Source organism: Lactuca sativa, chromosome 9 (genome assembly GCF_002870075.4).
Source record: "Lactuca sativa cultivar Salinas chromosome 9, Lsat_Salinas_v11, whole genome shotgun sequence".
NCBI classification, from domain to species: domain Eukaryota; kingdom Viridiplantae; phylum Streptophyta; class Magnoliopsida; order Asterales; family Asteraceae; genus Lactuca; species Lactuca sativa.
Genome location: NC_056631.2, coordinates 11,683,758 through 11,755,846, shown reverse-complemented (window position 1 = coordinate 11,755,846; position 72,089 = coordinate 11,683,758). Strand labels below are relative to the sequence as shown.

The 72,089-nt window shown below is 35.9% G+C and overlaps 5 protein-coding genes and 1 pseudogene across 17 annotated transcripts; 4 read left to right on the top strand and 2 right to left on the bottom strand.

The window, feature by feature from the left end:
* Positions 1-32,717: 32,717 nt before the first annotated feature.
* On the bottom strand, positions 32,718-36,431 carry LOC111881190 (U-box domain-containing protein 3). Of its 2 annotated transcripts, none has more exons than XM_023877586.3 (6): positions 36,228-36,431; positions 35,293-35,579; positions 35,068-35,190; positions 33,361-34,980; positions 33,055-33,132; positions 32,718-32,975 (listed from the first exon to the last, which is right to left on the bottom strand). In XM_023877586.3, the coding sequence occupies exons 2-5, from the start codon at positions 35,569-35,571 to the stop codon at positions 33,067-33,069; spliced, it is 2,088 nt and encodes a 695-aa protein (XP_023733354.1). In that variant the 5' UTR covers positions 35,572-35,579; positions 36,228-36,431; the 3' UTR covers positions 32,718-32,975; positions 33,055-33,066. The 2 variants fall into 2 exon arrangements, with proteins under 2 accessions (XP_023733354.1, XP_023733353.1); XM_023877585.3 differs by having other exon boundaries at positions 35,293-35,576; positions 36,228-36,427.
* Positions 36,432-39,878: 3,447 nt separating this feature from the next.
* On the top strand, positions 39,879-41,819 carry LOC111881244 (TOM1-like protein 2). Its single transcript, XM_023877662.3, has 3 exons — positions 39,879-40,575; positions 40,991-41,254; positions 41,333-41,819. Exons 1-3 carry the CDS (start codon positions 40,072-40,074, stop codon positions 41,666-41,668), a joined length of 1,104 nt encoding a protein of 367 aa, XP_023733430.1. The 5' UTR covers positions 39,879-40,071; the 3' UTR covers positions 41,669-41,819.
* A 1,892-nt stretch (positions 41,820-43,711) lies between these two features.
* LOC111881243 (F-box/kelch-repeat protein SKIP25) lies at positions 43,712-45,092 on the top strand. The gene has a single exon (XM_023877661.3). The coding sequence runs from the start codon at positions 43,760-43,762 to the stop codon at positions 44,957-44,959; it is 1,200 nt and encodes a 399-aa protein (XP_023733429.1). The 5' UTR covers positions 43,712-43,759; the 3' UTR covers positions 44,960-45,092.
* Positions 45,093-52,602: 7,510 nt separating this feature from the next.
* On the bottom strand, positions 52,603-53,593 carry LOC111881296 (translationally-controlled tumor protein homolog; annotated as a pseudogene).
* Positions 53,594-59,223: 5,630 nt separating this feature from the next.
* On the top strand, positions 59,224-62,295 carry LOC111881180 (uncharacterized). Of its 12 annotated transcripts, none has more exons than XM_023877578.3 (3): positions 59,224-59,365; positions 60,193-60,271; positions 60,451-61,801. In XM_023877578.3, exon 3 carries the CDS (start codon positions 60,701-60,703, stop codon positions 61,517-61,519), a length of 819 nt encoding a protein of 272 aa, XP_023733346.1. In that variant the 5' UTR covers positions 59,224-59,365; positions 60,193-60,271; positions 60,451-60,700; the 3' UTR covers positions 61,520-61,801. The 12 variants fall into 12 exon arrangements, 10 of the variants coding, with proteins under 10 accessions (XP_023733346.1, XP_042754423.1, XP_023733343.1 ...); XM_042898489.2 differs by adding an exon at positions 59,897-59,955 and having other exon boundaries at positions 60,193-61,801; XM_023877575.3 differs by adding an exon at positions 59,897-59,986 and having other exon boundaries at positions 60,193-61,801.
* A 7,548-nt stretch (positions 62,296-69,843) lies between these two features.
* Positions 69,844-71,681, top strand: LOC111881177 (11S globulin seed storage protein Jug r 4). The gene is made up of 4 exons (XM_023877571.1): positions 69,844-70,171; positions 70,251-70,498; positions 70,579-71,049; positions 71,130-71,681. Exons 1-4 carry the CDS (start codon positions 69,874-69,876, stop codon positions 71,523-71,525), a joined length of 1,413 nt encoding a protein of 470 aa, XP_023733339.1. The 5' UTR covers positions 69,844-69,873; the 3' UTR covers positions 71,526-71,681.
* Positions 71,682-72,089: the final 408 nt, after the last annotated feature.

Here is a 72,089-nt window from a genome sequence, read left to right as displayed (position 1 = left end):
AAATAGTTATGGACTTAGACACCTTATCCAACAGTCTCCCACTTGGATAAGTCTAATAACTATAACTACAAGTATATGACTTCAGGAACCGATCAGCAATCGTAGCTCTTTCAAGGTCTCTTGGAACTGAGAAGATGATGATACGCCATTTAAGATAAGTGATCATATAATCCTCTGTTCTAGATATCAGCCGGACAAATACATGGAACAATGTCTTACTTATTGTCCAGCAGTTTGTTTCCCAATTTCCGATTAGTTTGACAGAGAACTTAATTGAGCACATTAACTTAGTTCTGATCGGGCCCGGTACATAGGTCAACACAAAATCATCGAGGGGCCCAGATATCAGCTTCTAATCCAAGAAGGAACAGATAAACTCCGACTCATATGTTTGCTCTACTAATTCTTGAATTATACACAAGAGCACGTTTTATAACATCGAGTTACCAATGCATTTTCGTACAATCAATGCATAACCAACTCATAGGCACAAATCATATCTCTAGGTTTGAAGACTTATATGATATTACCGTCTCACGATCACTCGAGATAAATTCCATGAAGTGATTTCGGTGAGCGTGGGTTGAGTCCAATGCTCAGAACTTGTGAGCACTCATGAGTGTTGTAGCCATGTCCAACAACTTAGACCTCTACAACCAATCATGACAATCTTGATTCATACCTACTTCCGACATATGACCGACTGTGGAGGTTCGAATAATATGATATACCAAACATAATTATTCTAGAAGTCAAAACAAGCAAAATAAATATAGTAAACGATCAACAAGAGATAGCAACACTTTACTCAGAAATAAAACACCTTTTATTCATCATCTAATGTCAATTACACTTTACACATTTCAAGGTTATCTAACTACTAAATCTAATATCATCCTTCAGCCCTATGCTCCGAGCATGCTGGAGATGCTTAACCCGAGTCAGTCCCTTCGTGAGGGGATCTGCTGGATTCTCATCCGATGATACCTTCTTTGCCATGAGGAGTCCTTCTTCTATCCGATGTATGATGAAATGGTATTTTTTTGTTGATGTGTCTGGATCTCCCGTGATCCTTTGGTTCCTTGGCTAAGGCAACTGCACTTTCACTATCACAGAAAATTTCCATTGGCTCCTTAATAGCTGGTACAACTCCAAGGTCTCCAATGAAGTTCTTCGGCCATATCGCCTCCTTTGCTGCCTCACTAGCTGCTATATACTCTGATTCGCAAGTTGAATCAGCCACTGTTTCTTGCTTGGAACTCTTCCAAGAAATTGCTCCTTCGTTTCAGGTAAAGACCCAGCCTGACTGAGAGCGGAAATTATCCCTATCAGTCTGAAAGTTAGCATCACTATACCCTACAACTCTCAAGTCATCACTCCCACCAAGGGTAAGGACCCAATCCTTAGTCCTCCGTAGATACTGAGGATATTCTTTACCGCAATCCAGTGTGCCTTGCCAGGGTTCCCCTGATACCTGCTGACCATGCTCAAGGCAAAGGATACATCAGGTCGAGTACACGTCATATCATACATGATCGATCCTACAGCCGAAGCATAAGGTATTCGACTCATTTCTGCCATCTCAGCCTCAGTACTAGGGCTTTGTGTCTTACTCAATCTTGCGTTACTCTGGATGGGTAACTCTCCTTTCTTGGAGTCCTGCATGCCGAATCTCTTCAGCACCTTATCCAAGTAGGTACTCTAACTAAGTCCAATTAGTCTTTTACTCCGGTCTCTCAAGATCCTTATCCCTAGAATATAGGCAGCTTCTCCTAGTTCCTTCACAGAGAAACACTTCCCAAGCCAGGACTTAACTTCCTGCAGAGTTGGGATGTCATTTCCTATGAGTAGTATGTCATCCACATACAATACCAAAAAGCTAACTATCCTTCAACTAGCCTTGACATATACACAAGATTCATCTTCACTCCTAGAAAAGCCAAATTCTTTAACTTTCTCATCAAAGCAAAGATTCCATCTGCGAGGTGCTTGCTTTAATCCATAAATGGATTTCTCAAGCTTACACACTATATTAGGGTACTCTGTATTGACAAAACCCTCTGGCTGACTCATGTAAACATCCTCAGCCAACTTTCCATTAAGGAAAGCGGTTTTGACATCCATTTGCCATATTTCATAGTCATGAAATGCAGCTCTGGCTAACAGAACCCTAATAGACTTAATCTTGGCCACTGGAGAAAAAGTGTCATCATAATCAACTCCCGGAGTTTGTGAGAAACCCTTTACAACCAGTCGTGCCTTATAAGTGTGTACTTTACCATCCATGTTGATCTTCTTCTTGAAGATCCATTTGCACCCTACAGTCTTACGATCTGGTATATTCTCAACCATGTTCCAAACTTGATTGTCATACATGGACTGTATCCTGCTATCCATTGCCTCTTTCCACTTTGCTGACTCAGGGCCTGTCATGGCTTTCGTGTAACTGTTAGGTTCATCCAGACCTATCAGTGTCTCATCACTGATAAGTGTATCACCTTCCACAGTAATATGAAAACCATAATAATGCTCGGGTGCATTCCTAACCCTTGTGGAACACGTCGGAGGTTTAGACTTGTCAATTGGCTCAATAGGAGTATCCTCCTCAAGTTGAGTGCTAGAGTTTGAAGTTCCTTCACCACTTGACTCTTGAATTTCTTCAAGGTCAACTTGCCTCCCACTGTCTCTTTGGCTTATGAACTCTATCTCTCTCTCTCTCTCTCTCTCTCTCAAGACAGCCCTCCTAGCTACAAAGACCACATTTTCACTAGGTCTGTAGAAGAGGTAACCAAAGGATTGTTGTGGGTAGCCAATGAAAATAGACCTCTCACTTCGAGGTTCGAGCTTATCATGAGTCTCGCGTCTCACGAAAGCCTCACAACCCTAAATATTGATGCGATCTAGTTTGGGTACTTTACCAGTCCACATCTCATGAGGAGTTTTGGCAACTTTCTTTGTAGGGACCAGATTAAGGATATGGGTGGCAGTCTCTAAGGCATACCCCCAAAATGAGATTGGTAGCGAAGCTCGACTCATCATGGAACGAACCATATCAAACAAGGTTCGATTACGCCTCTGAGCTACACCATTCAACTGCGGTGTCCTGGGAGGTGTCAATTTTTAGACAGTCCCACATTCCCTAAGATAGTTGAGGAACTCTGAAGTAAGATACTCACTACCTCGATCGGATTGAAGCATCTTAACGTTCTTGCCCAATTGATTCTCGACTTCCTGTTTAAATTCTTTAAACCTTTCAAAAGTATCTGACTTATGCTTGATTAAGTATACATATCCATATCTACTGTAATCATCAGTAAAAGTCAAATAATAACAATTAGCATCACTTGTGGCACGTTTGAAGGGTCCACACACATCTGTGTGTACAAGATCCAACAAACCTTCACCCCTCTCACAAGAACCTGTGAAGGGTGTCTTTGTCATTTTTCCAAGTAAGCATGATTCGCAACTATCATCTGACTTTAGGTCAAATGACTCCAAGACTCCATCCTTCTGGAGTTGGCCTATGTGTTTCTTGCTTATATGTCCAAGACAACAATGCCATAATGATGCTTTATCCAAGTTATTATCATTAACAGAATCAATACACAATACATTATTTCCTAAGTTATCAACCACAGATACAGTTTCATACACACCATCACAAGGTAATGCTTTAAAATAAAGAACATTATTAAAGAAAGCATTAATCGAACCAACTTCATTATCGAATGAAAAGTTGAAACCTTGTTTATACAATGTATGAAAGGAAATAATATTTCTTGCCATTTCTGGCAAATAACAACATTTATTCAAATCTAAACTAAACCCACTACTTAGCGATAAAGTATAAACTCCAATCTTGGTGACAGGTAAAGCTTTCCTATTCCCCGTGATTAAGTTTATTCTTCCAAGCTCCACATTCCCATTTCTTCTTAGTCCCTACAAATCAGAACATATATGAATACCACAACCGGTATCAAGGACCCGCGAGTTAGAATGGGGCGAGTTATTAGATAAAATAGTGTAAATACCTGCATGGTTGGGTTTAACTTTCCCATCCTTCACATCTTGTTGGTACTTTGGGCAGTTCCGCTTCCAATGTGACTTTTCATAGCAATAGAAGCATTCAGCCTCTTTTGGGTCAGACGAAGGAGTGACGAAAACTTTCTTGGTTCCACTTGAAGAAGAGCCATCAAGGGTCCTAGCCTTGGTGCCCTTCGAAGAGCTCTTCCTCTTTTTCCCTCAACCTTTCCCGATTGCCAAAACCGGGGCGGAGTTTGGAGTAGGAGTGTTAACAACCGACTTACCCTTAAGACCTGTTTCTGCGGTCTTGAGGAGTCCCTGAAGTTTGCTGAGTGTGACCTCTTCCTTATTCATGTGATATTTCATGCAGAATTGATCATAGCACGATGGTAAGGAGTGCAAAATGATATGTTGGGCTGAGGTTTATTTTGATGTTGCGTCTTTTGGGCTCGATAGTATAGCTGTTTTGTATTCCGGTTTGGGCCTGTCCAACCGAGAGCCTTTTATGTTTTGTATATAAGTTAATGCTTGCATGCATATTAGGTGAACGATTCAAGGATAGATAGCGATTTATCTAGAGCATAGCAGGTTTCTTTAATCATTCTTGTAACCTACCAATCCTCTACAGTTGATGTTCTTAATCGAGCTCTTCTGAGGATTTTGTTTTAATCATTCGACTCGTTTGATTCTATCTTGTCTTGTTCTTATTATTGCGTTCTTACTGTTTTATATTTACGTACTTGTTCAAGATCTAATCGATCTTAGTAGATTAAAGGTTTATTAATCTCAACAATTGGTATCAGAGCAGGAGGCTGTGTAATCGATACACATCTTTTCTGTGAAAAAGATTTCCATTAGGGTTTTTCCGCAACTATCGATATTTATTGAGCCGTCATCTCATTATTGACGTATCTTGATATTTATTGTTTTGCCCTAATCTGCTTTATTACAAGTCTGATCTTTGAACAGGTTTTTACGATCATAATGGACGCGACGCAATCAAACCCTATTAATATTTCCAACAGCATCGGTTCGACGACAAAGATTCCAATCTTATACACCCATGACTATGAAGTATGGGCGCATCACTTTGAAGACTACGCGATTGGATCGGAGGATAATGGGTACCTCATATGGGAAGCCATCATCAACGGACCATTTTCTCATTCTGCAACATCCAGAATCGTTAAGACTCAAAAGGAGTACAATGATCTGCTAAATGACGTGAAGGATATTGCACAAGATGAAAAGGACAAATTCCAGTGCAATATTAAGGCGTTAAGGTTGATCAGATTCGCCCTTCAGTCCGACACATTTAGATTGGTCAGCTCATGCATGATGGCAAAGGAAGTTTGGGATAGACTTCGTGAACTGTATTCTACAGACGAGGATCTTGAACATTCTATCCAAACCTTGCTTCTATCTGAGTTTGGAGAATTCAGGCAAGGGGACGAAGAAACGGTGACCCAGACGTTTGATCGTTTCAATCATCTTCTCAGCAAGATGATCAAACACGATATTGAAAGGAAGCTTATTGAACAGAAGGTTACTTTCTTGAATGGACTGAGGTCTGAATGGAGAGCAGTGGTTTCCACAGTCAAAGCCCATGAGCAGTTTAAATCATACTCTTTGGCGAAACTGGTGGGTATTCTAAAGTCCCAAGAGAAGATTGTGGTGCAAGAGAAGAACGTCGTTTCGAGTCTTGGTTCGTTGGCCCTCCTATCTAAAAGTAAAGCTGTGATGGAGGATGAAGACCTCAACTTGGAGGAATATGACCTCACGTCTGAGGATTATGCCATGATGGTGTCCAATCCTAAGAGGTTCATAAAGAAGAGATTCCCCAGCAACAAAAACCGAAACTGGCAGGGGAGTTACAGCTCTGAAAAGGTGAACAATGAACCGAAGGCTGAGGAGCCCAAGAAGGAACCGAAAGTGGATGGCGATTCCGGAGTAAGTTGTTTCTACTGTGGTGGGAAAAACCACTATGCTAAGGACTGTGTTCTTAAGAAGATGGCTGAAAAGGATGATGGAAATGATGAGGAAGCTGTGTTGCAGAAGAGACTGGATGAGTTGAGAAAGAAGAAGTCTACCGCTAATCCTTCTGTTAATGCTCTTATTGTGTAGGGTTCGGTTAATGATGACGAGTTCGGTAGCACTGAAGTTTGGTCTACTGACTCAGAAGACGATGAAGTGAGGAAGCCTACCCATGGAAAGGCTTATGTGGCTAAGGAGGAAAGCAGTGGAGGAAAATGCTTCATGGTGACTGACGTTTCTCAAATAAGGGGATACAACACCGATGGTGGAAGCGATGGACTGAAGGTGCAGGAAGACATGTGCTTTACGGCCAAACCCCTCAGTCAGCAGTTCAATGAGCTCGACGAGCTGATAAAGAAGGTACAATCGGTTTTTATTTCATCTAAAGTACCACAATCCTCATATGAGAAAGAACTAAAAAACGTTAATACAAGAATTTCTCATCTAGATAGTAGCTTAACTCAAACTCGAGTCACCAATTCTAACCTAACTGATCAATTAAGCAGGGTGGCGTCGAAGAGTGAGGAGCGGAGAATGTGGATCGAGTTAAAGGAGTCGGAATTAGTTAAAGTTAAAGACGAAAACATTTATTTGCAAAGAGACAATTTAAAATTGTTAAAACAGCGGAATGTTTTTTGTTTAATTGCTAAACGTTTATATTCTAATATTACTCAGCTTCACCTAGACTGTGAAATAGGCCAAAAGATCCATTGCATGATTTTGCCCTTCCTAGAGTTTAAGGAGGATGAAATCGATGCCGAAGCCTACAATTGTGAGAGTGTGATATCGTCTGATGATATCAATCCGACCTACATGTATGGACTGGACAAAATTGAGTCCTTCATTAAATCCAAGGACCACAAGTACATGCTTAAAAATCTTTTGGATGAAAATGATAGACTTAAACTGAGAACCGAAACTATAAAAAAATTTGACTCTTTAAATGCCAACGTAAGCTCAGAAAACAAAATTGATGTTGAAAATGCATCTGAGCTTAACGAGGACAACAACATGAGTGAAATTTCTGTAGAGGACACGGTTAACTGCTCAGAATTTGTTAAAAGCGAACCTGAAAACCACAAAAATCTAATTTCTGAAAATTCTGTGGAGTTCGCTCGATTGTCCCAACAAAAGTCCCCGAAACTAGTAGAGAAAGCAGTTGTGTATCAAAAGGTCAGGACCACTCCGAATCAAGTATACAAGGTGACTGGAGTAACCGAACATCAAACAACTGAACTCATAGCTATTGTAAACGAAGACAATGCTGATGGCTGTGATGAGTACTTCTGGGAAGCTCCAATAGATAATGCAAACGAAACTATTGGCTTATCTGAAAGAACCTCCTGGATGAGTAAAGGAAGATACATACCTGAACCCTTGAATAAGCCAGATAACTTCAATGAGCCTAGCACCAGTGACACGAAAGACATTCCTCAGGAGGATGAAAGTTCAACAAAAGAAGACGCTCCATCTACTCCCTCATCTCAAAGTGAAACTCCTTCAGACCCTCCCTCTGCTCCCTCGGCTCAAAGTAAAATTCCTTCAGTTCAAAAGGAACCAACCAAGGAGAAACAGAAAACAAAAACTAATGTTCATCATCAACCTAAGCAGATGAGGAATAGGAAGAGAGAAAGGAACCTAAGATACAGGAAGAACCTTTCTGAAAGGAAACAATTCTGGCAATCCCAGAATGCATACTTCTCACATCAAGACAAGAATTTGAAGTATGAAAACAATCCTGTAGGAAAACCTGAAAGTCACAACAACCGAAAGCCAAGGTTCGGTTCACAAGAAAATACCAACCGAAGGCAAAGGTTCGGTTCTGAAAATGACCTCAACCGAAACCAAAGGTTCGGTTCCAAGAACAACTCCAACCGAACGCAAAGGTTCGGTTCTGAAGTCAAAAGAGAACAAGACTCCAAGGTCAGTCCCTCCAATGGTCAAAAGCAAAAGGGTCACCTAGAGTCTCCAGCCAGGAAGTCTTCTCCATCCAAACCCTCTCATTCTAATTCTTCTCGTTCTTCCAATTCTTCTACTGAATCAACTTCTTCTACTTCTTCTAGATCTTCTACCTCTACCAATTCAACTCCATCCAGCTCTAAAGCTAATTTTGTTCGTTCTCAAAAATCTCATCCATCCGCTGAACAAAAAGGAAAGCAGAAGGTCAATGAATCCAAATCAGAGTCCAAACCAAACACATCCAATCCTAACAAAATAAAAGTCTTTACCATTAAAAAGAAATATGAAGCAACTCTTATAAAACGAACATATCTAGTTGATATCTCTATTACTGTTCCTGTTCCCATGAAAAGCTCACGTGGACCCAAGAAACTTTGGGTTCCTAAATCTGCTTAATTTTTGCAGGTTTTACGTGACGAGCAGTTCGACGAAGAATGGTACATCGATAGTGGCTGCTCACGTCACATGACAGGGAGGAAAGAGGAGCTTAGGGAATACAGATCTCTTGCAAATGGTGGCAACGTCAAGTTTGGAAATAACTCTTTCGGCACCATAAAGGGATACGGAATGATAAAAAATGGGGACTTTACTATAAGGAAGGTGGCTTATGTGGAAGGACTCCAACACAACCTCATCAGTGTATCTCAGCTTGTTGGAGGTACAGGTCTCAAAGTCTCATTCGATGATGAAGGTTCTGAAATTATAGAGAAAAAGACAAAGAAAGTGATTCTCAAGTCAGAGCGAAAGGGTGAAATGTTTCCTCTAAACATGAAACCTATCAAAGGAAACCCAGCCATATGCCTGTTATCAAAAGCTCAATCCGACGAAAGCTGGTTGTGGCACCGAAGACTCTCTCATCTCAACTTTAAAGATATCAACCGACTTGTCACTGGAGGTCATGTTAGGGGTCTTCCATTGCTCAAGTTCGACAGAGAGCATCTATGTGCTGCATGTGAGATACTTAACAACAGAAAGCCCAATGTGAAATTTTTCCATGTGTTCGGCTCAAGGTGTTTTATCTTTAACTCTAAAGAACACCGCAACAAGTTTGATGTCAAAGCCGACGAGGGAATTTTTCTGGGTTACTCGCTCACATCCAAGGCGTACAGGGTCCTAAACAAGCGTTCAAGAAGGATTGAAGAGACATACTACGTGACCTTTGACGATAGCTATGTCAAGAAGCTATTGGCCAAAGAAGACACTGCCGGGGAAATCTTTCCTCAAACTGGCCAAGTCACAGTCTCGATCACCAATTTATATGAGAAATTTCTGGAACTCTTTGATGAAACGGAAAAAGCTTCTCTCTCAGAAGCAGGTGCAGCTGACAACAAAGTTGATCATATGAAGCGGATTGTCGAAGATGCAGCAAGAAGAATGCATGAAGGAGAATCGCCCACTGATGACTCTTCATCCAACAGTGCTTCAGTCGAGGGGGAGCCAAGTTCTCATGTCGAGGGGGAGCCAAGCTCACAAGTCCAGGGGGAGCCTAGTTCTACAACTTCAACCGAAGGTCCTTCACCAACCGAAGGTACTTCTCCAACCGAAGATACCCCTCCAACCGAAGGTGCTTCAACGCCTGGATGCTCAGCACCACAAGAAACCCCTGAACCTCATGTTTCTCAAACCTCATCAATTGAGGGGGAGCATGATGATATGACGCTTGATTACGATAGCTAATCTGAGCTAGAAGAAATGATCAATGCTGAACTAGACCCAGCCTTTGATCCTAATTACCCTCCTCTTACCAAATGGACCAGAGATCATCCTATCTCTCAAATAGTTGGTGATGTATCTGAAAAGGTATTGACCCGATCACAACTGAAGGCAAAACAGACATCCTTATTTTCAAAGGTTGAGTTTTGTATGTTTAACTCATTCGTATCAAAAGTTGAACCGAAGACAGTTAACACTGCCCTCGATCACTCTGATTGGGTTCAAGCAATGCAAGACGAACTGAACGAATTTGAAAGGAACAAAGTCTGGCGCCTCATTCCAACTCCACCAGATGCTTCGGTTGTTGGTCTCAAGTGGGTCTTCAGGAACAAAATGGAAAAGGAAGGTAATGTAATAAGGAACAAGGCTCGTCTGGTTGTAAAGGGATACTGTCAGGAGGAAGGGATAGACTATGAAGAGACTTTCGCTCCTGTAGCTAGGCTAGAATCTGTTAAAATATTTCTGGCTTATGTTGCTCACAAAAACTTTGAAGTTTTCCAAATGGACGTCAAGTGTGCATTTCTTAACGGAGAACTCGAAGAAACTGTGTATGTGGAGCAACCTCCTGGGTTCGTGAACGAAAAGTATCCAAATCATTGCTATATTCTGGATAAAGCTGTGTACGGTCTCAAACAAGCTCCAAGAGTCTGGTATGAAACGCTTACAAAATTTTTAAAGATGTCTAAATTCAAACAAGGTTCGGTTGACCCAACCTTCTTTCGCAAAAAGGAAGGTAACCACCTTATGATAGTTCAAATTTATGTCGATGACATCATCTTTGGCTCCACGAATCCTAGCTTAACAGCTGAATTCAGAAAGCTGATGGAGACTAAGTTTGAAATGAGCTCAATGGGTCCTATTAACTTTTTCCTTGGTTTAAATATAAGACAGGGACCCGAAGGCATCTTTATAAATCAGGAAGCTTACACGAAGACTCTCCTAGTGAAGTTCGGCATGATGGGAGACTCAAAAGTCAAAGTCCCAATGACATTCGGCACCAAGCTTACCCCTTCTCTAGACAAACCGACTGTCGATATCACGCTCTATCGTCAAATGATAGGCTCACTGATGTATCTAACTGCTAGCAGGCCTGATATCATGTTTTCTGTGTGTTATTATGCACGATTTCAGGCAAACCCACGCGAACCTCACATGCTTGCAGTGAAGAACATCTTACGCTATCTCAAGCGAACCTCCTCCTTAGGTCTGTGGTATCCATCCAACTCAGGCTTCTTTGTTCAAGCCTATTTTGATGCTGACCTTGGAGGATGTGGACTCGACCGTAAAAGCACAACTGGTGGCTGTCAATTCCTTGATGGGAAGTTGGTAAGCTGGCAATCCAAGAAACAAACGTGTGTGTCGTTGTCTACTGCCGAAGCGGAATACATTGCCGCTGCATCCTGCACATCACAAGTGATTTGGATCCAGAGTCAACTTCGAGACTATGGACTCAATATGAAGAAGATCCCACTATATTGTGACTCTGAAAGTGCAATTAGGATCTGTCATAACCCAGTGCAACACTCTAAAACCAAACACATAGCACTGAGGTATCACTTCATCAAAGATCATGTGGAAGATGGAAATGTCGAAGTTCACTTCGTAAGAACCACTGATCAACTGGCTGACGTCTTTACCAAAGCTCTTCCTGAAGCATCATTCAATAAAATATTGCAAGGGCTAGGTATGATGGAATCAGAGTCAGTACCTCACACTACCTCTCAACCTCAAACGTAAGAAGCGAAACTAACCGAACGTTCGGGTTCGGTTCAACCATCTGACTCGCTCATTACTTAAAAGGTAGTTTTTCTATGTTGTATATTTCTTGTACAAAGTTGTTTTTCTTTATGTAAAAGTTTCTTTTATTGCATGTCTAAACTCCTTGGTTTCTTAAAATTTTCCAAAACCGAAACCAACTGAAGGTTCGGGTTCGGTTATTGAAAATTTTCCTGAACCGAAACCAACCGAACGCTCGGGTTCGGTTTTTCAACTTTTTCCCAACCGAAACTAACCGAACGTTCGGGTTCGGTTTTTCATTTTTTTTCCAAAGTTTTTTTTTTAGTCTTATTTTTTTTTCTACTTATGCGTTTTAACTTCTTTTATTTAATTTCTTTTATAACTCTCAAAAACACCAAAAATATTTTTTCTCATTTTCTTTTTCTTGTGTGTTTGTTTGTTTATGGGGATCTAATTGATGAATTACTTAAGTGTCCCTAGAAGCATGCTGCTGTATGTGTCCCAAGCCTCATAAGATTTTGAATAATAGCCTTCATGACCTGGTATACACAAACCTTGTCTTCCCAATAAGGCTAACTCATTTATTCTCATCGTGAGCTACCTCACTCTCTTCTCACATGAGTTAAGAGTTTCCTGCTTGGTCCTTATTTTCGCAGCAGAGGTACTATGTTTTCTTACACCATCCTCATTACACTTCTCCATTACATTCGGTTCATAATCGTAACCCTTGAGACTCTCAGCAATTACCACTGAGGTTTATGGTTACAAAAACATCTGTGTTTATGATCTTAGTCTCGTGTCACTGCGAGCTGAGTGAAACCCAAAATTCAACACCAAAGAATTGACGGTGAACAATTAATTTGCTCAAGCTTTCACCAAAGTATTAACGAATGTACCCTCATAAAATCTCAAATTTTCTTTTGCGTGATTCCTATGAAATTGTTACACACCATAACATTTCTTCCCAAGGGATCCAATTTTAAATTTTTATCTGAGATTTTATATTATTCCAAGCCAATATATAATAAATTCCTACCTACTTGTTCAACAGGCTACACCGGTCTCACAAGTACTTTGTTCACTTTCTTTCTTATATCAAGAATAGAATTGGTGAATCAAAGCGAAACCACCCTTAATTAGCCTAATTAAAAGAAGCCTTTCAACATTTATTAATAAGTGTTTGATCGTAATTCAACGGGTTTCCACACTAACACTTTGAGGTCTCTCTTGACCTTGAAGGAAGAGATTCGTGCCCGGGATCATCAGTTTCGTGTCATTATTGACATCACAAAATATCCTTAAAAGAGTTGCTTTATTTCTTTTTCTTTTACACTCTTTGCACGAAAATCCTTGATTTTCCAAAATTCCGTTACTAATTATTTACAGGCTGTGTTATTAGTTGGTGGTTAATTATGGAGTTGTGGTCAGAAACAATCTACGTGGGCGTTTAATTCAAAAAGATGCCGTTTAAAAGGGATAAGACGAAAGGTTGCTGACTCGGCGGGAGTTAAAGGGATAGAAATTCAAACGACGGTAAAAAGGACGTGCGTGTGAATTTGAAACGGCCGCGCTTTTACTGACACTTATGGACGCGTGTGCGAAATCCAAGCGTCATCTCTCTGGCAATTAATGGGCGTGCGGATTTGAAGCGATTTTCTTCTGAAACGGCGCTTGTTGGGTAGCGTGATCCTAGGATTCTGACAATCTCTCTCCTACGTGATCATCTCATGGAAGATATGAAACGATTTTTCTCTCTCCAATCTCTCACTATAAAAGGCAGTCCACAAAACCTTTTACCTCTTTACTGCCTCCGAAATTTCTCAAGAGCAAAAACTCCTAAACCGCTTCACTGTTCATCATCTTCTCCAATTCTTCAACAATGGCTGAATCTTCTTCCGTCCATGCTACTTCACAGATCCTCCCCATCTGTCCTCAGCAATGTCTGGTCATTGATCTCAATCCACTGGCGTACGACTCCTACATGTCGCCGGTCATAGAATGCTTGAAGTACTCCCAGCTTGCTCCTGCACTCTCACGCATTGAAACTGTGCCAATGGTGGCCCTGTCGCAGGTTTATGCGACTGCTTACTACGACAAGGCCGTAGACCGGGTGTTCTTCGAAGTTGCAGAACACAAGACTTCCATATCTCGCCCTCGATTCTGCACTATGCTAGGGTTTGCCGTTGACCCTTCAAGAATCAATCCGGAGACGATTCCGGTTGGGATGCTGTTTAACATGTTTTACAACATGGGATACACAGAGGTTCTCACCTCTGTCGCCAAATTTAAGAAGTCTTGCCTGCCGCCACAATGGAATGGCCTATTTATAGTCCTTTTCAAGGGCTTGTCGGAGAGGAGCTCAGGATCTGAAGGTGCAAGTCGTCTCTTCCTGTCGATCATATACGGGGTATACAACGGGATTAACCTGGACTATGGGTTGGTCCTATGGCAACAGCTCATCCAGAGCCTCTCTTCATCATCCCGCCACTCTGAGGTGTCGTTGGCCCGGTTCTGGATCTTGATTACAAGATGGGCCATGGATAAGTTTAACGTTCCTACTGCTGACGGTGCATCGATGTCTTCTATTGGTACGTTCCACACCAAGAAGATCATCGTCTCAGATGCATCGAAATTTTCCTTCATTGGCTCCATCCCGGAGACAATGTATGCAGACGTGCCCTCAGACAGCAGACTGATCTAAACGATCAAGGAGTTCAGGCCAACTGGTCCCAGGGAACTGACACCGGATATGCTCAGATCGATCCATGATGCTGACAAACCGACCAACAGGGGCAAAAAGGGTGAAAAAGGGAAGCAAGCTGCCAAAGCACCAAAGGGCCCTTCTCCCAAAAAGCGGAAACAACCGAAGGCTGCACAGTCCCCACAGCCAAAGAGGAGGAAGACTCAACAGAAGCGAAAGCTTGTAATTCCCTCTTCTTCAAGCGACTCTGAGGGAGGGAGTTCGGATTCTGAAGGCTCTCAAGGAGACGAATCTCCTCAACGAGGCAATACACCACCTCGGTCCCCAACCCCAGAGATGGAACTTCATCAATCCCCAGTTCCTTCACCTCCACCAACTATTCCTATTTCCATTCCCACCATAAACCCCACTATTCCCCCAACCTCTTTCCCTATACCACCACCCATTTTCACCATATCAACCGAAACACCACCAGTTACCAAGACCCCTCCAGTAACCGAACCACCACAAACCGAAACCCAAACTCAACCACCACCCGAAACTACCCCACCCCATACTCAACCTCCAAATCCCCCAAACACAACACCCCCAGCTTCACCACCCCCTCCATCTCCAGAAAATGCCTCCGATGGCGACAACCCTTACCTTGGTGGTGAACACATGAATTTTGATTCGGTCTACTATAGTTCGTTTCAAGTTCAGAGTGATGAGGAGGATGATGCTCCAGTGACAAAGAAGCATCTCAAAGAGCTTCACGAGAAGGTTGATCTACTTCTCGCCTCCTCCTCCAACCAGCAGTCCTCTCTTTCTGAAGCTACCCTTCAGAAAATTGTTGACGCTTTCTCCAGGGCTCAACATGATTCGGTGGCCTCAGCAACTGCTGCAATTGATGCCTCCACCAGAGCCTGTGAGGCTGCGACCGAAAAAGTCGATAAACTATTCTCCGACGCTTCTGTCTTGTTGAAGTCTTTGCAGGAAAGCGCCGACGCCACCAAGACAACTCTGGAACTGATTGTTCAACAATTGGCCAAGTTCGTCTCCACGGAGTTGACTTCGTTCGCTGCCCTACGCCAAAATTTAAGCGACGACAACTCGGCACTTCGTGCCTCCATCGATGCCCGCCTGGCTAAGCTACAAGAGGATCTTGCAGCTGAGAACTCTTTGATGCACGTCTTGGCGAGCAAAACAACCGCCCTCAAGGTCAAGAGCACGCAACTTTCCAACTCCCAACAACAACTGGAAGCTCTTCGATCCGAAAGGGAGGTGATCAGAACATGTGTTTCGGATGTCCACGCTGCATTATCAAACATCCTGGAAGCACACGATCCCATTCTAAACCATTCGGTGAGGCGTACCCTCGCTGAAAAGCTCTCTCCGGCCATGGACCTTCTCAGCAAAATCGAAGGCCTACCGAGTTTCGTGTCCATTCCGAAACAAGGGGGAGATGAGCAAACCGGATCGAAACCACCTCCTTCCTCCAAAGCTACTCACACAACCGAACCACCTCCGACTGGTCATGCTTCGGGTTCGGGTGTGAAGAACAAGGGCAAAAACATAGCTGAGGGAGAAGGTGAAGATGAAGATGAAGACAAGGAGACCATTGCTGACATGTTGAAACGAAAGAACAGTCGCAATGCTGACGATGATGCCAGTCGTGTGGCGCGAGAGGCTGAAGAAGCCGAACGCAAGCAAAAGGAAGCCCACGATCTCCTTGAGAGCCGAAAGACTCTCTTCCCTGCCTGGACCAGGGAACATATGATTAAAGAGGCAATAGAAACTCCAAGCATATTATGGCTCGAGCCGGTTATATCATTCGACTGCAACAACACTGTCGACTCGCAGTTTGATATGCCGCTGACTCGAAAGGCGTTCATCTTCCACGCCTTCTCTAACATTTTTGAAGTCCCGCATCCGAACGATGAGCTTGACAGGGAGCTCATTGACTTCTATCTGGCGGCTGCTCGTCCTCATTACCTTACCTGGAGCGCCCAGAAGATTGTAAACGTTCGGGTGCTGAAGCCTTATGCCGTGGGGAGATTCACAAACGTCAAGTTCAAGCTCATCCGAGGATCTGCAAGAACTGCTCATATTATCTCCCTGGCGGATCTACCAAATCTTAATCCTCATGATTGGATTGTCCTGTACAATATCCTTTTGACGGATGAAACCGAATATGGTCCCATCATAGACCATGTCAAAAGAATGTTGTCCTGCTACATCATGGAGGTTGCCCTAATGGATCAGGAGGTCGCCACAGTCTTCAAGAAGAAACCGAAGATAGCTCCTGTGGGATCGGCCAGTGATCTAAACCAAATGCAAATGGGCAAGATTGATCCAAGGCGTAACTCGGTTATGTTCACTAGAGCCGAAGGACAGAAATGTCTCTTCGCTTTAGCTGACAAACACCTTTACACCACAGCTTGCTTAGAGCACGTTTTATCGATTATCAAGCGGTGTAAAGAGAACTCGGCTGATGACATCAAGTACTTCAATGATATGATCAATTGGTACATCCGGTTTAGACAGACCATTCTCTCCATAACCAAGTGTCTGTTTAGCATCGTGAAGAAGAAGGTACCTGCATCAGCTGCTGGCCCAAGTAAAAAGTGAAGGTCTCGCTCCAAATTGACGCAAAGGGGGAGATTGTTGGGCTGAGGTTTATTTTGATGTTGCGTCTTTTGGGCTCGATAGTATAGCTGTTTTGTATTCTGGTTTGGGCCTGTCCAACCGAGAGCCTTTTATGTTTTGTATATAAGTTAATGCTTGCATGCATATTAGGTGAACGATTCAAGGATAGATAGCGATTTATCTAGAGCATAGCAGGTTTCTTTAATCGTTCTTGTAACCTACCAATCCTCTACAGTTGATGTTCTTAATCGAGCTCTTCTGAGGATTTTGTTTTAATCATTCGACTCGTTTGATTCTATCTTGTCTTGTTCTTATTATTGCGTTCTTACTGTTTTATATTTACGTACTTGTTCAAGATCTAATCGATCTTAGTAGATTAAAGGTTTATTAATCTCAACATGATATCTATTGCAAGCTCCTCAGGGTAGTTCACATTAAGCTTCAGCAACCGATCCACATACCATTGCATTTTTTGCATGTGGCTCGTGACGGATTCCCCGTCCTTCATCATGGTTGTTATGATGGAGCAGAAGATTTCATACCTTTCTTGTCGTGCACTTTGATGGTATATTTCCATCAGATCTTGGTGCATTTCAAAAGGGTAGAAGTGCTCATAGGACTTTTGGAGTTCTTCTGTCATGGTGGCCAACATGATGCATGCCACTTTGGTAACATCCCTTTCATGTGCCCGAAAGTCAGCAGTCTCCTGAGGAGTTGCAGTGGTCTCATCAATCTCCTTAAGCTCCTTGTCGAGGATATATTCTTTCTCCTCGTAGCGAGTAATCATCCTGATGTTTCTAATCCATTCATTGAAGTTGGATCCATCAAAAGTGACTTTCCCACACAAGTTCATAAGGGTAAAGGAGCCATTAGGATTAGATCCAGAAGCAGCATTGTTTGAAGACATCTGAAAGAAGAGAACAAGATTAGTTTAGATATTAAGAGAGTCCTTAATAAAACACCCAAATGTAATATTAAGGCTAGGATCCAATCACAATATATGATAACTTAGAAGAGGTATGCCGTAATCCAAGCTATAACATATTTGAAATGTAGGTGAATGACAATTCACCAATTTCCACCATGAAAAACAAAATATAGATATTAGGTTTTTAATTGGTTCTTAGAAATTCCTAGATTCTTTTGAGATTCAATGAACTTTTCAAAGGCATGTTTCAATCTCGAGTGTGCCCTCCAAGTTTTGTGACTGGGATACCGAGGATCACAAAATGAGGTGTGAAGTAACCATGCAAATCACTTGGTACCCTTAAAGTTTATCACTCAAATGATGTGTTGGTAAACCACACACGCTCCACCGATACTATGATAAACCTTAAGTCACCCTTTACCTACCTTGTTAAGTCCAAGTTAGTGTGTCGGTTAACCACACACGCTCCACCAACGACTTAAACAAAGTGTAAAGTGTAATTTCATGGATTAGCACCTTATTCACATTTTTCCTAAAGTAACTAAGATTGGGAATTTAATAAAAACATTTATTACTTTATAATATTCATCATATTTTTAATGAGAATTTATAAGTCCTTGTCCTACCCGTTCGGCCAACGACCCTCCACCGATCAAGGAAGCGGTGGGTGAGAGTAGACACCCATTAAGTTTTCATTTTATAGGCAACAACCTTATACCCCCCTTATAGACCGGCTTCGTGAACGAGGCGTACTAGCGGTAACACGACTTGATCTTATACATATATATTATTAACTTATAATATTATAAAGTATAAGGGTTGAATTTTAACTTTTAAAATTCTAAGGGTTGGAACTAAAGTTTATTAAGTGACTTTACTTGTTCCAAAACTTGAGGGCAAGTTTTGTAACTTTACAAAACCTTTCACATTCATAACTTATGAGTCATTAAAATGAAGACTCTTCATTTTATAACTTATGTGTTCTTTTAATGGCCATTTACACAAAGAGACTTTTGGTTATCCATAACTTGAGGAAAAGTTATGGACTCCATTAAAACACATAAAGATCATGAATTAATCAGATAAATAACTAACTCCTGTGATCTATCAAGAACTCATAAGAACATGAATATTCATATCAACATTTCAAGAACATATGAACAGATATAATCATGAAAAATTGATATTAGCCATTGTAAATGGATTAGAACAACCATTACACCATCTAAAACAAGTTTTATAATACCAAAACAGTTTAGGGTAATGTTTCTAGTCCATTTCCAGCAGCACAAATCGAATTTCTGCATTCTACATGACTAACTCGTCGAGTACACGAACAAATTCGTCGAGTTGGTTGCATTTACACTTGGACTCGTGATCTATCAAGAACTCATAAGAACATGAATATTCATATCAACATTTCAAGAACATATGAACACATATAATCATGAAAAATTGATATTAGCCATTGTAAATGGATTAGAACAACCATTACACCATCTAAAACAACTTTTATAATACCAAAACAGTTTAGGGTAATGTTTCTAGTCCATTTCCAGCAGCACAAATCGAATTTCTGCATTCTACATGACCAACTCATCGAGTACACGAACAGATTCGTCGAGTTGGTTGCATTTACACTTAGACTCGTCGAGTCCTACCCATGGACTCGTCGAGTCCCCTGAGCAGATAGCAAAAAATCGATTTTTAGCACTATTTTGCATCAAGTATTCACAAACAAGTCTAGGCTCTGATACCACTGATGGGTTTTGAGCATTCTAACACTTCCTAAGTATACATGCAACCCTAATAACCTTGGATCTATGTTTGTCTAAATACATGCAAAATTTGGTTTCCAAGGTTCATAATCTTATCTAGCATACATGGGGAACTTTAATCCTAAAAGGATGGCTAGAATTACATACCTTGTTGTTGATTTTGATTCCTTGAAACCTTGAGAGCCTAGCACCCCAAGTGTGATGCCTCAAATGCTTCACACAACACCAAATTCTTTTGGAATGACTTTAGAGAGAATGCACACACTCTAAAAATCGGCTTAGCCCTCACTTCTCTATGTGTATCCGATTTTGATGGAGGAGATGATCCTTATATAGTGTGACACATCTAGGGTTACACCATGTAAACCCTAATGTGTCATGGCTCTTCATTTCCATGACCCATGGGTTTGTAACTCCCATGGAGCATCCTATGGGTTTAACCCACCTTGATAATCCATGGAGCCTCTTAGCCCACTATACAAGTTATGGATGATTTACATAATCAACCCATATATTTAATTAGTTATCTTTTAATCACTTAATTAATTCTTGATCAATACTAATTAAATAATACTATTAATATATTAGAACTTATAATATATTAATAAACCACAAGTGTTATTTCTCTCATTTAGTCTATCCAAATGCATGATGTCATGCAACCCAAATAGACCATGTCGGGTCGGGTCAAGTACATACCAGAAATAGTTATGGACTTAGACACATTATGCAACAGTATTATGGATTTTGACTAAGTGTTGTTATGATAATGATGGTCAGGGAGTCATCGGAGCAGTTGTTAGAGATTCCTTTCAGTGATATTTGACATTCAGCTTTACGAGGTGAGTTACTTTCCAGTAGAAATCGGTCTAAGGCACCAAGGCTAGCCTACTAGTAAGAGTTATAGTAGGGATGATTGTCTTTGTAATAATTATCTGGTATGTCGTTATCTGTTATGATTATGTGCTAGTATGCTATGATGTTATGTGATATGTGCTAGTATGCTATGATTATGTGCTAGTATGCTATGATGTTATGTGATATGTGATAGGAGGGGTAGGATAGGCCCCAATACCGGTCGATAGGACCGAAGGGGTATGCCAACACCCAGATAAGTTAGGCAGTGTATGATTATATGTGTTGTGCACTAGGATGCTATGTGGTAGAGTAGGGGTGAGATAGTCCTTGATACCGGTCGAAAGGACCGAAGGGGAAGACCATCACCCTGATATGCTAGGCAATGTACCGGTCAAAAGGACCGAAAAGGTAGGCCAACACCTTGATATGCTAGGTTAGGTATCGGTCGAAAGGACCGAAGAGGTAGGTCAACACCCTGATATTCTAGGCTAGGTACCAGTCGACAGGACCGAAGGGGTAGGCCAGCACCCTGATATGCTAGGCAGTTATCGGTTGAAAGAGACCGAAGGGGTAGTCCAGTACCAGGATAAGCTTGACAGTATGCATGTTATATGATTTGTGGTATGATGGGGGAACTCACTAAGCTTTGTGCTTACCGTTTTTAGTTTTTGATTCAGGTCCTTCTTCTTCGAAGGGAAAGGAGTCGGCACGGTAGCAACGCATCACACATATGATTTTCCGCACATGAGATTCTTGGGATTTGTACTCTGATACTATTACTATTTGATGATATGGTTTTAAGACATGTGATCTAAGGCTTTTATGAAATAAAGTAACTTGATGATGTTTTTTCTATAAATTTATTTATGAATCGTTATAATAAAAATGAAATTTTTGGTCCGTATTTTTGGGATGTTACACCATGGTTAATTATACGCATGTAATAGCCATGATATCAAAACATACTAAAGACCCTTTTACAAACCTCAAATCCATGCAATATTTTTTGAAGAGCACTCGCAAATCCCTTGTATGTACTAGTGGGATAAAGGATACCTAACCGCTTACTATTATCTTTTGATGGTCGAGGTGTCTTCTTGATTTCCATAGCCAAGTTATAGGCCAATTACATATGTTTTTCAAATTGGACGATTTGATTGGAAATCTTTTGTGATAAAGGATACTTAATCAAGAGAGTTTTAAGGCATAGATGGGATCAAAAATGTCTAATTAAATTTATTATTAGCGATCCCATAAGTCTAGGAATTATATAGTTAGATATAACTGATAATCGATATCTACCGGGTTGAATTCAAGTGGATGGGATAAAGGATACCTAACCATTTATTTCTTTTGCAACTTGGATCCTAGACTTTGATAATTAATATTTCTGGAAACTAAAAGGATATTAATTATTAAAGAGTTTAAATATTGCAAATACTAAATGAATTTTATTAAAATTTTGTAGTTAAATAATCCATTCTCATTACCATGAAATTGTCATTTTCTTTAATGAATTAATGAAACAATAACATTCAATAGATACAACTTTAATGAATGGGTTCATGTATTAAGAGACAATCTCATGAGAGATATGAAATTGTATACACTTAAAGGTCCAAGTCCTAAACTATTTGCTTTGAGCAATAAGCCTGAACATGATACCTAGTAAAGGCATCACTGTGATGCTAAAAATATTTCTAACATCAAATTAGGATTAATACAAGGCCAAAGAGAGTCACCTTGTGTGATCTAAGAGGCTCATGTTTTATGGACTAAATACCTTTAAGCCCAATAAATCCAATAAGGCCCATATAGATGGATCTTGTTTCTACTGTGGACAAACTGGACATTGGAAGAGGAACTACTCCTCTTATCTGGAAAGAAAGACTAGAAGAGACTAGCACTTCAGGTATCTACTAAATAGAAATCATACTTTTTATATGACACTTAGGTACTTGGTACTTAAATGTTAATCTAAGATTTGTAAATGGTTTGCAGATATTTATAGAAGAGTAACCAACTGAGCACAATCAAGTTGGAACTACACTCTCGGAGTCTAGTTTATTGTGCTTGGAACATAACGTACTTGTAATATAAACAATGCTTGTTTTGGAATAATATATGTTTTAATTTAGCTTGTCTAAATATATGTCTCAGTTAATTTATAAATGATTAACTATTTACTTAAATCGTTTTTCATAACGATCACCTTCATATTCGGAAATGATTAGAATTCTTTTTATGAGATTAGATCTCTTAAAAAGGAATTATAAAGTAAATATCAATGCTTTATAAATAACAAGTTCTAGATAATACTCTTGACTTAAACTTGCTTTAAATAAAACTCATCTTTGACATTGTTATCTTTATTATATAAATGAGATTAAAATATTCCAACTTCAAGAAAGGGATCCTTGAAGGCAAATAATGCAGTTTATTTGACATATATAAATCTTATTTATATATAACAGATTCATGATGATATTTTCACTAAGTAGTAGAGAAAATAATTACTAAGGAACTATATACTATGGTATATGACTTCCTTTCGAATAAATGTTTAAGATTTATCATAAGATACCGAATCAACTTTATGAACAATTATAGTAGTTATAAATTAGATTTTACATGTTAAAAGATAATTGTGAAATCTTTGTTGAAGGTTTCAAATATAAAGTTGAGATACAAACCGGTAGGAACTATCTAAGGCCTTAATGATAATAAAGGATGAATTAAATCCTATTTGGTATGGTTTGCTTTCTAATTAGTAGAAATGTCCTCCTTTTATTTTCTTGGGATAACACCTAGAACACTATCAGTTATACCTTGAGTATAAACACCAACTAATTAATAGATATAACATTTTCTTCATAAGATTTTGTATGGAAAGGCTCCATCCCTATTATTACTTAAATGTTTTATGGATTTAGAGCCTATACCAGACTAAAGCTTTTAAACCCAAAATACACTAAATACATATATTTATATAATACTATAAATGTGGCTTAGATTATTATATAAAACCCACCAAGAATAAGTTCTCTTATTCCCTTGATAGTTGAGTTAGTAGAAAACAAGCTTCTAATGACAAAGCAAGTGCAAGGTACATAGAACTTGAAGCAACTCAAGAACCATTACCTGATGTAGTAATAGTTGGCACTAGTTTTAACAAGGTATTGTTAAACTTGAATAATAGCCATTCACAAACACAAATTATTCGCTTTAGTGGTAGAAATATGTAAAACCGTAAATTTTCAAACAAAAAATTCATTTAAAAATCACATGAATCTCATCAACACATTTCACAATCCCCAAAATGTCAATTTATCAAAAAAAAAAATATTCTTAATTGTTTTAACAAAATCCAGGATCCTCAAACATAACTCTGTCTCGTGTGTAAAATCAAGTTGACGCCTTCCTGTGATCCTGAGAAGTACATGAAACACATAACACATAACACGGTAAGCACGAAGCTTAGTGAGTTCCCCAAAATACCACAAATAACTCATTAGCCTCTCATGGCTATATCTCAATTAAGACCCTCTGGTCGATGTGTCTCAGTGGAACCCTCCGGCTCCACAACTCGGGTGGACCCTCTGGTCCTGCCTCAGTAAAGCTTAACATAATACACAACATAAATCACAAGACATAATGTAGGATATCACAATACTCAATATAAGCACACAAGACACTCCATTCATACAATATTACCACTCAAGGTAAGTATAGTGAGAAGACTTACCTCGTAATCAAGCAAATAAACCTCGTATACGAACCACCGGTCTAGCCTCTGCCTAACACATACGATAATTATCTCTAATTAATAAATGACCCTCAAAGAAGCTAGGCTAAACCCTCCATAAACTTATAGAAGGGTAAAATACCATTTTACCCTTTCATGGCCTCCATAGTCCATAATTTGAGCAAACCCTAAAATTCAACAAAAGTCAACTGTAATGCGTACGCTAGGCGTACAACCCCTCGATTCTAGGCGTACTGCCTTGCCATGCATGCATCGGGGATCCTCGAACCTACATTGCGTGTACCGGGATTACGCTCGGCGTATGTCCCGGACTTGTTCTGCCCCCTCTCTTGGTCTTAATCCGTTAAGACCATAGCTCTACTCTCAGATCTGGACTCTCTAAAGGCTCATACTCTATAAAGTTCGTGACTTTACGCCTTTACATGGCTGAGAAAGTCCCAAACCCAAAAAGTCTCACTCTTTTCTCCCCAAAATTCTCATATCTCATGCATGAGGTGGTTTTGATGTCCAAGACTCCATTTTTATGAATCTACTCCACTAAAAACACTCAAAGGGATAGATATTAGGCTCTGGAACAACTCATAAAGCTTCAAGCTTTGGGACCAAAAACCCTAAAATGGAACATATTATGCACAAATCAAAAAGGATGAGAAAGCTTTGAGCTTTATACCTTCAACTGATGCTCCAACCACAGAAAAGCTCAGATCCAAAGCCTGGACTCCAACTCTATTCTCTTCAATGCTCCTTCTTCACTCCAAGGATACCACAAGAACACTAAGAAGCTCACAAATGGACACTCAAGCTCAAGGGACGAAAATTAGGGTTTTGAGAGGGTTGAGGGCTGGAAATGGTGGCCAGAAATGAGGCCCTCATGTTCCTTAAATAAGGACACACCCCACACCTAGGGTTTTCATTCTGAGCCTAGTACGCCTAGTGTACCCTCTGGTATACCCAACGTACTAGGTGGCTTCCGTGTCCAAATCATGCACATGAGTACACTAAGCGTACACACGCATACGCCTCGCATACTTAACTACCACATTTTCTCAAATGAAGGGCCAAACTTGACAATTACAATAAAAAAAGGTTTTATAAGTTATATTTGGTCTTGGGATGTTACAAAATCATCTATGACTTGAGAAATGTGGAATCTCTCATTGATGAGATTTTCTTGATGGTTTCAAGCAAATCCATCAAATACCAAGTTGCTATGTCAGATCTCGAATCTGATTAATGACTTAGAGTCATGAACATGAGATGTAATCCATGTATGATAATCAAGTGTGGTCTTGATTGAACATTCTCTCTATATCAAGGATAGAAGGAGTAAGTTATTCTTCTAAAAAGAATACTTTGCATGGATAAGCATACACATTTAAATCGAGACTTGTTATAAAAGGATTTTCTCATATTCATGTCATTTACTCCGGTCCTTATCATACTCATGACATTGACTATGGTCAAACCTTTTTAAGAAGTATCTATGACTAGATCAATAAGGATATTGTTTACTATATGAAATATAGCAAATAGATTTCAAGAAATACCACTTTTCTTAATAGACATCTACTAGAAGATATTTATATAGATTAGTCTGGAGATTTTCTTAATCCATGTTATCCTAACAAAATGTGTAAAGCTTGACATCCACTTGTAGATATAAAGCAAACATCTCAATGTTGCAATCATCGTTTTAATATAAAGCCACAAGGTATGTTTTCTATATCAAAATGAATAGAACATGTGTGTTTATTAAGAACTAGTGGGAGCATAGTGACATTCCTAATCTTATCTGAATGAGACATACTTAACCATAAGAAATTACACTCTAACCATGCCAGGCTTTTTCACCTTGAGTCGGAATGTGTTTCTAAAATGAAAAACTTAGGAAGGAAAAAGATACACTCTTGGAATATAAAATCTATAGAGATAGATAAAATGAATGTTAAAATTTTTATATACTTATGCATATATTGAAAATGTATTGAAAGGGATCAAGATAGAAGATTCCTTTGGAGGAACCTTAGCATTGTCACATGGCACTAAGTTTGAGCCAGCCTCAAAAAGACCTAGCTCATAGGTTTGAACTAGCTAAAATGATTTATATTCGGTTTGCTTGGCAAATGAATCCATAATTTATTCTATATTATGCATAAGACTTGGTATATGATGATGATATGAGCATATCATAATATACCAATTTAATACATGGTTAAGTCACCGGATGACTATAGAAACATTCTAAGATTACTTTGGAAGAACTAAAACCCCGCTCCCGAGTTCAGCTTAACGAGATAAAGGAAAGGAAATGAGTGGAAATGAGAAGAACATAAAATAGATTGGTGTTCCCAAGTTTCATTGAAGGAGGGAAGTGGAAGGAAGTGGAGGGAAATGGGAGGATCACTTTCCTTCCTAACTTTCCTTCCGATTTGGGAGGATTTGGAAAGAAAGGACAAAATGATTCATTTTCCTTCCACTTCTTTCCAACTCGGGAACACGAAAGAAAATTTTGTTTTCCTTTCCTTTCTCTTCTTTTCTCTCGTGACTTTCTTTTCTCTTCTTTTCTTTCCTTTTGTTAAACTCGGGAACGAGGCGTAAGAGAATGTATGTGAGACATATAGTTTAGAACATATTCTTCATGTAAAGAGCTACATAAGATTCTAATTCTAAACAAATGTATATAATTATGAATTACAATTGGATTATGACTTCATTGAGGGATGAAGATTAAGTTTAGTTGGAATGAGGTCCAAGCAAAACAAAATGACACAATATACTACAAAATAAATACACTACTTTAGAAGTTTAAATCTAATATGATTGGATGAATGAGTTAATTAAAAAAAAATCTATGTCGTTCAAGGATCACATAGAAATATTTGTGACTTAGAGAGTATACTTAATCGAGCTAAGAGACCTTATATCACGAAACAACGCCAATCATATACTCCAAGATATTTAACTATACCTAGAGTAAAGTTAAATATATAGATGATAGTATTCGCAAAATTCACACAATTTAAATCTAATCGAACCCATTAATAAAGTTCTTCTTCTTAGCTAAGTATGAATGGTCACACTTCAGCCATAAGACTTTATTATTATAGAAATGGGATTTTGATTTCAATTTATTATTTGGATATTGGAACATTGTAACAACAACTATTATATAATTGTTTTTGATATACTAAGATATGATCATAACACCAATACTTGTTGTGTTCTATATTAACATGTTTAATCCATGAATAATCTTATTATTCTAAAAGTTCATAGTCGATTATAATTGTGGGAGCAATTATGAAATAAAACTAATATGAATTGGATTAGTTGACTTTCACCGGATGAAGGTAGGCAATGGGTTGTAACCAAGTTTCATAGGTACTTGTTAGAGAACTAGTATTGAACTGACCCGCATCAAGATCATCTCATGGATCGCTGTCATGAATGATACTTGATTAAAAGGTACTATCTTTGTATCCTTAACACTTAAGATACATAGTGGGACTTAAGTGTAGGGAGTAGTGTACTTAGATATGGTCAAATGTTGCTACTTAACTGGGTAGTTATAAAAGCCATTTTACAGTATGGTATAAACTATGCAAGAGGCTTATGTGGTCAAGATGAGATTTGTTCCTCTTATGTGTTGAGAGTTAGACATCTAAGGCACCTTATAATTGGTAGATCATCAAATGAGATTGATCGCGATCCACATCTCATGTTTAACATGATGTTTGTGACAAATGGATAAATGGTAAACTTACCTTATACACCAATTATGGCTTTGAGCTTTTTAGGAATTGGACGTTGATAGAATAGCACAAAGTCGTATGTTGATGGGGACAGTGAAATATTGCTAGACGTTCACCACTGTCTATATCAGTCTAATATGAATCTTGCGCAAGTAAGAGATTGAAAGATCTAGTATGGTCAAGAATCATATTAAAGTGACATTGCTAATTAACATATGATACTAATGGGCCACACGAACAACAACTTGATACAATTGATTATTTATTAGAAATTGGTTTTAATAAATATTCAATAAACTCTTATAATTAAATTGGAAATTATTTATTTCTAGGAAATTATAATTTTCATTAGCAAGTAACATTATATATAATTCATATGGTATGAATTAATAAGTCATGCACAATATTTTGGACTAGACAAATTCTTTTGTCTTTTACCAAAAAGGTAAATTTTATATTTTATAAATCTGGTTTATAAAATATAAAGGTTTTGCCTTCTTCATTTCTTTATTTTATAAAATAAGAGTAAAAAAGGAAGAGTATGATTTTTTGATTATTTAAATGAGAGAATGGATCTTTGATTATTTAAATAAGAGTATGGTTTTTTGAAAATTTAAATAAGAGTATGGCTTTTCTTAAGATGCATGGGTTTTTGACTTATTTAATCAAAAGTAATAAGAAGCATGGGTATTGTACATGCTATATATATTTGAGAAAGGCTTTCACTTTGGGGTGCTTCTCTTCTCCCCTCAAAAACCATAACATGCATCTTATGATGCATGTTCTCTAAATTTTGATTATCTCTTGAATGTATAACTTGCTTTTATACTCTCTTGAAGTTCATACTTTGGTTATGAACTTCAAGCTTAAGAGTTAAGAGTTTTCTTACAAGACTAGCATCTTAAATCAATTTGACAACTTGTTGGTGTCTCAAAGGTTCCACATTCTCCATCAACTTCCAAGCCTCCCAAGAGGATCCAAAGAACTACAAAGGTTGTAATTTTCTTCTTCTTCTTCTTTGGTTGTGTTTGTTTTCTTTCCAAACTTTGCAAGATGATCATTACTGGGTTTAACTTGTTTATGTTATTCAAAATTGATCAAGTTTTCCATTGCTAAAAATCATGTTTTTGAAACTATTTTTTTAATAAAAACCCAACATAAACTAGTAACTAATTTGGTATATTTTTGTAATTAGAAACAATGTCCTTTGTGGGTTGCTCTCATAACTAGAGTTTTGTTAGAATGATATTTGTAGAGACAAGATAATTTATTAGATTATTATATGATTGATAAACTAATTGGAAATTATGAGGAAATAATTTGTTAATATATTATATGATTAATATATTAATTAGAAATAGATAATTGGTTTGTTAATTTATTATATGATTAATAAATAATATGAAATCAGTTAAATAATTGATTTGTTAATTTATATGTTTAATAAATTAATGTGAAATCATGAGGAATTAATTAATTATTAATTAGAATTGATCTTAAATCATTTAAAGGTCCAAGAGTTGAATTGTAATTGCTCATAACTGAGCAATGAATGAAGATTCTAGAACCCATATATGTGGTGAACGAAATTAGAAGGGATTCTAGGGTTTCCAGAAGTCTTCTGGTGGTAAGTAAGGGAAGAATTTAAACTGGGATTAAATCTATTATTTAAACATTCAAATTTTGTTATGACCCTATGTTACCTAACTATAAATAGGACCCGAAGGCCTATGATTTTCGTTAATAAGATTCCGTAAAGAATACTCTGGTCGCAAATTCCATAGAGAATACTCTGTCGAATAAAAGACTACCCTATGACCACAACCAGACGATGAACAAGAGATAAGGCTAAATAAGTCATTCTAAGGCTATATGATCCTAATCATATATAATTTTTAAAGCATACACCTAGAAATTACTTCTACCAATACAAATTCCAAATCTATCATAGCACCCGATCCACCTAAGCTACAAGGCATCACATATCAAGAAAATCTATCATACAATTCCTGAAAGTATCCTTAGCTTATCCTAGCATCATTCATATCATATAACATATCAATATGTATGGGTATTCTGGGAATCACTTACTTAAGCTCGGCTGATTGCACACATCGCACCCTCTTTTTTTATAAAAAAATATTTTTAGAAATTTGTTTTCTTTTCAAAATATTACCAATTCCTCAGTTTGAGTTCAATCACACCCGAGAGTGTGCTTGAATCCCTCAAACCAAAGCTCTGATACCAACTTGTAACGACCTAAAATCATAAGGTAAAAATTCATATTTAATTTCACCATAAACACCATTTATTCTTATTAACCATTCAAAATTATATCAGGGTAAAAATAGTTATTAGAGTATAATTCTAAAATCATAAAGTGCAGAAACATAGGTGGATGCGTTGCGATCAAACCGGGCCCTTCCCTTTCGAACTGGAAGCACCTGAATCCATAATCATAAAACTGTAAGCACAAAGAGTCCCCCAAAATACCACATACAAAACACATATACATATAACAACACGTGGATATGTCAGGTCCGTATCAACCCCAAGTCTGTATCATAGAGAATCTTTTGTTTGAAAAAAAATCATATAGAATCTTTTGTTTTTAAATTAAATGATGTTATAATCAGCTAATTAAATTGTTTAAAAATATTAATTAAAAAGTATAAAAGACAATCTTACCCTTATGATCTTAAATCAAACAATAAATTTTCAAAGGATCTCACCACTATATATATATATATATATATATATATATATATATATATATATATATATATATATATATATATATATATATATATATATATATACACACACACACTAAGAGAATAAGTTGTTTAGTAATACGAATATGTTCAACCTCACACAACTATTGTCATTTTCACGCATTCTCACTAATTCTTATTCATTTGTGTTATCACATCGTTTTTCACTTATTTTCATTGACAGAATGAGAATAATAATAATAAAAATGTATAATAACCTTATAGACGATTTAATTAGTGAGAATGTGTGATAATGATAATAGTTATGTAAGATTAAATATATTCATATTATCAAACAACATATTTTTTGTTTTTCATTATCACAGAATAGCTTTGTCCACACGTCCGCACAATAAATGTCAATCCATATTTGAACCTAGCTCTCTCTCTTTGTGTGTGTGTGTGTGTGTGTGTGTGTATATATATATATATATATATATATATATATTCTAATCTATACTAATAAATAAAACTCATTTTCTGTCACATGTCATGTTCTCATTGATTTGGATACATGACATTTTAATAGATTTTTAGAATTTATTTATTTCCACATGTAATTTTCTGATTTGTTCACATATCATAACTTATTTAGGTTATAATATTGAGAGAAATAAATGTTTCCTTGAAAAACAATTGATATATTTATAATGAAATAAATGTCATAATTAATGAGAGCTCTAAAATTGATATTGATATTAAATTTAATGTTTAAATATTGATATTAAATTTGTATTTTTAATAAACCCGTGTAGTACACGGGTCTTACACCTAGTAAAAGAATATATTTAATCCCATATTGACAAGTGTCATACAAGTAGAACTCCTCATTAATGTTATATATCACATATCATTCCACTTGTTAACCTATTAATTATCCATTTCAAATTTTAAATTTCCACTCTAATTTTATTATATTAATAAAAATAATAATTGATTCTTTATTTTAAATTTCAATTTTTAAAATTTCTTCTTTTAATTATATTAAATTAATAATATTAGATTAAAAAATAAAATAAAATTAATATAAATTATAAGATGATATATAACTTCACGTATTTATTTAAATCAACGATTATAATTTTATATAACTAAAAGAATATCTATTAAATAATAATTTATTTAAAATAATTGATTGGTAGTTTTGATTTTTAATATGAAAATTTAATTAATTTTATAACCGTGATTATCACGGGTTATAAACTAATATATATATATATATATATATATATATATATATATATATATATATATATATATATATATATAGAGAGAGAGAGAGAGAGAAAGAGAGAGAGAGAACTAAAGAAGACAAGTAAGAATAATTAGCAAGCAAAAGTGGGCTTTTATGGAGGACTCGTTTTATAAAGGCCTATAATCCATAATTGAGTTATCTCTAACCCATGTTGAGACCCCTTTTTCTCATAAGAATTAAGAGGTAGGAGGAGGTCACCAAGAATCGGGTGGGGCCGGTGAGCATGTTTCCGTGGCTCGGTGTCGGTGCTATTCGACATTTCTCTTTAACCCAAAAAAAAAAAAGAACCTTAAAATGGACTTTCCGTGTTTTTTTTCAAGGTTTCTTTTATCGGGCCACCGGAACGGAAATAATTGAAGGACTTGTATACTTTTGATTAAAAGGATGTCCTTTTGGGAATACTGTTTGGGCTGGGCATTCTCCGATTTTATAACATAAAACCAAAGTAGTAACAATTTCTTTTTTTTTTTTTTTAAATACAAAAAACAACTCGGTTTTCTCAAAAGCAAGAAACCAAACCGACTTTGTTTGCAATTGCTGAGTGCTGACCCCCTAGGATTTGGGTCTAGTACAGTAACTAGTACCTCGTCCTATGAGTATGAATTGTATTCTTTTTGTAGCGGGTCCCACACCTCTCCATCCAAATCTTTATCTTTATCTCTGGAAATGGAATTATGGCATTATGGCTGAGCTACTACTGCGTCCCACTCCCATGACCCATCCGTTCCCTTAAAACGGGTCCTCATGGTTTTTGTACAAATATAAATCTTTCTTCCTAGCAAAATATCATAAATATAAACAAAAAAAAATGTTGCTCTCCGTGAACCCGAACCATTTGATTAAAATCATAGATTCATGGGTTTTTTTTCCTTCGATCATTCTCTTTACATACTATGCGATAACAACACAAGAATCCACAAGACAAAAAATATAATGAAAAGAAATCACTCTTTTAACCAACAACAAGCCTGAAACTGATCTAACCCTTCACTTTCATGTCCCCATCACCACCATTGATATTCAAAAATCTTCAAACTTTTCAGATAACTTGATGTGGAAACGAACACATCTGCAAGAAAACATAAGATGCGTTATATTTTTTATGAAAAGACGCAAGGATTTTTAGAGAAACTTAGAAGAATGAAAACCTCTTTTGTCTCTCAAGATTTCCCTCTTCCAGAAGCATTTTCACGCTGGCTGCGAAAGTGACTCAGAAGTTGTTGTGCCTGCAGAAATTATTTATTTGCTTAATGACTACGCAACTTAATCAATCAATGAAACAAAAAACAAATATACATATGATGGCATGATGTATACAAAAAAAAAAATCTTTCTTTTTTGTCTGATTGAGCTGAATGAATTGTATGAATATGAGTAAAAATTACTATTTTACCCTTTTTTTTTAAGAAAAAATGATGGTAAATAACAAATGAATGTTTGTTGAGCATTTTTACCTTCTCCTTGGCTCTTGATGTCCCGGACTGGGACAATGCAACTAAAGGCGGGACAGCCCCTTCTTGAAGAACAAGGCGACAATATTTAGGACTGCCAAGACAAAGCTGCAAAAGTATAGAAGCAGCATTCTCTTTTCCCCTCGGAGTCCCTGATTCCACCACCTCAACCAACAACGGAATCCCACCTTCCTTTGCAATCGCCAAACACCCTTCCGGAACACTCGACAGATTCGAAAGCAAAGCAACGGATTTATCAACCATTTCCGATTCCGGTTCCATCAACTCCACAAGATACTTCACCGCCCCCGCTTGAATAATCCGCGCTTTATTCTCGTGAAATATCGATAAATTAAACAAAGCAGTCGCTGCATCTTTCTTCCCTCTTAGTGTCCCCGATCTTAAAAGGTCAACCAACGGTTTGACCGCACCCGATTGACCGATTTTGACCCGGTATTCTTCCAACAACGAGAGGCTGAATAAGGCTGCAGCCGCGTTCTCTTTCGCACACGGGTTTCCGGTTTCCAAAACGTGAATTAACGGGTCGATCGCACCTGATTCCGCTATCATTGACTTTATGTTTCCGTTGATTGAAAGATTTAAAAGAGCAGTCACCGCGTGTTCTTGAGTTATTTTTATGTTGGATCGTAACAGTTGCAAGAGCGGTTGGATGGCTCCGGATTGTCCTATCATGGTTCGGTTTTCCATGTTGTTTTTGGCAAGGAATCGTAATTCCGCTGCGGCTTTCGTTTGGGCCGAATTGGAATTGGATTTGAGGTCGTTTACAAGTTGTTCGATGAGTGAAGATGTTGTTATATCGTTTGGTGAAGAATCAAGTGGAAGGGAGACCGTTCTTGGGTAGTTTCGGTTTCCGCCGTCTGACGGCCATTGCGAGAACCCAGAACCGGAATCGGAAGCGATTTCTCCGGAATTGGAAACGGAAATGTGTTGGTAATCGGAACTGGAAACAGCGGTTGATGTCGATCCGGTCCTGCTGTGACTACATGACTCTACGGGGGATCGATGATCAAACCCATTTTCATCTTTTTGTGTCAAATGGCTAACCGTTTCCAATTCCGGTTGATTGTGGTCAACGGTTCGGTTGACTTTTACATTGTTTTCATCGCACCAATTTGAAATCAAAGCTTTGACTGTGTAATTCGGGATCAAATTGGTGTGTGAAAGTGTTTGACGGGTTACTGGACATCTTGTGAATCCATGATCAAGCCATTTTTTGATGGAATCTCTTTCATAAGTTTGTCCTGTGGCCACGATTACTGGATCAAACATGAGTTGCAGGGACAACGGGCAGATGAAATATGAAGGGACTGAAACACCATTAATGGCTTTCAAGCTTTCAAGATTTACCATGGTTTCTCTTATATGAAAGATAAGGTCAACGATGTGATTGACTTGATTTGACTGGTCAACTTTCAAGTTTTCTTTTTCCACTGCAATGCTCTCTTTTAGCAGTTCTTGGCTTGATGACAAATGAAGCAACTCTATGATTTCTGTTAGATGTTCTAATGGTGGAACCTTTCCTTCTCTTATGAACTTCATGGCCTCTTCTACTTTTTCAGATGCTGTTTCCAACTTTAAACTCTCAAATTCCTCCATACAACGCTGAAATAGCAACACACTATCGTTATTTAGGGTTGAATTTCAAATTTTCCCCAAGTTTTATTTTTAATTTTAGGGTTAAATGCATACCTGAATATCAGCTAAAGAAGTAGATGTTGGTGGTAATGATGATTCCAATGACCTGAATACAGTTTCACATATCTTGATTGAATAGCTTCTGATTTTAACAATTAGTTCTCGGCTTTGAACAGCCTGGAAACATTTTCAAGTATAAAAACAGATTAATGTCTATTTTTTTATCTTTGTTAAAGAAAGTTATATCATCGACCTCATAATAAGAAAGAAGAAACACACCCCACAAATTTTGCTGGAGTGAAAACCCCAATTCTCAATGAACTCTCGAGCCTCATTTACAGCTACATCAAGTTCCTCAAACTCCTTGTGCAAAATTTCATCTGAATGTATGTGTGCATCATCAATGTTATCAAGTATACGTTTAAAAAGCTTCAGTGAACCAGCAACATCTTTGTACTCCTTCTGACATGGCAAGTTCTTGGGTACACCAAATGTGACAAGATGGATGAATCGAGAAAAGCTGTTACTTAGACATCTTAATACCTTTTCTACACCCATCTGTCCTGCTTAAGTAGTTACAGAAAAAACAAAATTAAGAACTTCTAAATAATCAAGATAACACTTTCAGACTCATTTAAGAGCCTCTTATAGGATTAAAATGTCAAAAACAACCAAAAAGTTCAATGCCCACATGAAGTAAACCTCTCTAGCTATAAACCAATAACAATGGACCACAATGTCACTTATGCAAGCTCGATAGAAGTTTTCATCATTCTATCTCAATGTCTAGTATCACAAGAAAACTAATTGCAGCATTGCACATGGATGATGGATCAGACAAATAGTCGAACAACTGGTGTCCAATAATACAAACCACGATCCTGGGAGTTTTTACATGCCAAAATCTCGTATCAAAACTATCACAAATCTATGTTTATGACTGTTTCTCTGTAAGTTAATCGCATATTGATAATATGTTTCAAAACCTATGCTTGAAATTACATGAACCCACTTCGCAACTTTGCTGACATCCAAAATTCACAAAACCCCAACAAATAATATGCAGAAAAAAAGCTATAAACCAACGAAACAAACTGACTTTCTTCGAATTCAATCGAATACACATCAAATTATTGTTCGAAGCAACATGAAATAAATCAATAACTTACAAAACGACAAAAAAGAGTTGAGATATTTGGGAACCGGAAACAAACCTAATGTTGGTAGTCGTAGGTAAACACCGATAACATAAACAGATCTGAATCAAACCCACAAAGGAATAATCTTTATGGTGAAACGTCCATCTGGGTATATGAATTTTCGCCAACACTTGGAAGAGTGAATCATGAGAATGATACAGAAGAAGGGGAAAAGGAGAAAGGGGTTAAATCGGTGGGTCCATAACTCAATATAGTTGCAGGGTTTGTTGGCGATTTAATTGAATATTGATTTGGTGCTAATTCGGGTTAATTAATTATGCATAAATCATGATTAAAGAAGCAAAAAGTCGGAAAACTTTGTCTTGAATAGATGGAGGTGATGCAAGAAATTGACATCCAACAATATTCAACCCCAATGAGTCAATGTCTCCATATGCAAATTAGATAAAACATTTTATTATTAGTAGCAGTGATATTAATTAAGCTAATTATTTAAGTTAATATCGAAGGATAATAAGAATATGCGTTTGAAAAATGACCGATATCTTCCGGAGGAGATCATTCTAAAGCATCCACAAAAATAAAAATAAAAAATTTTGACAAAAAAGTCCATGAATTTTGGATTTGGAAAAAAGAAAAACTTCATAATTTCAAGAATAATTCTGGAATTTTGATAAAACAATTCGCTTTTATTAAAATCTAATAAGAAAAACATAAAAATCTTTAATAAGAAAAACATAAAAATAAGAAATGGGAAGTACATATATATATATATATATATATATATATATATATATATATATATATATATATATATATATATATATATATATATATATATATATATATATTTTGTTAATAAGCTCGTTTATAAATGTTTATTTAATTAATATCTCTTATTGTTATTATTATTATTAGAGTAATTACATAAATCATCCATGTCATGTAGGTTGAGGTTTAGGATATATTACAGATTTAGTCTCTACCTTTCTTTTTTATTCGGACAGTCCTTATAATATTATTTTGTTGTGATTTTTGTCACATAGTAATTATATAAAGATTGTTATATCCTTTTTTATTTTATTTTAATTTATCTTTTTATTGTTTATGATATTTATAATAAGATTAATGTATATGGTCCGCCCCATACCTTATTAGCGGTCATCATGTAAGGTCTCTCTCTTTACCCAAAAAGCCCCACAACTGGCGAAACAATATTTTTGGCGCTTAGGCGGCAATCTCACTAGAGAAGACATAAACATCGTGGAAACAAAACACACAACCTATATGAAATCCATTCTGATTCCGCATCGGCATTGAAACTTAGACCCAACATTTGAACACGGTTAAGATAATATTCTATCTTCTTTCTCAATGCGAACATACCTATGGAAACTATCCATATATATACATAAAAATTTAGACATATATGGTTGTTTGCCAGAAACCGAATGATTTAGTGTTCAACCATTAAGAGGCTTTAATCTTTGCAAAACATATTTTCAAATTATCAAACCTCTCAATCCTTAAAACCAAAATCAAACCCCTCGAAATTGACAGCATAATTTGTTGCTCGTTTACCCGCTACATCTATGTAAAACTTTCTTTTATTTTTATATGAAATCTATAATCCATTACAATCAAAATTAATAATTAACTAGCACAAGTTATTGCAAATTTTCAAAAAAGAAAACACACACACACACACAAAATTAACAAGAGCCTAAACAATAAAAAACACGTTTCAAAAAGCACATAACCTAAACATGAAAGAGTGTGGACAATAGAATATATCTAGTTAGCATAATAGTTAATGGAAAGTATTTAAAGAAGCTTATATATTTTATAGAGACGTAACATCCAAAATTAGAAAGCTGGTATCCAAAATTTGTATCAGGACTACGTAACCTTGAAGCTCTACATGATTCAATATGAAGACATGAAGCAAAAAGGATTAGGGGTTTTCATCCAAAAATCGGACGACATGGACAATTTAGATGATTACATCCTAGTATGTGATTTAACAAAAAAAAACACCATCATAGAGAGAGAGAGAGAGAGAGAAAGAGAAATGGTATTTGTAGGGAAAGAGGATGAGGTGTTGGCATTAAAGCTTCTTTGTTTTCTCTCTTTCACTCTTACACATAAACTGTGTTGTACCGGTCACAATAAAAGAAAAGAGAGGGCAATATAGGCAAAAGGAAGGAAAAAATGGTTCGGAGGGAATGTAATACCTAAATTGTCCAAAGGATTTTTGGCCCCGTCTTATTCGATTTAGTCATAGGCACATTTAATAGGTTACCAAATGCTCATAGGGTTGTTTTGGTAAGCCTTTTAATGGTTCCATTAAGAGATGCTCTAAAGAAGTCAGTAAACATTTGGTTTGGCTTATATTAGCTTCTGAATGGGACAATCCACCTTTTAATGGCTATTAATCGGTCATATATGTTAGCATCGTTGAATGGCGTTGAACAAACGAAAAAACCCTCAATTTCCCTTGAAGAATCGCCACCACCGTCGTGAATTATCCTCATTTGTCTCAAACTACGAATCATCGTCGTTCTTCTCTGCTGGAAACACAAAATCAACACTATATGACTGTTTCCTAAGAGATGGTCGATTTTAATGGAAAAACATATATTTTCTTAGTTATTTTCTGGCGACCAAAGACAAGGTTTCTTTCTCAACACATTTCACTAGGGAATATGTTTATAGTCTTATATATGATAGAAAGAACAATTCCAATTTCTCAGTTACTCGGTTATCTATCGGTGCACCAATTTCACACATATCTTATTGTAATTGGTTTAACCACATGATTTCATTTTAAGTACCAAATTTGTTGATTTGTACAACACAATCACATGTAAGTGTCTTTTTTGGAACATTTTGATTTTTAGGCGTGCCTTTAATGGTCTTTACAATGTTGTCTTGTATAAATATGCATTTAAATTAATCTGAACCGTAACGGTAGTTTGTGAGGTTGAGATGCGGTGATGAATCTTGTCGATTTACTTGCCATAACTGGGAGTGAAAAATCAGGCCATTGTGTCGTGTTTTTGTCTGACACGACACGACAATGTTTTATGTAACATGAACACGATCTCGGGTCTTTTTAACTAACACGAAAACCAACCCATTAAAAAACGACAAACACGACAAAGATAACATGACATAACAATTAATGTATTTAATTAATATTTATTCACACATAACACGAAAACCATGACAAAAAGATCTTAAACCGTGTCAATTTTGTTTTAAATTTTGAACACTAACACGACGTCAAACACGACATGACACGACGTCGTGTTTTTTACACTTGACATGAACACAAATTCAAATTTCAGTTTCATCTCAATTTCGTTTCGTGTCGTGTATTTTTGTCTTGTGGTGTCATCAATTGCCACCCTAGCCATAGCCTCCTTAGTATTATAATGTTTTGGATAATATGTCAAGCAAATAATTTAGCAACCATGAAGATTCGAGGTAATGGCTATGATAATATTTGAATATCATATGGCACCTTGATGCATTTTGTGATACCGATATTTGATTATGTGGAAACATGCATTTTAGAGATTATGAAATAGACCATAATAGTCAACCATTAAATGGTGTAAAAGGCTTACCAAAATAGCATATATTGCTTATATTCGATTTTTACATTGGTCTTCATCTAATTTAATAAACTGATCTTTTTACATGGTTGATGGTAAGCATTATGAACAGCGTATAAACCGCCACGCGTATCTCACTCGTTTTTACCTCTTCCAAAGCTCACATCAAACACCGTTTCCACTTTCCCCTTCTCTACCAGTAACACCCCCTGAGAATTCATCATACTCTTGTTAGGGCTTAATCTCTGTTCTGATTTCAGATTGCAGTTTCATCTGAGATGGATAAACTAGATAAATTCAAACTAGCATCATCTTCTTTCGGTGAGCGATTGATGACAGGCGGAGTTCAGATGAGTCGTATGGTCGGCACGAAGATGAAGGAAATCTTACAAGCGCCGACGCCTGAATCAAAGATCGTCGACGAAGCGACGCTAGAGACGATGGAGGAGCCTAATTGGGGGTTAAACTTAAGGATTTGTGCCATGATTAATAGTGAAGAGTTCAACGGAACGGAGATCGTGAAAGCGATTAAGAAGAAAATTACGTCCGGTAAGAGCGCGGTTAGTCAGAGGCTGAGCCTTGATTTGTTGGAGACGTGTACATCGAACTGTGATAAGGTTTTCTCGGAGGTGGCGTCGGAGAAGGTTCTTGATGATATGGTTACGATGGTTCAGGATGTTCGGACGGATGAACGGAATAGGACTAAGGCGGTGCGGTTAATCAGAGCATGGGGCGAGTCTGAGGACCTTATGTATCTGCCTGTTTTCCGTCAAACTCACTTGGTGAAGCATCTCTTTACTTGTTTGTTTTTGCTTTTATGTCTTCATATTGCTGAAACTTGTTTTATCCTTACTATCCTAGTGTTTGGGTCAATGCACCCAAATCACCATTAAAGTTAAAAAATTTATATATACTCTGGAGCTTTATTTGTAAGGACTTTACAAGGTAGATTTTACAAGAACATGTATGTAGATTGCTTTGAAGCTATGTTTGAAGAAAAAGGTTTCTTTAACAACTTTATCAGGGAGCTTACAAGTAAACTTTCAGTCTTGTAATTTGTATTCAATTGTATGCAAATGAAAGTATGTCTATGGTGGTATTATTAAGAAAGGAATCTTTGCCTGTGTTGGTGTATAAAAGAAAATACATTGCCCAAAATGGGAATTGATCTAACATACATATGCATATATGTGACAGAGCCTGAAAGCCAATGGGATTCCGCCAGCATCAAGCCCTATGTATCAAACAGTGGAGTCTCTGGTTCATCAACAACCTATTCCACCACCTGATAGATTCCCTTTACCAGATATTGACTTAATGGGTATAGAAGATGACACCTCACCATATACCTACACTGATCAATCTGTTGAACAAAAGAAAGAATCACTCTTGGTTAGCAGAAACAGCCTTGACCTTCTATCCAGCATACTCAATTCTGGAATTGACCCCATACCAATTAACGTAAGTCAAAATTTATCTGATTAATGCATTGCAAATTAAATTGGTGATAAAGTAATTTAATTATCTTGGTGTTTACAGGACGAGTTAACTGTTAGCATGTTGGAAAAGTGCAAGGAATCTTTGCCTGTGGTTCAAAGAATAGCAGAAACAACAACCGATGATGATATACTGCTTTTTGAAGCTTTGAATCTGCATGATGAGATTGAACAGATCATCTCCAGATGTGCAGAGATCAAAGAGACAATGGGATCTGAGCCATTGGAAGTTGATGATACAAAACAAACAGAAACCATCTTTGAAACAAAGTCAAACAACACAGAGGGAACCGGGTCAACTATTGATGCCAAAGTCAAAGGAAACGAAACATCACTCATCCATAAAGACGAGAGTATGGAGAAGGAAGAAGCTGTTTGAAACATGTTCTATCGCCCTTTATTCGTGCTAGATTCAATAATTGGTAGATTTGAACAATCTTGCAATTTGTACGAATAATTGTTCCCAACTCTGCTATTTAGTGTCGATCGTTTTCATTAGTAATGTTAATCCGTATGCTATTTAGTGTCAATCGTTTGAAACATTCCTTATAAAGGTTGCTCAACATCTAACAGTACAAGGATGGGTGAATACAATGAATGTTCCTATTATCATCATCATCATTAAAATTAGCTCTAAAAAGTTTGTCCAAGTTTCGGGTTTGAACAAATAAAGTGTATTGAAAGAAAAAAGGCGAGTTTGATGTCAAGAATACGACCGAGAACCGATGAATACAGTGAATATATGTCTGGATTCATTAAACAAAACTTTTTGCATTTACTATTTATTTCAATTCATCATCCAATGGACATTGATGGCCAAAAGGTCCAATTAACGTAACCCTAATTTAAGTGATTTTTTTTTTTTTTTTTGAGGTCCCAAGACATATGTGATCTTCTTCATGACACGTTATGTGAGTTGATATTATTGGGCCCACCTCTATTTATAACCGATCAATTTGATCAAATGTAACCTATTGGCTACGGCATTGTCTGTTTAGTTAATTTTGGAGGTGTTAATTGCACATGTTAATACTTGATAGCTAAAGGGTAAAATAATTCTTTTTTTGGCTACGCCTACAATGGAAGATAGAAGCGAATTTAATAACCAGCGGAAAGTTCAGTTGGTATCGTCTAAACTTAGATTACATTTACCTCTTCAATATTTTCAAACATAAAATATATTTTACTTTTTCTTTGTACCATTGTAAAAATAATTTTGTAGTACATCATAATACTGAAATATGAAATTTTATTTAATTTAATAAATTGTATGTCATTTTTCATAGAAACTTGTATTGCAAAATGCAAATATCATTTGAATTTGAAACTAGTTTTCTGGTTGTTCGTGTAGAATGCAATCTCTAGTTTAATTGTTATCTTTGTCCTTTCTTCAAGTCGTTACAACCTTAAATAATGTTGACTTTGACTCTACTTTCATTCTTTGACTTTTCTTTCTAAAATTTGTGAACCATTATCGTTGTTGACTTTGCTTCCTTTTCTGAAAGTAAAACAAAAGCACTATATTGTGTTTTCCATGTTCATTCAAAATAGCTGATTGTATTTTGATCATTTATTATGATTAATTTGCAATGAGAAGTATAGCATAACTAGAAGTGGTAGTTTCGATTACGTTATTTAAAATTAGTTTATTTAAAGTATATCTTATTTTCGATTCGCTAAATGAGTGAAATTTAAAATAGTTAAACGGTTAAATATGTTATTTATTCCTAAAGTTTAATAAATATATGCGTATATGAAAATGAGAGTCATGTGAAGTTTTAAACAAGTTAATGGTAAAAAGTAGAAGATAAAAAATACTATTACTCCGTATAAAGCATTATATAAGACCTCGACGGCAAACACTTGCTCTTTTTAAATAAAAAATTGAGAATAATTAAAAGAAACTTTTTTAATAATTAATTTACATAAAATAAAGGAAACGAAAATCTTGGGGACATGCCTGGTTAACTGGTTTTGTCCGTATTCAAGATTCAACTTTTGCCTTTCATATCCCTGACCCCTCAAACCCTGTTCTTTTAAATATCTTTTACACAAATTATATTAAAAAACATTTGGCAAAATACTAAAATCACATTGTTTTTATGTTTTATATACACATCGTCTTTGAATATTGGCAAATCATATTAAAATGTTTCTTTCTTTTAATTTATATTTTATAGATTTTATTTTTCTAAGTTAATGAGTTTATGTAATAAATTAATAATCATATCAAAAACATTGTTGTATAAAGTCGGTTTCTTTATTCGGTAATCATATTCTTTTTACTTTTTAGTTGTTTATAAACTTTTAAAACATACTTTTAAATATATAAAGAGTATTTTTCGGTTATAAAATTTTGACGTCATCTGATTCTATTTTACAAAAAAACAACAAATATTAAAAATCTAAAGATCAACTCCTTTTTAAGCTTTCATCCACAACATACCTTTTGCCTCCACTACAGTATTATATGGCCAATCCCACCTATCCCTCACGCGCCACCACTTACCCCGCCTCCAAACGCCGCAGACTTTCCGACGATGACCATCACTCTCTGCTACCAGGGCTGCCAGATCATATAGCCCAGCTATGCATCTCTCTTATCCCTCAGTCGGCTTTGTATTCCGTTTGTCGGTCATGGCGCCGCCTCATCTATTCCGCCTCCATCCCTCCTTTCCGATCACTTTATACTCTCTCTCTACCCAAAGCCACCACCGGCTGCGGGGGTGAAAGCCGCGATAACCAAATGCCTAGACTCTCGTCCTTTGATCCGATCTCTTCTAAATGGATTACTATCGATTCTCCACCACTACCACCCTTCCTCCACCGTCTTTCCCTCCGTCATCCATCGTTCATATCCAGGAATTTACCCGTTCAATCCGTCTCAGTCTCCGGCAATCTCGTCCTCCTCGCCGGAACCTCTGGAGACCTCATCCCAGCCCTCCCACATCCTCTCGTCTTCAACCCACTATCCAACGCTTGGTCGTATGGTCCCCCACTCTCAACCCCACGAAGGTGGTGCGCAGTCGGAGCTTCACGAGGAACGGTGGTCGTGGCTAGTGGAATTGGTTCTCACTACACACAGACGGTTGCTCGATCGGTGGAGAAATGGGTGCTACGAAAGATTGAATCTTCTCATAGAAAACGAATAGATCCCGATGGGGTTTGGGAAGAGATGCGATCTTTAAGAGATTCCAAGCTTTGTAGAGAAGCCATCGACGCCGTTGGATGGAGAGGAAAACTTTGTATGGTAAACGTGAAAGGTGATTGTGCAAAACAAGGGTTTGTTTACGATGTGGATTCCGATGAGTGGGTGGCGATGGCGGAAGGGATGTTAGGTGGTTGGAAAGGGCCGGCGACGTCGATGGATGAAGAGACGATATACGTGGTGGATGAATCAAGAGGTGTATTGAAAAGATACAATCACGATAGGGATGACTGGTCGGAGATTATGGAGGATAAGAGGCTGAAAGGGGCCGAGTACATTGCCGCCGGGGGTGGTAAAGTGTGTGTTGCGTGTGAAAAGGACGTAGGGATTTTAGTGGTGGATGTGATGGCCACGCCGCCGCGGTTGTGGGTTGTGGAAACGCCTGCAGGACATGAAATCTTGGCTCTTCATATACTGCCGAGGATGTGTTCGCCGGAGTTTCAATTGCCGGAAACTGTATAGAATCCAAACGATACCTTTTCGATCAGATTATTTTATTATTTTATTATTTATAGAAATGGAAAAATATTGAAAATTGGGATATTATTATCTTATTATTATTTTATTCTATGTAAAATTTCTTCTTTATTAAATATATTTAATGAACAGTTGACATCATAAAATTTTAACTTTTTATTTGTAATAAAAAATTGTGGTGTGTTAATATATATAAGGCATATTTGTAAAAATCAACTAAGAATTCTTTATTAAATATATTTAATAAACGGTTGACATCATAAAATTTTAACTTTTTATTTGTAATAGAAAATTGTGGTGTGTTAATATATACTAGATTATGACCCGCGTTAAACGCGGAGAACATAAATTAAATACATATTACATCAATAGGTGACATTGTTTTAGGTGAAATTTTAATAAAAAATGTTTGTTAGATTATTTTTAGACTTTTTGAACCAAACTTATTAAATAAAAATATTTAATATTTATATTAGAGTAATTTAGTTTTTTAATACAATAATTTTTAACATAAATGATCCACGTGATCTTTGTTTTATCACAACATGATGCGACTTCTTGATTAAAACATATTGTGTAGTAGTGTTATGAATTGACTTTGTCAGGTGTACCAACCTCCATGGAGGCTTACATGACTTTTCATATTCGCCCTGTAAAACCAAAAGCAACAATAAGTTATTATATGTACCATCAACATTAAATTTTGCAAAAAATTTTGATAAAGATTACAGTTTAAATGCATTGTCATAACCATAAACATCAAATTCAGATATTTTAATTTGGTAAATTTATAAAGTACTTTTTCCTTATAAGAATTAAAATATGATTTTTCAGGCTACACCCGATCACATATACATATCTTCTAATCAAAGAAATTATTACAAGAAAAAAAAACATGTTATGAACAAAAATATAATATTAATTTCATAATTTACCAAATGTTAACACTAATAAATAATAATGACTTTTCACAAATTTTGCATTTTCATCACTGCATCCAACTAACAAATGAAATTCAGTTTAGAGAAATGATTCAAGAAGTGCATCCATGACTTTTTGTAGCCAAATTTGGAGAAATGCTAAGACCTACCAAGATATGAAGGAACGGTCTATAAGGCTACAAATGGTTTCTGGAAGGCAATACAAATTCAAAATCGTTAGCACATATTTTTCATACCTGCTTCAATTATTAAATTTAGATCAAACTTGTCAAAATCAAATTACAAAAAAAAAAAAAAAAAAAAAAAAAAAAAAAAAATCTTGAAATATAACCTAGCAATCAAACAACATATTTTTCATACAAATAAATATCACAAATCCACAATTTATACTTTATATACTATTCTTAAATTATATCTTACTTTTTCATCTTTAATGGTTACTAACACCTCTTTCTGCCTTATTGTTGTAACACACATGTATATCAAAAATAAGAGAAAGAACTTTAGAGAACGAATGTTGATAGAGTGATCATTCATTGAAAACGTAGCAGAATTATTCATAGAGCCGCTAGGATTCTTCTATAGACCGCTAGAAGATCTATATAGTGACAACCAGTATGACTTCTATGAAAACGCACCATTTAAAGTAACAGATATAAGTGAAAAATCATTTGGAATACTTACCAATTGTGATTGTTTCTACTTGAATGTGAACATTAACATTCCTGTAGAGAAATAGAACTTCAAATTAATCCTACATAGTTAAATCAACAAACATGACAACACAAAAAGAAGCCTAAATTGATATATAACCAATTAGGTTTTGTTGAACAACTTTTTCAATTTATCAAAATTTTATTTTATTACAAAACTACATGAGTAATCAATAATCTTAAGCAAGTGAAAGAAGTAATTGTTAATTTAAAGCTAGTAAAAAAATACAATATTGTGAAATTGCTTATAGAAGTATGATTTGTCATTGATGTTGATGGTCGTTTGTTTGAGGACATGGTTGTCAGATTATCAACACCGTAAACATCTTACCAGTTGCGTTTTAATTCTTCATGTCCATACATTTTTTTTAAAGGATGTCCACTTAGTTAATGGACTTGTTATAGTGTTTTTATCAAGATTCGAAGCGGGCGTGTCGTTATCACCAGTAAACGAAACAACATCCTAAATGTAGAAAATAAATTCATATGTCAATCTAAAAGTTAATAATATTTTAAGGTTTTTAAAATATTAGATTTAGTTATATTATATTTTGAAACCTTCGAATTTAATGTGTCTTGAGATCCGACTTTTGCCAATAAAACATTAAACAAATTGGATTTGCCTACATTTGTAGTACATAGAAATATGTTAGTTGGTCAACTGAAATATAAAAAACAAAATTTAATAAGTGTAATGTTTGTAGTATTCTTCGTAAAAGAATGTTTCCTGTTCGATGTTAAATTTTTTTCCAATTCAACAATGATTGTATTATCAACAATGAAGTTTGAGATCGTATAATCATCAACTTTGTTCTTCAAATTATAATGTGAAATTTGAATTTGAACACCAACTTTTTAACGAAAAGTACATTCAAAGCAAATGAATAAATCCCCATATTACCCTCCTAAAAAATAGTTATAAAAATAGATAGACAAAAGGTAAAAAATTAGTTTTATATAAATGAAGTTAATATCGATAACATCATTAAACTTTTGAAGCAACTCTTGTGCAGTTTTTCTAGAAGTTTCTTTGTTTCACGATCAAATAAGATAAGTGACACCACACCAGTAAAGTAAAGTCTTGTACTTGAATGTCAATTTTGAAACTAAAGTCATTGATATAAACAAATACAGTAATATAAAATTAGAAAATTTAACTAAAGAGTATAATAATATGTATAAAAGAATTATTGAACTTAGAACAAGATATATATATATATATATATATATATATATATATATATATATATATATATATATTTGTTTATGCAAGTTGAAATGTAACAACAAAAAACTTATTCATCTTGCTTTTGGTCCGTTCCACGAGTTTTGCCATCATACGTTAAAACGACTTTTATGGCTTTCTCTTGACAAACATGGGTCAGCATATTAAAAAAAATTAATATAAAGGATATAATTTTGTTTCTATAACTAAATGAATGAAACTAATATACTAAAAGTATATTGATTAATTTTTTCATGACCTCTCAACAGGAATATAATAATAACACGTAATAAGAACAAAGTAAATATAAGAAATTGTAGAAGGAGAAAAGAGTAAAGAAAGAACCTAAAAAAAATTATAGAATAAGACCGTTAAAGAAGAGTACTGTAAATCATACGATTCAATTCAAAATCGTAAGAAGAACAACTTCAATGTAATCGTATATATAGGTTGTTTTTCAATAAGGAAATCATTATCTTCCAAAAAAAAATGGGATCCTAAAATATTATCTTGGAGATTTTCGGTTATTCATCTAGAAAAAAATGATATCATTTATATTGAATCAAAGTTTCAAATTAATTGACTTGCTTAATTAATGAGTTTTGAATTCAAAACCATTATCTCAAATTGATTTATTTTACGTGGGATATACCGGGAGATAAACTATAAATAATATTGACTTTATTTTTGACTCTTAAATATTTCGCTAATTTAATAGGATTAGATTAGATTTTATAGGTTAATGACCAAATTACTAATATGCTTATTTAATGAGTTTTTTCAAAAAAAAAATAATAATAAAATTGAACGGTTTGAATTTTGAAGCTAGGAGCTATAAATAAGATAGTTAAATTAGGAACAATATTAATTAGAGAAACTAATATCTCATATCTCATATATAAATAGAATGATATGGTATAATTGATAATGTAATTATTGAATTTAAATATTCTATAATTATTAAAGATTCTATAATTAAATGTAATTGTGTTTGAATTTTATTTGAAGAATATGATGTCATCAATCTAATCTAATGGTGGAAAACATAGGATTGAAATGCAATCAAGGGTCCTGATTGCTTCATTGGTGAATTAAGGGTTCTGTTTTAGTAATATTTAAAGATAAGACATATTTGTAAAAATTAACTAAGAATTGTAGTTTTTTTATTTATTTACATGAGTATTCAATAAAATAGTTTGGAGCTTTTGAAAGTATAAGGTTATATAAAAAGATAATTGTTTTAAAACATATAAAATATAAGTACTTATATATTTAAAGACAATCTTGTATATTTGTTAAAATATATAGGAGCTTTAAGCAAAATATTTGAAGTAGTTGTTCGGATTATAGATTTTTGTTAAAAAAAAACTAATTTTTTTTTTTTGGGGGGGGGGGGGGGGGGGGGGGGGGGGGAGAGAGAATGGACATATCAGCATTTCAAAATTTAGCCACAAAAAATAGAATTTTTAGGTATAGACATTGATTATGCGAAAGTGAGCTCCACGGCTATAGAACGCTTATTTCTTCCGTGGAAAGGTTAAATTTGACGGATGAGTAATTCTAGGAGGGGTATATGACGAATCTGCAAAGGTTACAGCGTGGTCCACAGAAACGCCTCTCTGGAATCGTCAAAACTGAAGCTAAGGTCTATTTCGACATTTGTTCCTCATTCCTCCTCGTCAAAACCTCTCAAACTTGTTCCTCGTCAAAACCTCTGCGAGTCGGGCTTCTCCGGTGGCACACATCTGAAACTCGTCCGTTTCTCCGATGAATCACCGAAACAAAGGGCTATGGCAAATGAAATCAATGTTTTTGCCGATAAGTATTGCGATCGAGTATGTTTTCGAACATTTTGTATTCCTTTTTTGAATTTCTTTAATTTTAAGGTTTATCGCTATTGAAAATGTCATATATTAGACAAAACCATTGATTAGCAGCACATAGGCACCGAAAAAACCCTGAAAAATATGGATTTAGGAAAGAACAATTTCGCAGAAGTGATTGGTTAATCCGTAGAGGGTGCTCTATGGATTGACCAATTACCTCCGCAGAATGACCATTTTTTGAAAATTTTTTTTTCTTTACCCTATTATAGCAATGTAATTTATTACCTTTTATACACAAATGACTTTCATTTGTTCATTAACTATTGTATTTTATTAATCCGAATCTCCCAATTTCTTGTGTCTTTTTTCACTACACCCACCTAATTTCTTCTCTAAATAAACAGAGTGCTTCTTTTCCAACTCCAACAACGCATGCAAGGACAAAAAAGTAAAATACCATTTAACAATATTCATTTCACGATTATAGAAAGAAAATCAAGTACATCACCTTTAACTCATTGATCTTTGTGGTCATTGTAACACCCTGACTTCTAGGTATAAATTTTAAAGCTTTTATATTCATAATTATAGACCTGCTCGACGAGTTGGCGGCCCCAACTCATCGTGTAGAAATTAATAAAGTCGCATGGATTCTAGAACCTACTCGACAATTTGAAGCTAGACATGAAAACCCTAATTTTTAGGGTTTGCACCCTATTTAAAAGACCTTAAGTCCTCCCTCCAACCTCCTTACCACTTTTCACGTCCAGAATCAAACCCTAATCGAGCTAAACTACTTTTTGAGTGTGTGTGTGTGTGTGTGTGTGTGAGGCTAAAAATATGTGTTTGGTGCACTTCTTGAAGAGACTTGAAGATCTAGAAGCTTGGAACGAGAAGGAACTTGTAGATCCAGCATCTACTTCGTTTTGGAATTCAGTTGAAGGTAAAAAGTCATTACCTTGATCATTTTCTTATTAGATCTCTTCATTCAAGAGTTTAGGGTCATTTCGAGCTTGTTCTTGAGGCATTTTTGGTATTAAGCACATTTTGAAGTGAGAAGTTTAGATCTGGACTACTCTAGGCCCCCATGGACATAAAGACTCAAGCTTTATGAAGCTTTGACCCTTCTCCATGACCTAAACCTCGTCCTAAGACTAGTTTTGAGTGTTTTGGCTTCTTGAAGCCTTGCATGCACGTAAAGTTAAAAACTTTACGTGGTAACTACACCCTGGGAGGCTAGTTCTACAGTTTGGAGCCTTAGTTTCACTTAAAAGCACCTGAATGAGAAAAGAACTAAAGGAACCCGATGAGTTGCATAGTCAACTCAACGATTTGGATGAGGGTTTCCCGCTTTATAGATTCTGCATGAACTCGACGAGTTAGTGAGATAACTCGATGAGTTGGTTAGGGTTTTTCCGGTATTCTAGATGTTGCGTAGACTCGACGAGTTATTTAGTAACTCGGCAAGTTGACTTGGATTTTAGCGATTTTATGAATTCTGAAGGAACTCGACGAGTCTGTAAGCTGCACTTGACGAGTTGGGTCAACATGGACTATTGACCTTGACCGTTGACTTTGACTTTGACAATGGGTTGACCGGTTTGACTTCTGAGGGTATTTTGGTAATTTGGAATTTATGGATTTGGATCAATGGTGATGGTAGGTGTTTGAGTTCGGAGCGATGTTTGGGAGTTTGACATTATCATCTAGTGCTACTTGCGAGGTGAGTTTTCCTCACTATACTCAAGGGTCGAAGGCACCAAGGTTAGCCATTTGGATTGTTATTATACTTTATTGTTAGTATGATCTGTTAGATTGAAATCCTGGTAGATAGGATGTTTCTATATGGTTATGATGAGTTAGATCGGTATCCTGGTAGATAGGATGTTGCTATGTTTAGTGATCTGTAGATCAGTTGTCTTTCTGTAGACTATTTTGTGATTATCTGATATATATACACATGATTGATTGGTGGTTGAGGCTTATCTGCTTTGTGCGAGAGCCAACTGACCGGGGCATTCCAACCCGATGGTTGTGGGCCGAGAGTATTCCATCCTGAGGATGATTGGACTCATAGTAGGTGGGCATTCCAACCCGATGGTTGTGAGTCGAGGGTATACCATCCCAAGAATGATTGGACCCATAGTATGTTGGCATTCCAACCCAATGGTTGAGGGTCTGGGGCATTCCAACCTGATGGTTGATTGGGCCCATAATATGTTGTTATTACATGTGTGTTATTGTTGTGCGGGTATTTTGGGGGAAATCACTAAGCTTCGGGCTTACAGTTTTGGATTTTGTTTTAGGTACTTCGGATGATCGCGGGAAGGCGAAGGCGTGATCGTGCACCTCCTCACATTTTATGATTTTGATTTCTGGGATACTCTGATATGAAACTATTTTGAAATCATTTTGGAATAAATAATGATTTCTAGATGTTTGAAAAAGTTTAAAATTTTTGTGAAATTTATGGATGTTACAATCATGTATTCAATCATTTTAGTATCTTCAACAATTAGTGGCACCCCTTCTAGAGCTTTCCTGGTTTCCTTGTCTTTCTTCTTGGATAAGGAATTCCATCTCCTAACTCATGGGATTGTGGAAATCTAGCTCCTTCAACAGTGTGACACAAAAGATGCATATGAAAAGTCCAATAACATATCAATTGATAAATATTTAATGAACATATCAAATAACCGTCATTGATCTTGTTTTTTTCTTCTTTTTTCGAAAAACAAACCCCTTCCACTCACATCATCCCAAAATAATACAATAGTCATTTAGATTAGATGATTAAAGAGATGTTATAAGTTATGAGATTATTTTTAACTCACTTGGGAAGAAGATAATGGTGGTTGAGGATAATTGCCATCCAAATTCTGAGAAATTAGAAAAATCAAACTCATTGTTGGATCTCGATATCTTAACACTTAACATCCTTCAATCCATTATCAAAGTACAAAAATGTGCGGTCAGCAGCACCTTATTTCTAGTAAGCAAAGACTATTGTACTATCATCATGTATACCCTCCCCAACAAAACTACAAACAATCTACGAATCAAACTCAATTAGCATTCAACATTTTTTAACAATTTAGTTATAAAATAATGCTCTTAAAATTGGAGGTCACTAAGCTTGGCGAGAAGGTACTTAGTTGCTGCCTCAATGTTCTTCTTAAAGAACTGTTGCTGCTCTTCATCAAGCTTGGGAGCAAGTTTTTTGATGTAGTTGTTGATATACCTAACAAATTGCTTCTCCTCAAATGGGGGTTGCTCCTGTACAATGTTTTCATATATTTATTACTCTATATAAAATAGAAATATAATAACAACTTTTGGAATGAATTGGTTAACAACTTACCTGGAGTCTAAAGGTGTCAACAATGTCAACAACCTTGACTGCTTGATCATCAACAACCTCATCTTCTTCACCTCCTTCAGTCAAAGGATTTGCACCAATGTTAACATCAACTGCTCCTTGTACCACCCACTTCAAATAAAAAAGATCTTGTTAATGATTATGAACATGCTTGCACTCTCAAAGTATTAGAAGAGAAAATATGATGCAAGATATTAAGATATACCTTTCCTTCAACCTCCCATAAGATCCCATTCAGGATCTCAATGTAAGGAAAAGAGTCTGAAAGAAGTTTGTCACTTAAAATAGGAGATGTAATTCCGAATTAAATGTGCAGCGGTGCTAATATTTCATGTGTTTAATGAAGAAACAAAACCCTATACGGAAATAGGAAATTACGCACATATTTCTAACTGAAATTCACAAAAATGTGAAGGAATTATAGACAAATGAAGAGAAAGCAGAGAAAGAACGTGATCAGAAGCTTACTGTCTTACCAGAAGGGTTCAACCACTGGAGCAGACGGTGGTGATGGTGGTGCAAACCTTATCTCCATATAAGTAGGAAAATGAGTTAAGATCATTAGTGAGCAGAAGTGAGTATTATGTTTGATGTACCTCCGAAAATGGTGGTTTTGAAAGCCACATCCTTTCAACTATGTGGTCTAACTACCTTATTGATTCAGAATCCGAAAGTACTTACAGAAAAACGAAAAAAAAAAGTTTAAAAATTTGAGCTTTTAGGGATGAAGATTAGACCATAGATGAAGAATATATGAAAAAGGTAATGATTTACTAAAGAAAATGGGAAAATTAGTAAAGTATCACCCGATTTGTTACTCCCCATCTTCAAGGACCGACGCAACAATGAACAAAGTCCTTCCTGTGATAGCATTGATAACAAATTCTAACCGATTGAGCCACCTTTGTTGTCGGCCTCACCTTCGTGGTGGTTATAGACGTCGATGTCGGAGCCAGTAACAACACCGCTAGTACGTGGTAGTTGAGGCAGAGACAAACCAGAAAAGTTTCGTCTTCCTTATTGTGAAGCGTCTTCATGGGAGAGTCATGATGTGACATCCATATTTTCACGGCCAGAAAAAACCGAATTTATTTATGCTTTATAAATCTGAGTATCTCTTTTAATAAAAATGTTGCGGAATTTGTTCCCAGAAAAACATGATAAATTTATTATCAAAGCATTTCCGAAGAAATGTATTTTTATTCATTTTAAAACATTTGGGATGTCATTGTCAATACAGATGCATAAGCATAAACAAAACTTACATTCATTTACACTAGTGATCTACATCTCTTTTAAATCTCTCAGTGTAAAGTAGCTTCATATCGATACATGTGATACAAATAAGCTTGAGTGGGTTAGGTTGGGAAACCTGGTGAGTACATAGGGTTTTCAACCCACAATAATATAATTATTATGTTTAAACATCAACAATCAACCCAACTATCCATCCCCATTATCTTCCTTACTCTTAAGGATCTACCCTAAGAATCATATATCCTACATTCGTTCATTTCGAAGCCCATTGCTTCCAGGATTTATATGATAGGCACTAAGTCCATAGCTGTCAATGCTTGTTCGTAAAGCACTAATTTCATAGCTACTAAAGTTCATTCATCGGGTACTAAATCCATAGCTACCAGTGTTCATCTAATAGGTACTAAATCCATAGCTACCGATGTTTATATAACAGGTACTAAGTTCATAGCTACCAACGTTTATCTAACAGGTACTAAGTTCATAGCTACCGACGTTTATTCAATTGACACTAAGTTCGTAGCTGTCGATGTTATTTATTAGGCACTAAGTCTATAGCTGCCAATGTTCACTCATATCATCTTTCATCTCTCATCATTCATCTACCCATGTTTTACCTAACATATTCGTAGATATAAAATACATATACAATTTAAATTATTTAAAACATGTATAAAATTGTTCATCCAACATAGAGAGCAAGTATACAGGTTATATGCACACATAACATGTAATTTATATAAAATACTTCATATCTATATGTAAGATGAAAGTAACTATGCACTCATTTGTTGAGGTGGTGATTCTGAATTCAGACAACACTTCGCTTCTGCTAATTTATTTTCCTTCGACGAAACCTAGTATCATTACCACTAGATTTTAATCTAGTATTCACCGAGACGAATTAATAGTCTAGTTATTATTATTATTATTATTATTATTATATAAGCGTTAAACAATACTCTTCAACCACTATGTACAGACAGGGCCAAACAAAAAACACCGGAGGGTAGGACCATTTTGGCATATAGCACTTCTGAAATCCAATAATCTTATGCGGCTCTTTAAACTAGATTCCCCGTACCGCGAGTAGTTAAAAACATATTATAACGACACTTATATAAGTCATAATAATAGCCCAAATATTTATTATAAGTTCATAATATTAATTTTAAATATAAACTATATTTAAAATAGGGTAAGCATAACTTACTTACAAGTGGGTTTTAGCTAGGAGTCGGGCTCTGCAGGGGCAGAACTTCGTCGCTGAATCTTTTTAAGAAATATTCGTGCAACGCTTCGACGCTCACCTTACTATACTAAAACTACAAAAAGAGAAGTCGAATAACGAGAGACCGAAATGCTCGGGGGATAAGAAGAGAAAGACTCTTGAATCGAGAGAATGGTACAAGAAATATGAGAGCTCAAGGCTCTTATTTATAGTAATTGAATTTTCAAAAACTACCCTCCATAATTACTTAATGACCTTATAGTTATATAAACGACCAAACATCCATTCATAATACTATTTTAAATAGATTTAACGATATTTGTACTAAATTAATGTCGAAAGTACTCAACAATAGTCTTATAATGACCGCATCGTCGATACCTTTCTAATGATATATATATATATATATATATATATATATATATATATATATATATACACGTATATGATTTATACTTTATTTTAATACGTAAATATGCTATTATAATTTATAACTCGTTCATAAGAACTCTGTTTTTGACATTCTTTATATCCACACGTAGGCAGGACCGTACCCTACAGCTTTCGTTTAGACTCCGTCGGCTAATTTTGACTTTATTTTTAAAGTTATATTTGTAACAGGCCGAGACAGAAAAAGTCCGTTAAAAATTCATAACTTCTTTATTCGACGTCCGCTTTCGTCTGTCTTTTTACCGTTGCGCTACTATTAACGAGATATTCGATTCTCGTTTAGGTTGCGTCGGCCAAAAATCAACCGATCTAAAATTCGAATTTCGGGTTGTGCATTGCTATGCAAAATCTTAGAAAAATCACAACTTCCTCATACGAAGTCAGATTTTGACGTTCTTTTTATGCACACTCTCGGTTTAACGTATACTACGATTTTTGTTTAGATTGCTAAGACTAGAAAACACTTTATCATAAACTCACTTTTTACGTCACGAAGTGTCGTGCCGGTTTAGCCGTAAAACTTCGACCGGTCATAACTTCTTCGTTATAACTTGGATTACAGCGTTTTTTATATGTACGGAACCCTTGTGATATATATTATTACTTAGTTAAGATTATTTATGCTAAATAATTTTTTTGTCGAAAATTCGTTTTCGACGCTTATTGCCTCTAAGTTGACTAGCCCGGATCTGCGGGCGTTACACACGGGGCTTCAAAAAAAATACAAGACTGTAGGGGGGGTTAGGTTGAGAGTCGATTCCAACAATGGGGGTCATGTGGAATGGTGGTGATAATCGAAAATACTCGGCTTCAATCTATGGTTCATGTAGCGTAGTGGTGATAAACGCCACACAAAACGAAATGAAATCGATCTCTGAACCATGAATCGCATAGAGCGAGGTTATGAAAGCACGGTAGTGGAAGTGGGAATGAAATTGAAAGAGAATACTATGAGATTGAAACAATTTTTACTGTTCACAAAGGGCTTCATAATATATATATATATATATATATATATATATATATATATATATATATGATAGCTTATTTTATTTCCTTATTTTTATTACTCTATTTTAGATTTCTAGATCTTTTTAATTAGTATTGCATTGTCTTTTATTTATTTTCTTTATTATGGATCGTTTCGGGGACTTTTTATTTTGCATGAGGAATTTTATAGGGTTTTGGAGCTCATTGCGGTTGCGGTTTGACTGGAGTTGGGCTTAGTTGGCTTTCTGATGCATTATTGGGCTTGGCAGATCCACCAAATAATATTTGGGCTTAAAAAGCTAAAGGCTTGGATGAAGTGGGCTTGTCAAGATGGATATTGCGGTTGCGGTTTGACTGGAGTTGGGTTTAGTGGGCTTTCTGATGCATTATTGGGCTTGGCAAATCCACCAAAGAATATTTGGGCTTAAAAAGCTAAAGGCTTGGATGAAGTGGGCTTGCCAAGATGGATATTGGACTTTTATTTTGGGCTTGGAGCATCCATATTTGAAGCTAAATGATGATTGGTTGGTTTAAATCACATGGATATGGAGGGGACCAAAGGAATCTTTGGTAGTGGAAGGGTGGAGTGGAGGAACAAGGAACCAATAACATTACAGCAACACTTGCGTGGGTGAAATTTTCGTCGCGCGGGTACCCGCGCAACTGCCCAGTTTGGGCATTTTGGTCATTTGGCACACCATAACCTGGGGGGATCAGATCTATCAGCGACAACTTCGATTTTACACCATTGGAGACCAGGAGAAGGTGATTTTGAAGCTCAAGACTCATTTCTATTCATCTTTCCAACTTATTGGTAGTTTCTTTATGCAATTAGACTTTTGTGATTGTTGTTTTATTGCCATGAGTGGCTAAACTCTCTATTTTGGTATACCTTGGCTAAAACCTCTGAATGTTTGTGGGTTTTTGAAGGAGTTATGCTTATTTATCATTTATCTTATGTCTATGATTCTAGTTCATATTTCCTATGCTTGTTTAGTGCTTTGATCGTGGGCTTGGTACTTTAATAAGCAATTATTGGTTTATTTCTTTGGTTTAGCATTGAATCATTGAATTTACTTAGAACAAGGGCTTTATGATGGTAGAAATCATCTTTAGCTTATGAATCATAACTCCTTTATGGATGTGTAAGCATTGACATCCTCTAGGAATTGGGGATTTCTTCATTCTTAAGGCTAATCAACTTCTTGGGTTCAATTACTTCAATTGGATCTTTGATTTTGATTAAGAAGGTGTGTTGTGGGCTTCCCCAACCTCCATACTACATATGAGAAATCTTGGAATATCATGCTTCATGATTGCTATAACTAATATGTGGTGAATGATAAGATTCATATTAAATCCTAATGATAAACACACAAATGTTCAATGTGTTAAATTGCCTTGGTTTACCAACTCTCTCCAATATTTGAGGATCTCACTATCTTGCTTAATTGCAAGTGTTTAGTTATCAAGTCTTTTAGTTTTCAAGCAATCATAACACCCCCCCCCCCCCCCCCTTAGTTTAATTGTAGTTAGTTAGTTTATTTACAATATTTCTTTTAGATTACATTGGTGATTGAATACAATCATTTCCCCGAGGATCGATACCCTTTTTACCATTATATTACATTTTATTTGCAAAAAAGGTGTAATTTGATTGGTGGATTTAACATCCCAACAATATATATATATATATATATATATATATATATATATATATATATCATCCCTATTATAATAAATGAATAGTTTTAATCTCCATTTGACATGTGTCACTCTAATACAACTCTTCATTAATATTATGCCACATGTCAAAGAGATATATTAGGCAACACTTCAAAATTCAAATTTATTTTTTTTAATTATATTTTAAATTTGATGTTATAATAACTTTAAATTTTTGGTATCTCTCATAATTAATGATTTATTTAAAGTAACTGATAAATAATTTTTGAATTTTTACTATGAAAATTTAATTTATATTGTAACCGTGGTTTACACGGGTTATAAACTAGTATATATATATATATATATATATATATATATATATATATATATATATATATATATATATATATATATATATATGCCCATTGCTTCAAAATCTAAGGAAAGTGGGTTTGGAGGGGAAGTTTAGGAATTATGTTTGATTTTTTTTGGAATTCTAAGGATTTTTCAACCAATTTAGTGGGATTTTTAGAGTGCGCGTGTAAAAATTTTTGCACGTGTCTTTAAAGGTATTTTTTTTCTTATTTCATTAAAGGTAGTGTTATGTTATCCCTCATTTAGACTCAATTGTTCCAAAGCTTCTTCCTAAAGGAATTCCACTTATCTCTATCCTCTCTTTTGATGAAAACTTCCTCCATTCAAATAAACCAGGTACTTTTTTTCTTTAAAGGTATTATGTTATCCCTTATTTAGACTAATTGTTCCAAAGCTTCTTCCCAAAAGAATTCCCATTATCTCTATCCTCTCTTTTGATGAAAAGTTCCTCCACTCAAATAAACCTTATGCTTTACAAATTAAGCAAAATGATGGAGATGGATTAATGTGTGATTTTTTTGGATTTTTCTTGGATTTTCGGCTATTTTTTGTTGATTTTAAACAGGCTTTTTAACATGTTTCTGTCCAGTCGGTTCCACCAAATGGGACAATGTGTCATCGTTTGAAAAGTCACCTCTTCACCTCCACGCTTCCCTACTTTCTCAGTACACTACTACCTCCATCACTTCTCTTTACCCAACAACCCAATATACCGACGTTTGCCCATTTCGTCAGCGCTCCTCTGTAATTGATCAATAGATGGTTTTTTTTTGCAAGATAAGAAACATAATTGTTGTTTCATATTGATGCAATAACTCCATACCACCTGTTTTCTAAGAACTGTTTGCTCCCCACATTCTAATTTAGGTTTCAATAACTGATAATCCATCTACCTCAATCATTGGATTAACAAGCAGCTTTAAAGGGTATTGTCTGATTCACTTTTCATTCAACCAGGTGACTTCATCGATCAATATTTATTTTAATGGTGGTTTATTTTCTGTTTCTGATTCTAAGGTCCTGAAGTCATAAGGGTTTTGAAATTTCTAACTGGTGATTTTATTTATTCGTCTTAATAAACGATTCCCTCATTCCAAATTTTCATTTTTAATGAGAAATCATCTGACTATAAGCAGTTTCTTTTGCTTGTTTTTTTTTTTCAGGAAAGAAATCTATAATCTGAAACCTCTTTGTTATAACGATTCCCCCTTTGTATATTCATCATCAACAAAGATCCTCTAGGTTTGTTTTCTGATATCCTTTTTGTGTTTTATGTCTCTAAAAAATATTGTTAATGGTTCCAAAAATTAGATTTTAATTTTATTGCATTTCATAAAAGGAAAATAAAAAACAAAATATACTTGTTGTTTGAATTTTTGTGTCGCTGCATCTTCTTACCCCAACTAGCTCTTCGGTTTTAGCTTTTTTCCAGCTTTTAAAAATAATATGGGGGATCATTCTGTTATTTCGGGAAGAAAACGAGGCCCTCTAGGTTCAACCGATAGATATGGAGATAAGAAACATAAAGCCATAATTATGCTCAACTCAGAAAAAGAAGTAACGAATGATAAAACTGGAAATACAAATATTGTCCTAGGAGATGTATACCACCGGAAGTAGTATAGAAGAGAAGTCATTATAAGATGGAGGGAAAAGAGAGGTAAATGTGCTATGATATGTTCTGATTTTGTTGACAAGAGTCAATACAGGAGAGAAGCTATTATAAGATGGAAGTTAAAGAGAAATAATCATACAAGTGCATCGAAGCTTGCCATTTCTATTTCGGGTGACACCTCAAAAGTATTTTTTGATGTTTTAATTGACAAGAAGCAATATAGGAAAGAAGTTATTGAAAGATGGAAGAAACAGAAAAGTAAACGTACACCGAGTTGTTTAGCTTATGACAAACCAAAACGAAATTCAACTGCTTCAGCTGAGACGTCGGCTATTTCGGGTCCACCCTCAGATCTACTTCTGAATGTTTTAATGGACACGAAGCAGTATAGGAGAGCAACCATTGAGAGATGGAAGAAAAAGACAACTAAAAATAGAGTTTTATTGCCACCAAGTTGTTTGGCTAATGATAATGCATTAAAAAATTCAATTGATGTAGGTAAGACAAATTATATGAGAAGACAACTGAATAATAGGACAGGCATACATTTGTTACAACAAGTCCCCCTTGCTTCTGATGTCCTTCCAAACTTTCACCGTTGTCGTTACTTTGATGCTGTCAAATTTTACTCAGAAACAACTAATTTTTGTTGTCTAGATGGTCGTGTTGTTTTGTCAAATAATGAGCTCCCACTTTTGGTGCAAGATCTACTGACTTCAACATCAAAAGAAGCTATCTCATTTAGGACATATATTATAACATACAACAACCACTTTGCTTTTAATTCTTTAGGGGTTACATCAGATAATGAACTCGGTAAAGAAATAAAGGAATTTACACTTTTAGAGTTCAAGCTCAGGTTTATCATTTTATAAACAACTTGTCGCCTCAAGAAAATGATTCCAAAAATTTACAATTGTACTTTCACGACACTGATAAAGATTTGGAAAATTGTTTGTCGGATTCTCCGCAGTTATGTATACACTTGATTGTGAAATGTGTTGAATATCTAAAAGATAATCCGTATGTTCATTCTTTTAGAAATTTAAGGGATGTTCCAAACTTAGATGAAAATAAGATTATTCTTAAGACTATTATGGGACGAGATCAAAGGGTTTTTAATAAACCAGAAGTTTCTCAAGTAGCTGCTATTTGGATTGAAGGTAACAAAACTGGGAACACGGTCGGAGAAGCATTGAAGTGAAGTTACACAGTGACTGCTCCAAGAGTGTTCAATATTACTATGGTTGTTATGATCCTTTGCAATATCCTTTGATGTTCCCATTTGGAGAACTTGATCGACATCAACATATTCCCAAAAAGAAAGACGTTGAAAGGGGAAATGGAAGGAATGTTGTTTCCACAGTAGAAATTGATACTCTATTAAATATTTTTATTAGTTTGCTTGAATGGAAACTATACAAATATGATATGATGTTAGCAATCACTCATTGAACCAAATTTGTTCTTTTTTCCTTGTGTTAGGTTGGTAGCATGTGAGCTACGGTTGGTCCACATGTTGCAGCTGAGGCTGCTGATACAGCCCTTGAACAAAATAAAATTACAAAATAAATAGTTCATAATTAAGAAAAGGGATATGTGTATGATTTTCCACGCCAATTAATGATTCAGAGAGGTTATTATCTGTTTATCTTGATAAGTTATAGTAGTTTTTTTTTTCAAAATTCAACGCCTTAATGAGGGGGGAAAAGTTTATTGCTATTTTACAACATTTAGTCAACTATAATTACAAGCTTCGTGTCTTGTATTTAGTGAAAATAAACTTATATCTTGAATTCAGCCTATTATAATTACATGATTTCCTAAGATAGTTAAATGGCTTTGCATCTTGCATTTAGTAAAATGCCATTTTCAGTACCGTCTAACGTCCTATTTTCAGTGAAAACAACTTTTTTGTTTCAAAATAATACGCTTGAAGGAAAGATATAAAGTCATCTTTATGTCTGACATATCATTGCTATATAATACGAATGTATGTATTTGTATCTTCAACTTACCAATTAAGCTTGTTGCTCTAGAATGTTCTAAACTTCGACTGCTTTGGGCCTTAATAGTTCAGGTTCAGTAGCATAAAATAAAGGAATGAGTTTACATGATTGGACCAAAGGATGAAATATTCGATCTTTCTTGGTTTATTGCATATGCTTTACATGTGAGCTTTTTTAAATAAATTAGTGTTATACCCTTGTTTGTGCTCAACATGAGCTCACTTTGTAGTCAATTACTTAAATTGTACAAGTCATAATTGATATCCATTTTTAATAGTTTATGTTTAGAAATCAGATTCAATCACATGTGCATCAAGAAACTAATCAAATCCACTTCCAGTTCTTGCAAGCCTTGCAAAATATATTGGTAAATTGGCCACAAAGAAAAGAAAACGGCTAGTCCTACTTTAAAAAGATGACACTCTCTTGCTATTGGTGTTAGTTGTTGCCACTCTTCATGTTTGTTATGGAAATGAACTAAAACAATTCATTTAGGGAATTACCAAAATTAACCCCAGATGCTTTATTAGTTTTAGCATTCTACTTTCCTTTTTCACATTGTAGAGGTTTGTTCAACAAACCCTTGAAACGACATGCTAATTTTTCACAAATTATACTTTAATTCTTTATCATTGATTACAATAGATGAAATATGAGGGTGACTATCTTAGCATTGTACTTTTCACTTTCCTAATATAATTGCATAACATTACTAAAAGAAAACCATAATCGACTTCCGCGGGCCGTAATTATCACGGCCCTTCTAACTTCACTAGTATATATATATATATATATATATATATATATATATATATATATATATATATATATATATATATATATATATATATATATATATATATATATATATATATATATATATATATATATATATATATATATATATAATGGCTTCATTTTGATTTTTGATAAACACAAAGTTCACCCATTTTCAACTTGGCTCAATGGATAAGTGGGATTGCGAAACGAGAAAAATCTTAAACCTTATTCCAAAAATGTTCCCGTCTTATCATGAATAATTGAATATATACAAGACTAGTAAAAAAGTATTTATTTGTAGAACTTATTAGGTTACAACCCATGAAAATCATGGCTAAAATATTTATATAATTTTATTAAAATAATAAGAATAAATTACACGAATGGTCCCTATGGTTTAAGGTAATTTATGTGTTTGGTCCTGAACTTATTTTTTTTAACTCGGAAGGTCCCTACTGTTTGTTTTTATTACACGCTTGGTTTGTGTTTTACCTAAAAAAAACAGTTTTGGCCTTGATTTTTTAATTTATTTAAATAAACACACCCCAACCTCACCCTATCATTTTACCTTACTTACCCCACCATTTTTCCTATTTAAATAATTGTCTTTTTAGGTAAGGCAGTAACCAAGTGCGCAACAAAAACAAAAAGTAAGAATCAAACAAGTAACAAAAACAAAAAGTAGGGACTTTTCAAGTTAAAAAAAATAAGTTAGGGACCAAGCGTGCAAAGTACCCCAAACCATAGGGACCATTCGTGTTATTTACTCAAATAATAAGATAAAAATTTTGTTTAGATTTTTTTATCGATTATTTAAAATTAATATATACTTTTATTTGAATATCAGATATACGTTATATACGTAAATGTATTTAATAAAATTATAATTTATAGAATAGAATATAAATTTAAGTAGAGTGTAAAAATTTGCATTTTGATTACCAGTATGGGTCATAAATGAAATGGGAAAATAATATCTATACCAGAAGTTCCATTTTTTTAATGAAATTTCTATAGCCTCCCAAGCGCGTGTATATAACTCAACCAACATGTTAACACTAAAAGAAATAAAAATTGAAAATAATAATAAAAATAATAAATATTCAAATAATGTATTAGTTACAAAATACCAGAATGGAAAACATTATTAATACATCTTGCTTTGTTTATGTTTCAACCCAAATTCCTCCTATTCACTTTCCATTTCACTCACTACTTTACCTTAATTACATTCTATTTCACTACTTTACCCTAATAAAATAAAAGTCATAGACATATAAGACATCAAAAAAAATTACTAAATAGGATTAAAATTCAAAATAATACATATTACTTATATTCCTCACTAGATTCCTTTTACCTCTTCCGTTTTTAAGTAGATGAAGTTCCATCATCTTCAAAATCTTCATCTTCTCTTTCTTTATGCAAATAAACCCCTTTAAAAAAATATGAAAAGGAAGAAAACACAACAATCATAAGATCCTCAAGTAAAAGATACATTTACAAAGCACTTCATTAGAACATTGTGTATAGATAAAAGATCCCGAACAAAACAAAGAAAATCATATCATAAGCAAGATCTATCATCCATGCCCTAGTGATCATTTCTTAGACATTTCATCAAACACTTGCTAGGCAACATCAAACGACTGCTAGGCAATCTCAAATAACATCTATCAACATCTCATAACATTTACATGTTGACAACATATAAAACCAATCTAATTCAATCAAATTAGAGAGGAAATAAACCGAAAGATAAAAATCAGGATATGGGGGTTTAAGAGTAAGAACATGATGATAGAATGTGAAGACGAATTCAGTATAACAACAAACAAAAGGGAAAATAAAATCAATATTCAACATATACATAGACCTTTGGTTTGGTGAAGCGAAATTGATGCCCTCTTGATCAGTTAACAGTTGTCAAAATCTATCCAACAACTTTAACTTCTCTGTACCTAATGGCTTTTTTAAAGAAAACATAAAATCGAAATCAGCAAATGACAAGAATTAAATGAAGCAAGAGGAAGATGTAGGGGATTACTCAGATGAAGATGGGATTGTCACCTTGGATTTAAACCATAAAATCGAAATGTGTCGTGTTGTTCTTAGTGAAACCACAAATTGGTCATCATGTCGTAGCATGGCTAACTTCCACATGTGTTCTCGACAACACAAAACTACCTCAAGCTTCCTACAAACTAGACCTCAATCTATATCACAATACAAAAAACGCCTCAAATCAATTTAATCAGGTGTTGTTCTATGAACTATTAAAAAACTACCCAACATACAAAGGATATGAAATCGTAACAAAAGGGGAATTAGGTAATGCAAAAAGGATAAGGTAATGAACAGAGATGGGGAAAACATGGAAAAAAAAGATGAGGTGGTGAGATTGGGGAGGAAAATGGTGCTTACTGTATATACTTACCAAAAAAAATTGTTCCTCATTTAACGGCATTTAAATGTTAGGCTAGTAGGTGTGGGCAACGCCCACACCAATGTTTTTAGAGAAAAAGAAGAAAACAACGTTAAATGACAGTGGTGGTGGTAACGGGAAGTAACGTGCAGGTGTATAATGCACAATAACGGTAAAGGGGGTCGACGCACAAAAACGCCCCGATGGGTGTTGCCGATACCCATTAGTCTTAATGATTAATGATTTACAAATTAATGAAGAAAATTGTAGAATAGTAATTTGACTAGTTAAAAAAATGAGCTGAAAATATGACACGTGGACAAAAAATGATTCTTTTATTAAGATAAGGGATGTATCAAAATATATTAAGTCATCAATTTCTTATAATTTATGTATTCATGTTTTAATCAATTGCAAAAAAAAGAAAGGGAAAATGACACAAATGTCCTACGGACTTTTTAGGGTTAACCTGTTGAGTTCCTAAGTTATTTTTGTGGCTTTATTAGGGAACAAAATAGTGGATAACCTATCCTTTTAGTACATTCACCTGTGCTCCCCGGTTTATTGACACATAGACAAAACATGTCTTTATGATAGGTTGCGATGCAGGGGATCAATATTAGGAAGCAAAAGTCAAAGAAATCACGGTACCTTCTTCTTCCCACAATTAAACTGGTAAATTAAAGCCTCCACCATCTCCGACAAAGAGAAACAATTTTTCACGATCTTCATCATCATCAAACGATCTTGAATTGGCAACTATTAGATAAGTAGTCTTAATTATATTCAAATGTTTATGTGGTATTTATCTTGTATTTGTTACTCCTTTGTCATATGAGATTTGTTTGTATTATTTATATAAATACAACTCTCACACACATAATTAATGTGTGGTTGATTCAATCTTAGTTTATATGGTATCATCCTAGTCTTTCCTCCCTCATTCCTTCCTAAGCCCTAAACTTCTGCCGATCTTATTATATTCTTCCTAGGATATGTTAATGGCGACGTCTACATATGCCACTTTCACTATGAGCACGTTGTTGTATATGATACCGATTAAACTCTCTTCTTCTAATTATTTAATGTGACAAAATTAGATGTTGCCCTTGTTTTCAAAATAGTATGTCAGGGTATCCTAGAAATCAAGCCATAAAAATCATTAATTATTACAAAGTGTTTTCAAAATAGTATGTCAGAGTATCCCAGAAATCAAAATCATAAAATGTAAGGAGCTGTACGATCACGCATTCGCCTTCCCATGATCATCCGAAGTACCTGAAACAAAAACTGAAACTATAAGCCTGAGCTTAGTGAGTTCCCCTAAAATACTGATACATAACAAATAGCACACATAATAACAACATGTAATGGGTCCACAACTTTATAGACTAGATTACCCCTGAGCCCGCAATATGAGTCTGGCTTGCCTTACAGGCCCACAGCTCATATATGGCTTGCTCCCTCAGTCCTAGGACTGTAACGAAACGATTAGCCCTCAGTGCGAGTCTGGTATGCTCTCCTGGCCCTCAACTAGCATCTGGAATGCTTAGGAGTCCTCAGTATGAGTCTGACATGCCCTCCCTGGCCCTCGGCACACATTTGGCATACTCTAGGGTTTGTTGGTCACCGCACGGAGTAATGAAACCTCAACCCTACCCATATAACATGTCGACGTGTAACAGATAATGTTCGTACAAAAATCACATAGTATCACAGGTAGTCCTACAGATCTACCAGGTTAGCATACCGAACTAACATGCATATCTAACTCATACTCAACATATCAATAACTACTAGGATATCAATCCAATGGGCCGACCTTGGTGCCTTAGACCCCTTAGTATAGTGAGGATAACTCACCTTACAAATGTCGAACTATAGTGATAAGGTCAAACTCTCGAATCACAACCACGGACTCCACCACCTATATTCACCATAAAACCACTTCCATAAATTCCCAATTTACTAAAATACCCCCATAAGTCAAATTGGTTAACCCTTGGTCAAAGTCAAAGTCAACGGTTAAGGTCAACAGTCCATGTTGACCCAACTCATCGAGTGCAGCTCATTAACTCATCGAGTCCTTCCAAAACTCGAGAAATCATGAAAACCCTACTTGACTCGCCGAGTTTCCAGACAACTCGTCAAGTCCATGCGTGTCCAAAAGTCGGGAAAAATCCTAACTGACTCGTCGTGTCATCTCACTGACTCGCCGAGTCCATGCAGAAACTATCAACAACCAATCTTCATCAGACTCGTCGAGTTGACCATGCAACTCGTCGAGTCCCTTCAGTCCATTTCTCATAAAGATGTTTTTTCATGAAACCAAAGCTCCAAGTTGTAGATCTAGGCTTCTAGGGTGTGATTATCACGTAAAGTTGCTAACTTTACATGCATGCAAAGCTCCATGAAGCTAAAACACTCATAAATAGCCTTAGAAAAAGGTTTTGGAGATGAAGGAGAGCCAAAGCCTCATAAAGCTTGAGGGTTTATGTCCATAGGGGCCTAGAGGAGTCCAGATCTGAAACTATGCCCTTGTGACAAGCTCAAATCCGAAAGTAACTCCATTTTTGCACCAAAATGCCCATATTCTCACTTAAGGAGGGATCTAATAAATGGAAGACCAAGGTTGGGGCTTTTTACCTTTAAATGCAAGCCAAGACAATGTAGATACTGGATCTACCCTCTTCTTCTACTTCCAAGCTTCTAAAACTCCAAGCTTTTTCAATCAAAAGCACCAAAAACACACTTTAGCCTCTCAAACACTCAAGAACAAAGTTGGACTGATTAGGGTTTCTTCTAGCCGTCAAAAGGTGGTAAGGGGGCTGGAGAAAAGGACTTAAGGTCCTTTAAATAGGGTGCAAACCCGAAAATTTAGGGTTTCCATGCATAGCCTCTATTTGTCGAGTCGGGGTCCTCCGACTCGTCGAGTAGGAGTCAAAAACCACACGGGATGACTAGGTTCGACACGACGAGTTGGGGCCTCCAACTCGTCGAGTTCCTTAAATAAAATGAATAAAAAGCTTTTTGTGTGATTTAACCCCCAATAAGAAAAACCATTTTACACTATACATTGTTTACTCGTCTTTTACTTTTCCTTCAGACACTCCAGTTTTTCTCGTAAGCGGATCTTGTTGACACCACACTAGCCTTATGGGTTTTCCTCTCAACTTAAAGTGATTTAACTGTGATAACAATCAGACCACAATTGGTGATGTGGCAAGTTTGGTCAACAAAGAAAAAAGTGAAATTGGTCAACAAATGTCAATGTGGCAAAAAGGTAGCTGGATGCCCCTTCACTTTGGCCAAAATGACGTAATCGGCCCAACAAAAACGACTTCATTCCCTCATAAAGCCATAAAAATAATTTAGAGACTCAATCGGTCAACTCTATAATGTTTGTATGTCATATGTGTCATTTTCCCCAAGAAAAGAAGAAAAAAAAATCAATTTTTAAAATCCATCAATTGGTTAACCAATCTTTTCTCTTCTTAAATTGATATTAAAAAAAAAAAGTAGATATAAATCAAAATATGATCGCATATATTGATAAAAAAAAATTCCAAGCTCTAATACAAATTTATAAAGAAAAAAAATCACAAATCTTGTCACTTTATCCAAATTCATTCCATATCTCAACGCAAGCGAAAAAAATAAATATATTAAGTTGTCTTTAACTTGGTTCACTAAAAAATTATAACCATATATACGTAGGTGTGATTAAACTCGAGTACGTTTAGAAAATGAGAAGCCGAAGCTTTGGTGCAAAACTGCAAATAAAGACATCTAGCCGCTAGTTTCTCTGTTATTGTTACCAAAACCAGCATCTACAACACCTCTTCTTAATTGTGTGTCAAGCAATGAGACCTTCCAAGTCATCATGCATGCCGCAACTTGGCTAAATCTTTCTACGACCACCTCCATATGTGTCCATCTCTCATCCACTCTCCTCTTCTTTAAATTCCATTTCCATCCTACCACTCCACCACCATCCACAGTCTACTACACTACCATGGCTAACATTTCAATCCTCTCTCTTTCTCTAAGCTTCCTTTTAGTCTTCCATGGCTGTCTTGCTTTACGCCCTTTCCAGCAGCAGCAGCAGCAAAACCAGTGCCAGATTCAAAGAATCAATGCTCTTCAACCCAATGAACGAGTTCAAGCTGAAGCTGGGTGGACTGACTTCTTTGATTCCAGCAACCAGCAGTTCCTGTGTGCCGGAGTGGAGGTCATCCGCCACCATATCCAACCACAAGGACTTCTTTTACCTTCTTACGTAAACACTCCCCTCATGGTCTACATTCTACAAGGTAACTAACTCGGTTTAATTAAATTTCTAACTTTTTTATTTGTACTTATGGGGGTTTAATTTGTTTTTTTTTGTTCTAGGGAGGGGTTATCAAGGAACTATGTTACCTGGGTGTCCGGAGACATTCCAGTCGTCGCAACAACTTCAGGAGGGAAGTGGATCGTTCCAAGATCGCCACCAGAAGATCCGCCATTTCCAGCAAGGTGATGTGGTGGTTTTCCCCGCCGGAGCTGCTCACTGGATGTACAACGACGGACAAGAGGAAGTTATTGCTGTTGCTTTGCTCGACTCCACTAACTCAGCAAACCAGCTTGACCAGTTCCACAGAGTACGTATATCTTAAAAAACCTTAAAACTCTTCCATTTTTTTAGACCCCTACACCCATATATTAAACATGGTTCATGCAGAGATTCTTCCTTGCTGGAAACCCACAACAAGGACAACAACAACAACAAGGAGGAGGAGGAAAATCATGGGGGAGGAGTCAGAAAGGACAGTCACAGGAGGAGGGTTCCGGCAACATTTTCCGTGGGTTCGATCTTGAAATGCTTGCAGAGGTATTCAATGTCGACCAAGAGACAGCTGAGAAACTTCAAAGTCCAGATGACACCAGGGGTCACATTGTGAAGGTGGAAAGAGGACTTCAAGTTATCAGGCCACCAATGAAGAGTGAACAACAAGAACAAAGAGGCCGTGGAGGTGCCGCAAATGGTTTCGAAGAGACCATTTGCTCAGCGAAGATGACACACAACATCGACGATCCTTCACGTGCAGATTTCTATAACCCACAAGCTGGATGGTGCAACAATCTCAACAGTTTCAAACTCCCCATCCTCCAAATGCTTCAACTCAGTGCCGAAAGGGGAGTTCTTCGCAGGGTTAGTAGCAACTGCTTATATATTCACCAAAAATCATATATCTTATCATTAATGATCTTATTCGTGATATATGGGTGTAGAATGCTATAGTGTCGCCACACTGGTTGATGAATGCACACAGCATAATCTACGTGACAAAGGGAGACATGGGGATGCAGATAGTGAACCACGAGGGACAAACAGTGTTCGACGACCAGATCCAGGAAGGGCAGCTAGTGGTGGTGCCACAGAACTTTGCGGTGGTGCAAAAGGCAGGCGAACAAGGGTGCCAATGGATAGCTTTCAGGACCAATGACAACGCCATGATCAACACCTTGGCGGGTCATACTTCTGCTCTAAGGGCTATGCCGGTGAATGTGATTGCAAGCGCATACCAGATGACGCCGGAACAAGCATGGAGCTTGAAGTTTAACAGGAAGGAGACGGTGATGTTCAGCCCGACGTCGAGGTCTACTGGGAGGTCTATTGCTGCTTAAGCTCTTGGTGTAGAAGAGTGCGGCCGGTTGTATGTTTCTTTAGGGTTTCGATATATATGGAATAAGGAGAGATGTAAGGTGGTTTATAGTTTTTAAGGACTTAAATTCCATCCATCGATGTAAGAAAGTAATAATAAAGAGTTTTTTTTTATGGTATTGAATAGATTATCATATTGTCGCCTACGGTTATCGAGTTTATTTCCCAGTACAAGCTGTTCTTGAAAATCATTCCTAAAATCTTATTTTAATATTTAACGAACAGTTTTAAGAGCGACAAGATGGATTCTGTCATTTTAGTATTTTACGAAAATATCGAATGCGAATCTACGCTAAGTATTCATTTTACAGAATACATGTTATTTTACGAAAATATCGAATGCGAATCTACGCTAAGTATTCATTTTACAGAATACATGTCATATAAAATATACTGGAACATTTTTTTTTACAGAACATTTGATATTCGGTAAAATGAATATCAAATGCGGAGCTACAAGATGAATTCTCTTTGTATCAAAATATTTACTTTTTTTTTGAAATATTATCATGTAAAAACGACAAAAT

Coding starts and splice junctions, on each gene's coding strand:
- LOC111881190 (XM_023877586.3), bottom strand. CDS start 35,571: ATGGGTGTAGAAAAGGTATTAAGATGTCTAAGTAACAGCTTTTCTCGA. Junction 35,191..35,292: donor ACTCCAGCAAAATTTGTGGG/GTGTGTTTCTTC, acceptor AAATGTTTCCAG/GCTGTTCAAAGCCGAGAACT. Junction 34,981..35,067: donor CTTCTTTAGCTGATATTCAG/GTATGCATTTAA, acceptor TTGCTATTTCAG/CGTTGTATGGAGGAATTTGA.
- LOC111881244 (XM_023877662.3), top strand. CDS start 40,072: ATGGATAAACTAGATAAATTCAAACTAGCATCATCTTCTTTCGGTGAG. Junction 40,576..40,990: donor TTTTCCGTCAAACTCACTTG/GTGAAGCATCTC, acceptor TATATGTGACAG/AGCCTGAAAGCCAATGGGAT. Junction 41,255..41,332: donor TTGACCCCATACCAATTAAC/GTAAGTCAAAAT, acceptor TGGTGTTTACAG/GACGAGTTAACTGTTAGCAT.
- LOC111881243 (XM_023877661.3), top strand. CDS start 43,760: ATGGCCAATCCCACCTATCCCTCACGCGCCACCACTTACCCCGCCTCC.
- LOC111881180 (XM_023877578.3), top strand. CDS start 60,701: ATGATATGTTCTGATTTTGTTGACAAGAGTCAATACAGGAGAGAAGCT.
- LOC111881177 (XM_023877571.1), top strand. CDS start 69,874: ATGGCTAACATTTCAATCCTCTCTCTTTCTCTAAGCTTCCTTTTAGTC. Junction 70,499..70,578: donor AGCTTGACCAGTTCCACAGA/GTACGTATATCT, acceptor TGGTTCATGCAG/AGATTCTTCCTTGCTGGAAA. Junction 71,050..71,129: donor AAAGGGGAGTTCTTCGCAGG/GTTAGTAGCAAC, acceptor ATATGGGTGTAG/AATGCTATAGTGTCGCCACA.